At 34.2% G+C, this 61,492-nt stretch overlaps 2 protein-coding genes, 1 long non-coding RNA gene and 1 pseudogene across 4 annotated transcripts; 3 read left to right on the forward strand and 1 right to left on the reverse strand.

The window, feature by feature from the left end:
- The first annotated feature begins 7,338 nt into the window (after positions 1–7,338).
- On the forward strand, positions 7,339–9,603 carry LOC147382182 (uncharacterized). Its single transcript, XR_015173884.1, has 3 exons — positions 7,339–7,989; positions 8,354–8,428; positions 8,597–9,603. It is a non-coding gene; the product is annotated as an uncharacterized LOC147382182 (long non-coding RNA).
- A 6,773-nt stretch (positions 9,604–16,376) lies between these two features.
- LOC147382183 (G-type lectin S-receptor-like serine/threonine-protein kinase SD1-1) lies at positions 16,377–18,378 on the forward strand. Its single transcript, XM_086428431.1, has 5 exons — positions 16,377–16,452; positions 16,882–17,009; positions 17,109–17,269; positions 17,739–17,889; positions 18,082–18,378. Exons 1-5 carry the CDS (start codon positions 16,377–16,379, stop codon positions 18,376–18,378), a joined length of 813 nt encoding a protein of 270 aa, XP_086284557.1.
- Positions 18,379–36,088: 17,710 nt separating this feature from the next.
- Positions 36,089–40,576, forward strand: LOC147382184 (salutaridine reductase-like). The gene is made up of 3 exons (XM_086428642.1): positions 36,089–36,429; positions 39,322–39,504; positions 39,608–40,576. The coding sequence occupies exons 1-3, from the start codon at positions 36,145–36,147 to the stop codon at positions 40,001–40,003; spliced, it is 864 nt and encodes a 287-aa protein (XP_086284768.1). The 5' UTR covers positions 36,089–36,144; the 3' UTR covers positions 40,004–40,576.
- Positions 40,577–45,464: 4,888 nt separating this feature from the next.
- Positions 45,465–53,979, reverse strand: LOC147382185 (pectinesterase-like; annotated as a pseudogene). The gene is made up of 5 exons (XR_015173573.1): positions 51,685–53,979; positions 51,260–51,398; positions 51,027–51,156; positions 48,120–48,264; positions 45,465–46,394 (listed from the first exon to the last, which is right to left on the reverse strand). The product of XR_015173573.1 is annotated as a pectinesterase-like (transcript).
- Between the last annotated feature and the right edge of the window lie 7,513 nt (positions 53,980–61,492).

Here is a 61,492-nt window from a genome sequence, read left to right on the forward strand (position 1 = left end):
GTTCTGAAGTTGTTATGAGATCTATGGATGGAGGGTTTCAATCTCAATCTCAATTGAAAGTATTAGTTGATACTCTTACGACTATTGAAGAAATACCATTGGAACCAGTTATGAAAAATTTGGTTGTACGTGATGATGTACATGCCATCAATGAATTTATCATCAAGTGCCGACCGTGCACATCAATCAATGAGTTATATGGTCACATCGAACAACTATTTGTGGACATGTTACACTTCTTTTTCTCTCAACTCTCACATGCCATACTCAAGCATATTGTTGAGAGCCCCAATGAACAAAGCGAAGAAAGAGCAAGTTTTGCCTTGAAATTACTAGGCAAGGTTGCACCATTTGAGGACATAGTTCATTGGTCATTTCCTAAAGGAACTGGTGTCACTAGCTTGATAACCCCTCATGGTCATTCCAGAGATGCTCGCCGTATTGAACAATTGGAAAGCAATGCAGCCACACATGTTGCTTTTCAGGTAGCTGAAGATTGTGAAATTCAAGAGCATGCTTGAACTTCATGGGATTCCAAAGGCAATAAAGGTATGTCTCTTTTTCACTATATTCATGTTTTGGTAAATATTGGAAAAAGCCCTAAGTTTCAAATTGATGATATGTCTCTTTACCTCTATCTCCTTCTCTAAGATTTATTTGGAATTGTTGATTATCTCTTGTTTACGGTTCACTACTCACTGACATTTTACATCAACAGAAGAGGAAGAGGTGGAATTCATGGATTTGGAGTTGAAGATGCAATGATTTAAAGATCTCATAATGGTTCTAATTGTAATTCTCTATTGTAATGAATGAATGGCTTGATGTTTAATGCTCAAGAATTACGTATCATGCCTAATAAATGATGTATCTAGAATCATTCAAGTAAGGAATCAAGGTACACAAATTTGGGGTTTTGACATGGAACTTCTTTGACTGTCAATATTTCTAGTTTTCTCTGTAATATAATATTCAATCACGATTAAATTTGGTGAAGGTGAATCCATCCCCTCAAAAAAATGAGAATGAGATATTGATAATGCATAGCAAGATATAAGTTGTTATTATTTCAATTCAAAGCTATGAGTGCTGCTTTTGTAACTCAACCTAACAGAATAACTAAAATACTCACCGGCGTGGCATGTGCAAACAATCGTATATCTGAAAGACAATTTTCCCCTACCAAGAATCGATTGAAAAGTAAAGGTTGTTGTTAATGAATGAGCATTCGATATATACTAGATCTCTTTGGCATTATAAAATCAAGAGAAGTCGGCATTCGATATTTTACTTGATTTACCATTTCTCTTACTGTTTTTCTACTTAAAAATAGAGGGGTAAAAATGTAATTTTCACACATTTTTTAGGGTCAGAATCGTGACCCACGTGATCTCCGGTCACCGGTAATAACTCCGGTATTTTTATCTCCGATGAAGGTGGTCATGGCAACAAGTAAGGATGGCTTGAACAGGGCTTTGTGCAACATTCGTTAATGAAACTTCTTTTTTTAAATAAAACAAAAAATGTAGATAATCTGACTACCCCATGTGGCACACTTAATCAACTGCTCTAATGTGACAAGTTTGAGAACTGTAGATCATGGTTTTTAAACTCGGTATCGCATCTCGTCTCGTTCAGCTCCGATAAGGAGTCGTCTCGGATGAATTTTCCAATACATTTGAGACGTCTCGTGAGATAACTCAAAAATTTGAACGTGAGACATAAAACTCGGTCAAAAAAATGACTTTGTGAGTTGGTCTCGTTCAGCTTTGATACCGAGTTAACTCGGGCGATACGTCTTGGTCTCGGACGAGTTTAAAACCATGCTGTAGATGCTTTGGATTTATAAAAGAACTATATTTTTTTTATTTTAGAATTTGAGAGAGAGAGGACGTGGTTCTCAAGGACTCTGCATCCTTTTTTGTCACAACATCCTTGGCCAAAACACTTAATAATTTCTTTTGTGTGGTAAAGTGGACCGAATTCTGTAAAACAATGTTTTTAAAATCCTAGGGATAATCAAACCTAATTTTTTTTCAAATGGTCAAACTAGGGTTCAACCGAGGTTTAATACAGTCGGATCGATTTGAAATAATAAATAGTTATTAATACATAAAAATTAGAAATAGAAAAAAAAAACATATATATATATATATATATATATATATATGTATATGGCGGTTCAAGGGCCATATGTAAAAACATAGGAAAAAACAATGGTTTTCAAAATATGGGTTAGAGGTTTTGGATTGAGCTGATTTTATGCAGGGATGGCCACTATGATGAGAAGATCATCCTCACAAAAAATCAGCTCAATCAGAAACTTCTAAATCCATCAAAAGTGATTTACAAGTTATTGACAAAAAATTGATAAAAAATCGACGGTCCTCATTCTAAATCACTTTTAATGGGGTTAGAAGTTTCAGATTTGACTGATTTTTTTTTTTTTTTTTTTTTGATGATCTTCCCATCATAGAGATCATCCTCACAAAAATCAGCTCAATCCGAAATTTCTAACCCATATTTTGAAAATTTATTAATGTTACATTGTTTTTACATATGTTTTCTCATATGTCCCTTGAACCTGACCCTATATATATATATATATATATATATATATATATATATATATATAGAATTTCTTGACTCTTTCATGAATCAATGAAAAAATGCAGAAACATCAAAGACTTTGGTGACATTTTCTATTTTCTTTCAATCAACAAAGTCTTAAATTTCATTTCATGAAGAAATCCGAATAAAAATATTATTTTGTAATTTAATAACTGGTTCATGAGGACCAATGGTTCGTACGGTTGAACCATTGGTTTGTTCCAGTGTGTCCAGTTTTTTACATTGCTTTAAACTCTTTAGAGCCAACTCACTCAAGTAAACTTTGAGGTAGCCAACCTACTTCAAATTTTGGTGAAATCCTTGTCTTTGATTGACGCGTGCCACGAAATTAACCCTATGCCTCTAAATATTTTTGTTAGTAAATATTTAGATTAATGATAAATTGACTCGCTAAGACGTTCTTAACGTGGCATGTGCACATAACCATAGAAAATTGAAGATTCGATCTCCTTCAACTTTCAAACATCAAGAATAAAATATGATTTTTCATGGAGAAGAAAAGATTTTCGTAGAAAAATAATCGATGGTTTACAATGCGTTAAAAGATAATTGATTGAAGAATTGGTTGAATATATAAGTAAAAAATGAGGTAACTTCTTGGTGTTAAGTTTTAAAAGGACAAGGTCATTTACGTCATCTTTTTATTCGTGACAGGACCTAGGTCAAGGGGAATGACATCGACTTTAAAAAATAGGGATTAATCTTTCATATATATAAAATCGTGGGGGCATGTCTGAAACTAACCTCACCCCCCACTTTATTTTTATTTTTCTTCTAAATCAAATATAAAATGGAACATTTGGTTTCGTTGAGGGAGCAGGAAGGTTCAGAAGACATGTTATTGACTTTTATTAAATAGAAATTTATATAAAATGAATAGTCATTGTTGTACGTGTAACAAGAACATGATGACTTGTTTTTTTTTCTTTATCTTTTTTGTGGCTTAGTGGCACTATCTTGATATTCTCTAAATTAAGTCTAAATAACAGATATCATTAGAAAGGGATTAAAGGGAAAGATGAATGGAAAACAAGAAAAATGGCCTCCAAGAACAACCCCAGTACGAGTTTTCTTCAAGAACAGGGATTTGATGTAAAACATCTACAATTTTTAGTAGTTTCTAATTCTAGTAGGATGTGTTTCTATTTTCTAACTTCTAATAGGATTTCTATTTCATAGTCACTTTATGAAGTTTCTACTTTTTCTAGTTTCTAATAAATTTTAGAATGGATGAATTTTTTGATGACTGTAGGACTCAGATAGAGAAGGGGGCATAAATTCAATCCATAGAGTTTAAGAGTGAGAGTTGAGAAGATGAAAACCCTTGACTAAGCAAAGAAAAGTGATGGTATTCTATTTTATGTGTTATGTCCAAAGGATTAGAAATAATAAAATTCTGAAAATCGAGCCCTGTTCTTTTGGGCTTCATGAGCCAGTTTTTTTTGTTTTTTCTACTTTTAAGATAGAAAAGTCAAATAAATGATGTTTATTTGCGCTTTTTTGGCATCCGCAGATTTCAATTGAAGTCTAAAAGTGGCTCTTAAAAGAAGTTGCCCAAGAGGGACCTCTTCAAATGGCTTTTGCAGGAAGTCAAAAACATAAAAATAGATCAAGTAATACCCTTCATCTTTAATTAAATTTTCAACAAAATTTAACATTAAAAATTACAATGAGATTACTAAAATACCCTTCATCTACAAAAATACCCTTCATTTTTACCAAAATACTCTTCATCTTTTATCAAATTTCCAACCAAACTTAACCTTAAAAACAAAAAAAAAATTATCAATATACCCTTCATTTTCCAAAATACCCTTCATCTTTAATCAAATTTTCAACTAAACTTAACTTTAAAAAATAAAAGAGAATTACTAAAATACCCTTCATCTTTACCAAAATACCCTTTATTTTCCAAAATATCCTTCATCTTTACTAAAATACCATTCATCTTTAATTAAATTTTCAACCAAATTTAACCTCAAAAAATAAAAGAGAATTATAAAAATATCATTCATCTTTACTACCAAGATCAAAAGTAATTCATCATCACTATTTTATACCAAAACACCCTTCATTTTTATGTGGATGTTGGATTGTGTATTATGTAGGTATTTTTTTTATCATATGTTCATTTTTAAGAAGAGATGCTGTCGAAATTTCGATAGAATTATAAATTTATTTAAATTGAAAATAATTATTTTTATAATTTTTTAATATAAATTTATTAGATTTATATATACTTAGTGTAATTAAATATTTATTAAGATATTCTGCTCATTTTTTGTGCATTCTAGGTGCATTATCAACATTATGGGTATTCTGGTCATTTTATCAAAATTTAGCAATGAAAAACTGTCAAACAAACATCAATTTCTGGCTTATGTGCTTCTGTAATGAATTAATTTCTACTAGATGTAGCTTTTCAGGCTCTGAGTTTCTGTTTCTTCCAAAAGCCAGCTTCTGGAGCTGGAGCTGGCTTCTGTAAAGAATAGACTAATTTTTCAATACAAATTAAATCGATTTATTTTTTATCTAATTTTTATTTATACTATTAGCACCCCAACTTTTAATAGTGAAAGCCAAAATTTTCATGCAAACTGATATCCATAAACCCCAAAAATTTGGTGCATTTCCATCCCGTTAAAAAATTAGACCTTAGATATCTATTTTTTATGAGAGCAAATGTCTGTTTAAAAAATCAAGATGTTGTCTAAAGTGATTTTTGTAATAGTGTTAGATTATTATTAGAAGTGATTAGAAGTGTCTAAATTGAGTTATAATAGGTTCAAAATGTAATACCCCAGGTTTTTAACTCGTATCTCGAGAAAAATCAAATAGTAAAATTTTGAAAAAATTCTGAAAGTGAGATTTAGGGTATGAATTCTCGACTTTTGATATGTTAACTTTTGATATAAACTAACCTTTCCATTGGACTTAAATTAGTTGAAAAACATACTTTAGCTTGTAAGCACGCTTAAATTTGAGTACGAACGGAAAAGTTATAAAATCCTCGATTTCTATGTTTGATGGAATCTAAAAAGGTGAATTTTCAATATAGAGAGAATTAGTAAAATCTGACCATTAGGTCTGTAACGAAAAATTATAAAGAACGGAGTACTCATTTTCCAATTTTCGTATTCGGAAAGTCGAGATACTGCCAACAATAGAAACAAGTTAGGAAAATACCCATTTTGCCCTTAAGCCCTTGTAAATAAAAGAACTCAAAGTTCTTTTTATTTCATTCTTTTCTTTCCAACACCCTGAACTCCAACTGACTTTCAACCTAAGGGTTTCAACCATCTTCTCACTTAGATCCATCGTGAACAAGACACCGTTTAGCCTCGACGAAGAACAAAAAGTTGTCGGTATCGAGAAGCTCTTCGTTCTCACTATCTTTGATCTTAGTTTCTCTTCCTTTCTCTTGTCTCTCATAAAAAAACCAGCAAGGGGGTTTCGATAGACTTTACTTGAGGTTTCATCTATTTAGAGAAAGAGTTGTTCTTTATCGTAGAAAGAAGGGAACACCGTCATCGAGAGTTTTGTACCCAATCCATTCATTTTGCACTCGAATCCATCCAACCTTGACTTCAGTATTGTCCTACCTTGATTTTCGTGCTAGCTCATAATTTTCGACAACCACGAACTTCAGTAGGGGGCTCTCAATTCCTATTAGTAACAATAGATAACGAAAATTGCATTAGGGCTTTTATTGAAATTGCAATGTTATTTTAAATCGTAGATTTCTTTTCATTTATTTCAAATTCACATGAAAGTTTCATGGTTGATGTGTTTTTATTGTATTGTTAACAATTGAATCGTCAATGGGAAAATGAATCGAAGAATCAATAAAGGAACCAAAAAATTGGATGAAAATCCAATTTTTTGCGCATATTACTAGTTTTGGTGGTAGGATTGACGGCGCCATCACTAGCTGCCGACAACACTTTTTTTGACATTTTGAATTCCGTGCATTTCCAAAATCCCGTTTCAACTAAATTTACAATAGTTTTCAATTAAATTGTTAAAAATGAATTGCAAAATTTTCAAAAGGTTATTATTAAAAAAATTACATTGTTTTGATAAACGTTGAAAAAAATAGTTTGAGTTCGAAAATGGCAAAAAGTGTAAATACCAGAAAAATGGATAGAATGATAAAATGTCAGAATCACACCCAAGGAGTGATATTTGCATCTTACATTGTGATGTTATGTATGGGTTGATGAATGAATACCCAGAGATAATTTACTTTCAGGTGCATGTTTATTTATTTTCTATTAGTGCAAGGTGTCGATTTAATTTTCGTATTGTCATTTATGTTAGGTCGGTGGGCCATTGTTGCATGGTAGGAAACTGGATATCCATTGTCAACTCTGTAATGTTAATTTCTCTTTTGTTTTCAAAGAAAATAAAATTATATATATAGGGTCACGTTCCCTTACCAAACTCTCAAACCAACATCTACACAAATGTTTTCAAACATTAGATAAATATAGATTTAACGAAATCTGACGATAGAACACATTTAAATAGCACGTGCTATTTTAATTACTTAAATCTTTCATTATTTAGAAACACCTCCCCGCATCTATAACCCAAATCAAAATAAAAAAAATCATATTCAAATCAAATTTCTCTCTTCCCAATCGTCTTCTCTTCAATGACTCAAACCCTAACCATCTCCATTCACTGAAGACGGCATAGATCATGCGAAGATGCCAGGTAAGAAAAACCCAATCATTATTTCAGCTTCATCTCCATCTCGGGTTGAGTCTCTTCTATGCTTTGTCTTCTTCACCTGAAATAAAAGGTTGCAATGTTGAAAATAATCAAGAGAAGATCCATACTTTGTCTCATTGCTGAATTGGGATATTCATACAAGGTTCTTTATAGATCTATAAGAAACAGATGGAGATGAGTCTAGGTTAAGTTTTGGCCATATGATCACCTGTAATGTGATATCGTACTAAGCAAAAATTAGGTCGATTTTGACGAAGTTCAACTCAGAGGTATGCTTTTTAGTTGTTTTTTCAACTTTTTCTAAGTTATAATTATTCCATCAAATGTTGTTGAGGATGAGAATGGGGTTAAGGGTTGATCCACTTCAAATGCCTTAAGAGTTGCTTATAAGCTCAATCTCCTTTCCTTCACCAAGAAGATCTATGAACATATTAAATTAAGGATGTTACATTTATAACCAAAAAGGGGTATCTTTTTCCCCAAGTTTGTGAGGCTTTCAAAGCTCTAATATAGCAATGAATCTATGTTCTGTAGTTTCTTGCCACTGACCTTCAGAACCTTTCAATGGAGTTTCGAAAGAAGCAATCTAGTTATTTGAAGCATCTCAAATAGCATAAAGAGGTATGGTTGCATATTTTATTTTATATTGTGTAAGTGATAACTTTTATCAGCTAAAGAAAACATAGGGTTAGCCAAACTTACAGGGGACCCATTGAAGATTAGAGATTTGTGGCAAGTGGTTCGACACCATCACCTCTTGATTTTCCAATCCAAAATTTACTAACAAATTTTCTCCCCCTCTTTGGGTGCTTGAACTTTTATTTTATTCGAATATGCATGGACTTGTCTCGTTCCCTTCTTTTCTCCTTCTTAGTTCCTTAGTAATAGACCTTGCTTGATGCTACATCCAAACATCAAAATCTTGATAGCTCGGACAGTAGTGGTGTGCTTATCAGATTTTATTAATCTTTGCCCTGTGGTATAGGGTCAAGACGAGGTTGATTTGGAGATCAATTTGAATGGAAATAAATCTAAAGTGGACGATGATTTCAACGATATAGTAAGTTGTTTTCCTTATCGAATTTAAGTAATTAATTTCCATAAGACATGTAATATAAGTATTCTAAATGGTGGTCTAAATCATGATTCATCTATAAATACTAGCCTCGTGTTCATGACATATAGTTTTTTGAACTCAAGCTTATTGGATTGTTTTTGTCTTTTCAAGGTTTTAAAGATTACCAAATGTCAAAGCTAAAGAAAAATGAGGCATTCACTACAGAAAGGGAGAGAGATATCAGTCAAGTAAATGCAAACATTTCGCTGCCTAATGTTGTTTCCGATTTGAGATCATGCACTCCTCTTTACAACAAATCCTATGAATAAGGTTATGAATTGGTAACCTCACAATACCATGGTAACAAAATCAGAACATTTGTAGATCCATGATAAGCCTTTATACTCTTTACAATTATGTACGTTTGTTTTTGTAGGTGGTGGAATCGGTAAACGAGCTTGCTATAATCATGAAGGTTCTCTCGGTACTTGTGATAGAACCAGTTAGCAGATTCCCAACTTTACTAGCTCCATAGGTTTCCTCCAAGGGTGGCTAACTGAATTTGTTTCTTCCAACAGGGGACCATTGTTGATCGGATAGACTATGACATTCAAAATGTTATAGCCACAGTAGAGCAAGGCTTTAAACAATTGGCGAAGGTCCTCTTTATGTCTTGTTCAACTATCTATTTAGTATGTATTGCTCCCGCTTGGGTCATTGCCATTCAGGGTGTGTTGGACTTTTGTTGGATGAGAGAACGCAAAGGAAAAGAGGAATGGTGAAGCGTGCTACAATGCTTGTTATTATGTGCTTCAGAATGCTAGTCCTACTTGTCCTCAAGGAGATATTATTGTGACTTGTGCATGCCGTGATCATGAATGAGATCTTGAGTATCTTTCCATGGACAATTTTCCTTGCCACTTTTAACGACTTGTTCTTGGGGCACTTCGGTAATGAGGGAACTTTTTGGTGACTACCTCCAGTTAGAATTATTAATAGAGGAGTTGAATACTTCTATTGGGAAAGTTGTGGAGGGGGATATAGGGAAGGGTGTTGTAGGTAGTAGTAGGGGACAGGGTTTTGATTTTCTCAAATGAGCTATGTGAAGAGATGGCTTCTCTTCTTATATCAATTCTTTTATGCATAGAATGTTTTCCTAAAAAATGAAATGTACCTCGTATCAGTACGGAGTCTGATCAGATCAACCAGTGAAAGAATATTGTTTGAAAATTGCAAATATTGAACAAGTTTGCTGAATAGTAGTTTGGGTAAAGAAAGAATTGTGTCCTTTATGCCTGAGTAGTGAGTTACTATTTTTTGGTTATCGATAGTTGTTTGGGCCATTGTCAACCTTTGCAACCTTTCTCAGCATCTTGTCTTTGCCAATGCGAAGTAGCCGAAGAAGATATTTGCATCCCATTTGATAAATGGTGATTTCAACTTTACAACCATAAATGCCAAAGTGTCAAACTAAATCACTTTAACCAAAAAAATAAAAATAAAAAGATTTAGGAGAACATGGGGTAAGTTACCAAAGGGTTCAAGCTTGGTACCCCTTGTAATGGTATGAAGGGGGCCTCAAAAGCATCATTTCATCTCCGAAAAAATAAAAACCATAATTTCTTTTTTAATTTCAAATTCAAGGAAACGATATTTTATTTATGTAAAACCAACAAGAACAATCAAATCACATCCAAACAAACATGTTTCCAAATTAAAGAATAAATACAAAGTGTTCACTACCGCTATGTTTGGATTGAGAGAAGTGGAGAGAACTTTGAGGGGTTGGCTCAATGATCCTATACATCTCAAACTAACTTACTTAAGTTACCCCTAGGCACATGGAACATGTATCAAGGATCTTTGATTTTATCAACCGCATCAGTTTAGTGCGTTGCGACTCAAGCTTACTTAAGTTACCCCTAAGATCTATGATTTTATCGACGTTGAAGGTTTTCTCTAATATTTTTCTCAATATAAAAAAATACCCTCTTGTATTTTGAAATTGATAACATGCCATTATTTTAAATCTCTAGCTGATTTTCTCCCCCAAACCAGTAATCATCAACCTCAGGGTGAAGTTTTTCATTCTTTTCTTCAACTTTAGGTTGAAGCTTAAGAACCCATCTTCTTCAATCTTCGAACCACGACAACAAGATGTAATTTTGGTGAAGTGGAAGTTCCATGGACTTTTGGGTAGAAAAATAAAGGATTTCTACAAGACAATGAAGATAAGAAAATTGAAGATTCTATCCCCTTCAACCTTCAAACATCTAGAACAAGATATGATTTCTGGTGGAGAATAGATTTCCGTAGAAAAGTAAACGATGTTTTACAATGCGTTAACAGGTAATGGATTGAAGAAGAGGGTATAAGTTAAAAATGATGTACCACAATGTGAAAAAAGCCCAAATTTGACGGGCCTGAACTGTCAAATTTCATAAAATTAGATAGACAAAGGGGTCGAATTGGCGTCGAAATTTTCATTGTCAAATTTTTTTTTCGATGGGCCGAAACTATCAAATTAATGAAGGATGGGAGAAATTTGACAGCTCTAAGCCGTCAAATCTGGGAATATCTAGAATTTCGATAGTCCTAGACTGTCAAAATTCAATTTCTAAAATTCGTAAGCCTTGGCCCGTCAATTTTTCCATCGAATTTTCCAGTTTTCACGTAGTGTACCTTCTTGGTGTTAAGCTTGAAAATGGCATATTTTCTAGGTAAAAAATAAGAAGATTTTGGCTTTAGGTTGAAGACAAGGTCATTTATGTCATCTTCTTTTTGTCAGTGATACAGGACCAAGGTCAAGGGGAATGACATTAGTTTGAAAACATAGGGATTAATATCTAATATTGACAAAAAAGCAGGGGCATGCAACAAAGCATTAGGAATCGAGTTCACCTTCTGCTATAGAGAATGCAACAGAGCTATCGACTTTCTTGCTTCACTCCTTCCTTCTTTAGGCAGAGTTATTCTTGAGCATATGGATCTCCCTCAGTAGTTGGTAGACATTATATGTAAGGATGCTTCTGAGCATGCCTATGATAGGTTGTAATCCTGTTCTTTCTAGTTGGGGGTCTGCCTAACCCACCTTTAATCGACAAAATATATATATATATATAGATAGATAGATAGATAGCGTTAATGACATTTATTAAATAGAAATTTATATAATATAAAATTCATATAGACCAAAATACATCCAAAAAATAATATAAAATGCATAGTCCTTGTTATATACATGAACAAGAAGAAGACGACTTGCTTGTTCCACCAAAAGAACGGCAAATGGAGAATCATTCAGGTTTGAATGCAACACCTAATGATCACAATTATTCTTATGCAAGTCCTTTGATTGGCTTATATACAACGGCAGCCACCTCGATATGTTTTCTATTTATGATTTTTGATCTGTTGTATGGACTGCGTTCTAGGAAGCCATGGATGCTATGTAGATTCTTCTCACTCAATTCCTTTAACGCTCACACTTCTTACAATAGCTACAAAACTCCCTGTAGATCTCACCACTTCAATGCCTTCTGCTCACGATCAACTATCTAAACTTATGCATCTCCATGGGGTTTTTCTTCCCTTTAGTCGGATCCCAGAATCACTATGAACATCTTTCCAACATGGCCTTCCTGACCATCTTTGTAATAGCCGTTGTTGTCAATGTTGCTATACAAATGACGACTAGGGTCATCTTTGCGTTCATTGTAGAACATGTCATAATCCTATCATGTATGGTGCTTTTGCTACTTGCATTATGGGGTTCTACTTTCAGACTTCATTTTTGTAACTCAACCTGACAGAATAATTCAAACAAAGTATATCTGAAAGACAAATTTCCCCTAACAAGAATCAATCGACAAGTAAAGGTTGTTGTTAATGAATGAGCATTTCATATATTACTAGATCTCATTGGCATTATAAGATCAAGAGAAGTCTGCATTTACCAAAGAGGAAGGAATGTTCTACTTTGAGTAATGCATTAACAACTTAACATCGGATGATGACCAAAAATTTTTAAGATATGCTTGGGACATAATGGAGGTCTATGTCTACAATATGTTAGTTAACAGCAAGAAGTTGAAGGGTAGGTTGTAACGTGAATACTTGAAAGGGGTATCGATCTAATTTGGGATCAAATTGTCCAAGGTCAAGGATTTTTTGAAAAGATTGATTGCTTTGGGGAGGGGGGAATGTCCACGGGATGAAATTATTTTAATTTGAGTAGATTTCTGACTTTCTAAAATTATTTTTTGAGAAATTTAGCCTTACCCTTTTATAAAATTGGTGAAATTAGGGATACCCCCCTCCTCTCTCATGAAATGAAATATGAGGTCTACCGCCCTTGACTTTCATTGACTTAATTAAATCACTAAATAAAACAGTGTTCTATTTAAAAAGAGTGAAATTACTGTAACACCCTCATTTAATTAGTACAACCTCATAGAACCATGTAATCTCAACTTGGCTTACTTCCCAAAAGTCCAGATTCAGCATAGTGTCTACATGGCAAGATTTGTTAGTTTTTAAAACACATTGGACTCCTGAACCAGCCCTGCACGCAGCCCTATGTATTTAAATAAAAATACAATGTTCCACGTAGACTACATTTGTTGTGATAGGAAAGGAACATTGTAATGGATCACATCTCTTTTCCCTATTAAAGTTTTAGATCTAAGGGTTTTCTTCTCCCAACCTTGAAATCTGAGTTAATGGCGGCATCACCTCCAACTGAAAATTGAAACCTTGTTACGAAGAATGAAACGAGTCGATCACCAATTAAAGTTTCAAATCTAAGGGTTTTCTCCTCCCAACCTTGAAGTCTTCATTAAAGATGGCATCACCTCCAACTGAAAAAATCAAAACCTTGTTATGAAGAAATCAAACAGGTCAATCTCCAATTAACAAACTGTGGAGATTCGATCTAGTATCCGCAGCAAACCCACTCAAATGAAGCAAAAGAAGAAAGAAGGTGGAGAAGAAGAAGAAGAAGAGAGAGAGAGAGAGAGAGAGAAACTTCCATTGATCTCTACAAAGGGATAGCCGATATGCTTCAAGAACACATACCTGATTTCAAAATGGTTTGAGGAATCCTCTATTTCATCTGATAATGCAAGATTTTACAAGAATAATTAAGGATGAGAATCTAATTTGTGTATAAAGGAAATCTTAGATTCATCTCTAAAGAAGATGAAATCCAAATCCACTACGTGAAAATTTTCAAAATTCGACAGTCCAAAACCGTTGAATTATGGGACCATTCGATAGTCTCGACCGTCGAATTGGTTCATCGAATTGGGCCTTGTCGAAAAAAATATTCAACGGTTAAAAATCATAAAATTTAGGGATATAGCGACCGTCGCTATAGAGGAAAAACCCGTCGTAAATACATATAGCAACAGTCAGTATATGGACTTACAGCGACAGCCGCTATTGGCCGTCACTATAAGGTATTTTATTAAAATATATATATATGGGTTCCGTTCAGCACCAAACATTTTGGCCAACATTTTAGCCAATCATTTTTGTCCTACATAGGTTAGAAGTTTTAGAATGGGCTGATTTTTGGTGAGGATGATCTCTACGGTGAGGAGATCATCCTCACCAAAAATCAGCCCATTCCAAAACTTCTAACCTATGTTTTGAAAAATATTTTGCCAAAATGTTTGGTGCTGAACATTTCCATATATATATATATATATATTAAGCCTTTAGCTACGGCCGCTGACCGTCGCTATAGGGTATTCTTTTTAAAAAAAAATATTAGATCCTCAACTAGAACTCGCCCAATTTGGAAGTCCAAAAAGTAACACCTCTAATTTCAACCAACCGCAAAACACATTTAGGCCTCAATCCTACATATGGCAGTTTGATTTGCCTCCAGTGACTAGTAGTAGCTCGAGGAGAACATAATAATAATATATAAAATAGGTGTGTCAACGTTTGGATGACCAAGTGGATGCTCTTGAGCTCATCGTTGCGCTACTTGTCACCATAATCTCCCTGTCTGCCCCATCGTTCAGGTTCAGGGGTTGGCGCCATTCCTCAAGGTCCCTCAGTCTTCTCACGCCAGAACTTTGGCACATATTTCCCAGAGGTAGGCGGAGCAACACCTATAGGCTCTGTTGTTGGCCAAGCTGCAGCAGGAGAAGCTAACCAATCCTTTCCTCTCTCTCCGACTTCAATATACTGAATTCAGCTTCACAATGGCTAACAATTTTATTCTGGAATAATATCTGTAATAACAAAAAACATGATCACTCAAAGCAGTCAAAATAAAATTTATTTAAATTAGTTGATCGCATTCGTAGTCTATGGTTCAATCTAATTCCAAGTATTAAACATGGTCCTCCCTAGGTCAACACTAAAGACCATTTGAAGCGAGATAATTGATCATGTCACAGCCGATAAGACTTAAGACCTAATCTAAATATTGCTAAACCCAAGATTTTGCTCGTAGTTAAAAAATCAACTACAATACCAAATATTTGACATGCCTTGACTTGAATTCGAACAGCAACAAAAACAATGGACTTAGCAATGATTTTCAACAGATTGCCATTTCAACAAAAAGTTCAATGTACGTGTTTTTAGGACATCATAGGTAAATATCATAGCTATGAAAGATGGTACATGCGTAAATATAGTGTAACACATGAGAATAAATTCAGGACAAGCAAAGGAAAGGTGTCTAAATTGATTAAGAATATAATACAAAGGGGTGATTTTGACAAAACAAGAACTCAGGCAAAATTTCAGCCAAACAGTGAAAATTTTATGGACAAAAAGATCATTCTTCTTCATTTATGAAGTGTATGGGGTAAATTAAGCAATGAGACCAATCGGAAAAGGCACAAAACATACATGCTGCTCACGTTCATGAAGCACTTTTTCTTTAACCAGACGTTGCTGAAACACTGCCTCAATAAAAGGTGCCTCTTCTTCCCTTTTTGCTATTTCCATATAATCCATTGTTTTAGCAAGTTTCTGCAATTTCTTCTCCATTTCTTGACGCTCTCTTAGTTGCTCACTCAAAGCCAGCTCAATTAATTTCTGCTTGGTGACTTTATCTTCCAAAGACAATTTTCCTAAAATTATCAAAAAAAGTCATAACAATTGCACCTTTGAAGAAAAATACAATTTTCAAAACAAATGGATGACACTGAAATTATGCTTACTCCCTCTATGATGGGCTTCTTTCCTTTCTTTTTACTGCGTTTCTCGGCTTCCTGGAGTAAAACTTGTGCTTCTTCAAGTTCTCTTCGTATCCTTTGTTCTTCCCTTCGTGAATACTCGTAGGCAAGTCTCTTCTGTTCTACTTCCTTAGTTTTCAGAAAGAAAAAAAAAAGGATAAATCATCTGCAAATCAAAGGAATCATCACTCTGTTCAGAAATCACTAAGAAAAAAAGACCAGTGGTGATAATCGCCATCGTATCAATAGCTTCATCTATGCTTCTCTTGGGTTTGGTGATCGGGTGCATTATTTGGAAAATAAGAAGAAAGAAATAAGGTAAAATCATTCTCAACACTTACAAAAATCTTCTAATGTAAAATATGTGATTGTCTGATTGTCTCCAGTGCTATTATATTACATTAAGCATGCTTGTAAGAAGTTACTTTTCATGACATGGGCTGATCCAAACTGACCTTGTTCTCTGCTTTGATGGTGGTTTGACATTATCACCTGCACTTCCCAAAGAAGAAATTAAGGTGTTAGCCTGGTTTTGATATGAATGTCAACATCCAGCCCTGCATTGAAATGTTTCATTCAAAAACAGATCATGTCCTTCGATGTAAGGTGAAGTGTCGTCTAGATTCCCAAACCAAGTGAGACTTATTTGCTGAAAAAATATACTAAATTAGGTGAACCACACCATCTATCAAATTATTTCAATAAAATATGGACATGTTAAAGCTAAAATTAACGAAGAAGTTGTAGGCATGATCTGCATAAGGCTGGAGATGTACCAGCTAGAAAGGAGAACTTTGTTGGATCTGATTAAAAAGGAGTCTCATTGTATTTTCGATGAATGACTAAAAAAATCTCCTTACCGTCATCCTGATCATTAGCTTTTACTGAAACATGATTCAAATAACTAAATATATCTATTGGGGCCTAAAATATGTCATGTCAGATTCCTCTGTTTACTTTTGATATGAGAAACAAGAAAACATACACTAATGCAAAAGAAAAATCCTTCTGGATGATTGCCACAGATATCTGATAGGTAGTACCAACATTCTTGGAACCAAAACGCCCAAGTTATTATTCTATAATTTTTTTGCCATTTCATGGACAGGACAGAGATGATTTGCATTGAGTAGTTATAATGATGATGATATATAAAGATGGCAAACTCTGCAATTATTATAATGTAGCCCCGGGGACATTACCCATTGTTTTTTTATACTAATTCATTTTTCCAACAATATTCCTAACTAGCAGTTAATAACAAAAGTGGGAAGGAAGAGCAAGAACTACCTTTGTTTGACTGGACAACCATAGTAACCACCACGGACAACTTCTCTTACACAAATAAAATTGGAAAAGGTGGTTTTAGTTCAGTGTACAAGGTAATTTCTATTTATGGACTAAAATGACAATAATATATAGGTAATTAACTTCTCTTTCTTCTATTGTATTGGAAATATCATTCTAAATGTAATCTCCAGGGTAATCTAGTGGGGGGACGAGAAATAGCAGTGAAGAGGCTCTCCAAGGATTCCGAACAAAGCCTCACCGAGTTCACGAATGAGTTGATATTGATTGCTAAACTTCAACACCGGAATCTCGTTAAGCTTTTGGGTTGTTGCATTCAAGGAGAAGAAAAGATGTTGATCTATGAATATATGCCCAACAAAAGCTTGGACTATTTCATTTTCGGTCTTCTATTCTCAACTCTTCGATATTTTTTAAATAATTGGATTTATTTATGTAAATTTACATACTAAACAAAAAGCTTTTGATGGTTTGGATGTACTGTCCAAATAAAACTAGAAGCAAACTAGTGGATTGGAAGACACGGTTTGAAATTGTTTTGGGGATCGCTCGTGGACTTCTTTATCTTCATCAAGACTCTAGATTGAGAATCATTAATAGGGATCTCAAAGCCAGTAATATTCTACTAGATAGCAACCTTAACCCAAAAATTTCAGACTTTGGCATGGCAAAACTTTTCGGAGGGGATCAAACCAAAGCAAAAACAGAGTAGTCGGAACATAGTAAGTGACATCACATATATCAGAAATTAGAAATATATCCTCATCATTCACAGATATTTATACTTAAATGATATTTTGCAGTGGTTATATGTCTCCTAAGTACACGATAGAGGGTTACTTTTCTGTGAAATCCGATGTTTTCAGCTTCGGTGTCTTAGTATTGGAGATAGTAAATGGCATATTGAACAGAGGATTTTATCATCCAAATCACCATCACAACCTTCTCGAACATGTAAGTATGTTGAACTTAAAGTGCCTATTTGGATTGCCATTTCTGCACCAGGAAGAATAGTTTGAAAGCTCTTATGAAAAATTATATCTTCTTTCAAACAAAAAATGGGTGTGATTGAAACAAGCACTGTTTGGTTGAAATATCACCATTCTGTCATTTAATGACCAAGGTTATGGATTGAAATTGTTTCAGGCATGGATACTATGCGAAGAAATCAACGCCTTGAAACTAATAGATTCATGTTTGGAGGATTCATGTGTTGTATCCGAAGTGTTACAATGTATCCAAGTGGGCCTACTGTGTGTACAAAAACTCCGAGATGACAGGCCTAACATGTCATCTGTGGTTTTTATGCTTGGTACTGAAAACTCCGCATTGCTTCAACCCAAACAGCCTGGTTTCTTTGGAGAAACAAGTCCTATTGATTCAGGTACAGAAGAACATCGCACCGAAAATGTGTTAACTATTACATCATTGGAAGCTAGATAATGGATTCTTAGTACTTACGTTGATAACTTCAAAAACTATATAAAAAAAAATTATTATTTCTCTTTGAAATTTTGTGAGTCATCGTGTAGGCAGCTGAAAGGACATTAAGTATCAAAGTCAAGATTTCTTACGAGAGAAATGAAGGAAAAGCCTTTTGTAGGTCGCTAATCCAGGAAAATCCAATAGATCTCAGTGGAATTTAAGAAATTCTATAGTCGATTCTCATTCAATAATTAAAAAACTCTCCCCCTCCATTACTTCAATAACAACTGTTTACATGAAAAGAGAGTCTGGAACCTAACTTCATAAATAAGTAATTACTCAGCCATCCATTTAAATTTTAAAGTAACTAAAACTTATTAGTTTATGACGACGAGATCAAATCTAACCCGAGCTCACCCATGATAGGAAAACTCCACCACGTGCTATGCTTAAGGTTCAATTGGACCTGTCCAAGTTGTACCCCTTGTGTGCATAAAGAGAAAGAACTAAAACTAGAGTGTTGGGTATCGATTAATTGCCAAAAAAGTAGTACTTATAATCTTATCTCTAATACTCAATTAGTCTCTCTCTCTCTCTCTAGTATGATTTTAATTACTACTAAGCTTTACCCTTTTTATTTATTTATTTTTAGAATAACTATAAGTGTCATGGGTTTCGTTGTGACATCTGCTTCGTGGTTGCAAGTACAATTCGAGGAACAATTGGGCTATAGATTCAACGACAAATAATGTGATCATTATAATGGCTGAAGAAGATAAAACATGTCTAAGCAAATCATGATGTTTATCATCAGTTCTGTCCAAAGTCATATCTAAGTGTCTTCAAATTTTTTAGATAGAAAGAAAAGGATACTAGTAAAGGCAAACAAATGTAAGTAGGCCTTAGATGTCGAGAAGACCAACCAAATCTACAAAATGAGAAAAACTTAACTAAAATCAATGCTTACAACTATGTCCTGTTCAAAAACAAGATCATGATGGAAAATTCCTTTGCATTCATTGAAAGCGGCAACCTCTATGGTGAAACAATAAAGATTTTATGTTAAGTGTTAATGCATCATATCTAACATAATGTATGCATCTAATTTAATATCCTTTGAGTAACGAAAAAACACGAAATCGGACGGCTTAAATGCGAGAACCAACTGTTTGTACTGAAGGTCAGTAACCCCAAAGAGTGTGTACAATGACACCAGAACAATATTAGTAAGAGTGCGACTAGCCTTACTAAGTTATTAAGGATTTCATCCTCATTAAGTGGCCTTACACTCACTTTGTGGCATCCCAAAAACATGATCCGATGCTTCAAAGTTGTAGAGGACAGAATCCTATAATAGAATGTAATGGTCTTTGTTCCTTTTGTAGAGGTCTGCCTAACCCTCACTTAATCCTAGTATCACGAATTGTGGAAATTTTTTTTTACTTTTTTGAAATAGCTACCATTTTTCATTGAAAACTAGAAGGCAATGTATCAACAAATTAACAACAGAGAAACAAAATCAGAAGAAATTAACAGATTAACAACAAAGAAATAAAATCAGAAAGCAATGTATCAACAGATTAACAACAAAGAAACAAAATCAGAAGAAATTAAGCAATACCTCAGACGAAGAAGAGAGATCTGGAGTATTTTTTTAAGGTTTGTTCAGTGGCACTGATGAGTGAGCTTCAGTTCTTAGTGTTTCGACTTGAACTTTGATTTACTCTTCGATTTGAGCTCTGAGAGATCAAAAATTCATCGATCGTGCTTCAATATTGATGGATTTGTGAGTTTTCGATTGAAACGGGGGATTGAGAAGAAATTCTCATTTTCCTTGAGAAAGAAAATCGAATGGGAGATTGGGGGATTTGTGAGTTTTCGATCGAAACAGGTATCTGTGAGTTTTCGATGAAACAGGAGATCGAAACAGGGATTTGTGAGTTTTCAATCGAAACAGGAGATCGAATGTGAGTTTTCATTCGGTGTTCTCTAATGGCTCTGTGAATTTTCGTTCGATGTTCTTCCAAGTCAGGAGATCGAATAAGTTTTCGTCCGGTACTATTCTTCGATGAAAATTCACGAATTTTTATTTTGTTAAAAAAAAAAACCTGGTGGTTCGTTGGGCTTAGCCCATCAAATTATTTTCTTGGGCTTAAGTACTACAAGTATTGGGCTGGCCCAAATAAACGTGAAACTTGGACTGCCGAGTTTAATGCCGTAAAAGTAGCGAATTTTACCTTTTTTGAGGTAGTGATAGATGGATTACATTCATTTGATCTAATAGTTGTAAATGTTTTAAATTTTTAATTCTTTCACTTAAAACACATCTGAATCGAGGGTAGTTTGGTCATTGCACGTACCTGAGGGTATTTGAGAGATTTATCGATCTTAGTTAACATAGAACTATTTTTTGTTAACGGTTTGACCAAGTAAACAGAAGCCAAGGGAGGTAGACCTCATCTTGCAATTCACGGGGGGTATCCCTAATTTCTCCAATTTTATAGGGAGTAATACTATATTTCCCGTATTTTTCACAAGATTCTTATCAAAATGATTGTTTCATGTATTTTAAAAGATTTTGGTAAGGACATAGGAGCCTAGTAGTTTTATAGGGAAATTTCGGTATATTTGAAAAAAATGCAAGATTTGTAAAAAAATGTCTAGTTAGACACTAAATTGATGATTTATACAGTATTCTTATGATTTTAACTATTTTTATTATAGTTACTATACTTCTTGCAAAGTTTGGTGCGACTTACCAATAGGAGTACCCCTGTGGTTCATTGTGATACATTCTACTCCAAATCCAAGAGTTGTCTCTATTTTTTTTCACTCACTTTTTCTTAATGACAATTACCAATTTTCCAACAATTTCTCACCATTGAATTTTTTTCATCCTTAAGTCTAAGCATCATAAGGCAAGTTAGAAGGAATTGAAAGATGGTGAGACATTCTATTTTATCGGGCGTCTTTTTAAATTTTTGGATAGATACTTCTTTAGGATAGAGCAACTCTGAAGTTTGGAACATATCTTTAACTTAGAAATGACTCTTGAGATCACATTATATGCATCTCTAAGATCATCCAACAAGAAATTTAGTCCCAAAGAAAAAGCAGAAAAAGTAAAGCTACTAACTTTTTTCAATGAGAAGTGCAAGTATCATTCCTTTACCACGATGCGTTGTCATCATTCCCAAGTCTTGACAGTTAATCCTGCTATATAATATTTATTGACGATTAAATTTGGTAAACGTGATTCCATCCCCTCAAAAAAATGAGAACGAGATATTGATAATGAATAGCAAGATATAAGTTTTTATTATTTCAATTCAAAGCTATGAGTGCTGATTTTGTAACTCAACCTAACAGAATAGCTCCAGCAGTTACTAAGCAAATCAGAAAGTTGCTTAGAATAAGATACATTCGATATATAGCTAGATCTCGTTGGCTTGAGATTGTAGACAAGGCCATTTACGTCATCTTCATTTTGTCCGTGATACAAGACCTAGGTCAAGGGAAATGGCATCACTTTGAAAACTTAGGGATTAATCTTTAATATTGATTCTAAATAAAATATATAATGAAATGCTATGTTCGTTGAGTGAGTAGGAAGGTTCATAGGATAGTCCTTGTTATATGTGTTAAAAGAAGAAGACGACTTGCTTGTTCGACCAAAAGAAAGGCAAATGGAGAATCATTCATCTTTGAATGTAACATCCAATGATCACAACTATTCTTCTCCAATTCCTTTGATTGGCTTATATACAGCTGCTGCCACCTTGGTATTTTTTCTATTTATGAATTTTGATCTGTTGCATGGATTACGTTGTAGGAAGCCATGGATACCTTGTCGATTTTTCTCACTTAATTCCCTTGCGCTCACCCTTCTTTCAATAGCTACCAAACTCCCAGTAGATCTCACTACATCAATGCCTTCTGCTCATGATCAAATATCTAAACTTACTGGCACTGTCTTAATATGTATCTCCATGGGTTTTTTCTTTCCTTCACTTGGAGCTCAGAGTCCTTATGAACGCTTTTCCAATATGGCCTCCCTGACCATCTTTGTAATAGCCGTTATTGTCAATATTAGTATTCAAATGGCCACTAGGGTGATCTTCGCGTTCATTGTAGAACATGTGATTATCTTGTCTTTTATGGCGCTTTTGCTAATTGCATTATGGGATTCTACTTTTAGACTTCGTTTTGGTTCTGATGTTTTCCTTGATGATATAAAAGAGCAACTTGAAAAGGGTACTGACCCTCAAAGTTTGGAGAACCACTGCATGATTCATCGAATTAAGTATTTTTATGTGTCTAGTTATGGAAACAACCCTCAATTGTTTCTCACTGATTCCCCACCTGGTAGGACTATGTGCATAATACCCCTAATTTGCACGGTGGTTCTGTTACAAGCCGCAATTAGATCCCTTGTTCTTAACAATAAGATGGAGTTTGGTTATGGAGTTTCGGATTATAAATGGTCAATATGGATGGTGGTTGTCACTCAGTTTCTTACCATCACAGTAGGTTGTATAGCAATTGGCTTTAGATGGCATACTGTGGTGAGTAACACTGACCTTGAAGAAGAATATAAAGTTAGAGGACCAAATAAACGGTATATCTATATTATATCTAGGCTAAAAGGCTTAAGATTTACTTCGAGTATCAAATTTTGCATTATTGTTTGGTCTTTTGAGACCGTATTTGTAACTGCATTACCTTTTTACTTGACTAAGTGGGCAGCATATGTGATGTGAGGCACTAAAAAATGCTTTATTAAACGAAAAATTGGTGAGACCACAGATTTAGTGAGTGAACAACTATATTTGCATGAGACAACATTGATTAGGTGGATACAGAAGAAAAGTGAAGAAGATATGAAGAGGTTGATGGAGAAATATAAAGTCGATTTTCCAACTCATATGTTTCAACTCTTTTGCAAAACAAGTACATCTCAAGAGTCACTTTCTAACAAGCTTCGAGTTTCATCAGAGAATCGAATATCTTGTCTTTCAGTTGTGCTCCTTGTAAGACTGGCCATTGTTTCACTTCCGGATTCCCTCAGTTCTTCTCTAGTTCACACTTTAGATGAAGCCTTTGAAATCATTTATTTCATTGACAAGAAAATGAATGCCGCAAATCTCCGTAACAAAGTTAAATGGATGATGGCAAAAATTTTGTTCAAGTATAATAAATGCATTAAATCGTCGGTAAAGAATCATTGTTCTGAAGTTGTTATGAGATCTATGGGTGGAGGGTTTCAATCTCAATCTCAATTGAAAGTATTAGATGATACACTTGGGACTATTGAAGGAATATCAGTATTGGAACCGGAAACGATAAATTTTGTTGTACGTGATGATGTACATGCCATCAATGAATTTATCATCAAGTGCCGACCGTGCGCATCAATAAATGAGTTATACGGTCACATCGAACAACTATTTGTGGATATGTTACAGTTTTTCTTCTCTCAACTCTCACATGCTATACTGAAGCATATTGTTGAGAGCCCCAATGAACAAAGCAAAGAAAGAGCAAGTTTTGCCTTGAAATTACTAAGCAAGGTTGCACCATTTGAGGAAAAAGTTCATTGGTCATTTCCTATTGGAACTGGCATCACTAGCTTAATAACCCCTCATGGTCATTCCAGAGATGCTCACCGTATTGAACAATTGGAAAGCAATGCAGCCACACATATTGCTCTTCAGGTAGCGGAAGATTGTGAAATTCAAGAGCATGCTTGAACTTCATGGGATTCTAAAGACAATAAAGGTATATCTTTTTTTCCTTTTATTTATTAAAGTAAAAAAAAAAAATAGATTTTCCTCATTGTTTTATTATGTAAATATAGTTTTAGTCATGTTTCAAAATATTGTATCGCATTAGAATGTATGGGCCAATACATATTGATTTTTCAACATTTTGATACATTAATTTTAGCTTTAGCCATAGTTAAGAATCGAGATCACTTTAGCTTTCGTCTGTATCTACTCTTCCTCATCTGTTTTTTTTTTTTTTTTCAGAATAGAAATACCCCTAGAACATCATATTTAAGCAGAGTGGGGAGTGGGTCCTCTGTAGCTCTTGTTCTACAGCCCATGGACCATCGTATTTAAAACAAAAATAAATAAATAAAACTTTTTTCACTCTCTAATCAAGTATTTAAAAATTGACGGTCAATAAACTTCTAAATTTAAACGGCTAGACGTAACCAACTTGATAATGTTGCGCACCCCTCAATGGTTTAAAAAAGCTATAGAAGATCTTCTCCATTTGACATGCCCTTGAGCTCGGTCTCTTCTTGAAGGCAACCTATTTAGACAACCCCATTCATGTTTTGTTAAATATTGGAAAAGGCCCCTAAGTTTCAAATTGATGATATGTCTCTTGACCTCTGTCTCCTTCTGTAAGATTTTTTTTTTTTTAAACATATCATATGTACTGGAATGTATAGGTAATATAACGAAATCGTTCTATTATAACTTGTAATTTGGAATTGTGGATTATCTCTTGTTAAGGGTTCACTACTTACTGACATTTTACATCAACAGATGAGGAAGAGGTAGAATTCATGGATTTGGAGTAGAAGATGCAATGATGTGACAAAGACCCTAGTTATATTTCAATATTTTGTGTTTGTAATAGAGGATCTGTTGTTGTTTAAAGATCTTGTAATTCTCTATTGTAATGAATGTAAGGCTTGGTATTTAATTCTCAAGAATTGTGAATCACTACTAAACGATATATCTAGAATCATTCAAATAAGGAGTCAAGGTACAAAAATTTGGGGTTGTGACACGGAACTTCTTTGATTGTCTATATTTCTAGTTTTCTCTGTTATATGTATTTACTGACGTTTAAATTTGGTAAACGTGATTCCATCCCCTCAAAAAATTGAGAATGAGATATTGATTATGTATAGCAAGATATAAGTAGTTATTATTTCAATTCAAAACCATGAGTGCTAATTTTGTAACTCAACCTGAGAGAATAACTCAAATACTCACCGAAGTAGTATGTGCAAACAACCGTAACTCCTACAGTTAATAAGGAAATCAAAAAGTTGCTTAGAATCAGATTCATTCGGGAAGGTATCCCCCAGTGGATAGTAAACATTATTGTGGTACCAAAGAAGGATGGGAAAGTAAGGGGTTTGCATTGACTATACCATCACAAATAAAGTATATCTGAAAGACAATTTTCCCCTATCAAGATTCGATCGACAAGTAAAGGTTGTTGTTAATGAATAAGCATTTGATAGATAACTAGATCTCGTTGGCATTATAAAATCAAGAGAAGTCGGCATTTACCAAAGAGAAAGGAATGTTCTACTTTAAGTAATGTCGTTCAAATTGAAGAATGCATTATTAACCACTTAACATAGGATGATGACCAAAAAAATTTAAGATGTGCTTGGGACACCAGGGAGGTCTATGTCGACGATATGTTAGTCAAGAGCAAGAAGTTGGTGGGTAGGTTGTAAATTGAATACTTAATAGGGGTATCGATCTAATTTGGGATCAAATTGTCCAAGGTCAAGGATTTTTTGAAAAGATAGATTGCTTTGGTGAGGGGAGAATGTCCACGGGATGGAATTTTTTTTAATCTGAGAAAATTTCTTAAGGTTTCTGACTTTCTAAAATTATTTTTTGGGAAATTTAACCTTACCCCCTTATAAAATTGGCAAAATTAGAGATACCCCCTCCCATGCAAAATGAAAGATGACATCTGCCTCCCTTGACTTTCATTGACTTAGTCAAATTATTAAATAAAACAGTGTTCTATTTAAAACGAACATGAAATTACAATAATACTCTCATTTAATTAGTACAACCTCATAGAAATATGTAATCTCAACTTGACTTATTTCCCAAGAGTCCAGTTCCAACATAGTGTCTACGTGGCAAAATTTGTTAGTTTTTAAAATACATTGGGATCTTGAACTAGTCTTGCACACAGCCCTATGTGCTTTAAATCAAAACAAAATGTGCCACGTTTGTTGCGATAGTAAAGGAACATTGTACTACATCACATCTCTTTCTCTTATTGAAGTTTCAAATCTAAGGGTTTTCTCCTCCCAACCTTGAAGTCTGAGTTAATGGCGGTATCACCTCGAACTGAAAATCGAAACCTTGTTACGAAGAAATGAAACAGGTCAATCTCCAATTAAAGTTTCAGATCTAAGAATTTTCTCCTCCCAACCTTGAAGTCATTCTTAATGACATTATCACCTCCAACCAAAAAAAATAAAAAATAAAAATCTTATTACGAAAAAATCAAATAGGTCAATCTTAAATTAATAAACTGTAGAGATTCCATATAATATCCACAACAAACCCACTCGAATGAAGCAATAAAAAGAAAGAAGAACAAGAAAAAGAAAAAGAAGAAGAGAGAGAGAGAGAGAGAGAGAGAGACTTTCATTGATCTCTACAAAGGGATAGCCAATATACTTCAAAAATACACACCTGGCTTCAAAATGGTTTGAGGAATCCTCTTTTCATCTGATATGCAAATATTTTTGAGCATAATGGCAGACAAGTCTTGTCAACCCCATAAACAAACCATCTCTCACCAATCAAATCAAATCAAAGTAATCACCACCGTCAAATTCTCCTCCAAAGACAAAGCAAGAAACACGGGAATGTCGAGTCTGTCCCCACCCCCCCCACCCCCCACGTAGATCCTTTCCCCTTAGGGAAACCTTCTACCTTAAAAACCCTTCCCAACCTCATTTTCCTATTATGGAAACCTCAACAAACCCAAACGATTACGACTAATCTAACTGGTTATAGCCGGTTGTACCAGTTACCCTCCAATAATACATCTATCCAATCCTGACCTGCCACGTTCACCAAAAATATCATTTAATATTTTATCTATATTTCTTTATCTTTTTCTCCTAAAGTTGTGGATGACTCTCAATCAAATATAAAATATTATTTTTATTTTTATTAATTAAATTAAAAGGCTTTTTTTTTTTTTTTGAGGTCCACAGTGGAGTACAGAGAGAATACGTGCGTTGAAGGTAAGCGACACTAGCTCCCACATATACAAGATGAAAGCCATAAAAGAACAAAATTGAATAAAATATAATTTAAATAAATTGGTAGATTTGGTAATTTAAAAAGAAGAAAGGGCTATTTGATAAATCTTAATCGTAAAAAAATACCTTCCCGGGAAATCCGCTGCAAAAAACAGCGGTTTTCGCTTTACATCATCTCTTCTTCGTGTAATCTTTTCACTTACTTATTGATTTCGTCTTTTGTGTTTTTGTCCCTCATGAACTCATGGTGGACTGTATGACGGTGGACACTTCACTGACGTGGCAGTGTACAGATAATCATAGATTTTTCTCGAGATACAATTTAAAAAATCAACGGTTCTCTATACATCGTAATGTAGGCCCGTCGTTCAAGCTAGTGTCCAACAAAGTCAGTCCAGCTGCATGGTTTCAAAAGCTGGGTTTCCCGTCTCGTCTCTTCCATGCTAGATACCGAGTAGTCTCGAACGAGTTTTTCGATACGTTTGAGACTTCTCATCCAAAATTTTGAAAAATGTACATGGGGTATTAAATCTCACTAGAAAAATTAAGGATGAGTGCCAAATTTGAGCATAAAGGAAACCTTAGTTTCATCTCTAAAGAAGATAAAGTCCAAATTGATGGATTAAATTCATTGATCTAACGGTTGTAAATGCTTTAAAATTTTAATTATTTCACTTAAAACACATGTGAATCGATAGTAGTTTGGTAATTGCACATACGTAAGGGTATTGGAGACATTTGTCGGTCTTAGTTAACGTAAAACTATTTTTGTTAATAGTTTGACCAAGTCAACAAAAGTCAAGGGGGCATACCTCATCTTGCATTTCACGGGAGGTATCCCTAATTTCACCAATTTTACAGAGGTTAAGACTAACTTTCCATTATTTTTCACAATATTTTTTTAAAACGATTATTTCATGTGTTTCGAAAGATTTTGTTTAGGACATAAGTGCCTGGTACTACAGGGGAATTTTGGTTATATTCGAAAAAAAAAAATGTGAGATTTGTAAACAACTGCCTAATTTGACACTAAATTGATGATTTATATATCATTCTTCGAACTTTTGCATCCGTAATTACATAACTCTTACCAGGTACACTATCATTTGATACATTCTTCTCGAAATCCAAGAGTTTTCGCTATTTTTTTCACTCACTTTTTCTTAATGACAATTATCGATTTTCCAACAATTTCTCACCATTGAATTTTTTCATCCTTAAGTCTAAGCATCGTAAGGCAAGTTAGAAGGAAAGATGGTGAGACATTCTATTTGAAACATATCTTTAACTTAGAAATGACTCTTGAGATCACATTATATGCATCTCTAAGATCATCCAACAAGAAATTTAGTCCCAAAGAAAAAGCAGAAAGAAGTAAAGCAACCAACTTTTTTTAAAGAGAAGTGCAAGTATCATTCCTTTACCACAATTTGTTGCCATCATTCCCAAGTCTTGATAGTTAATGTTGCTCGTACCAATTACCAATCAATGGTGTAGATCAAAGGACCTTGAGTATGGATAATGGTTAAGAATTTGCTTGGATTTAATCAAATTTGACGGACCTTAGTGTCAAATTTACCTCTTTTTTCACATAGTGACCATTTTTCCCCCTACTTGTAATGTGTCATCAGATGTTGAATTCAAAGATGAATTGTTCACCGTTTGCCTTTCTTTGGGTCTGATAACAAGCAATGCCTTCTTACCATTCACTTTAGATCTCAAAAAGTTAAAAAAAACGCACGTCTTAACAGGACAACAAACCTTGCTTACCATTTTATGATGGATGCTTTGGATTTATGAAAGAATTATATTTTGTTTTTGGTTTTAAAAAATGAGAGATATAGATAGGATGTGGATCTTAAGGAGTCTACATCCTTTTTTTGTTGAATCATATTTGGCCAAAACTCCTAATTACTTTTCATGGTTGGTAAAGCGGATCAAATTCTCAAAAATTTGTGCATTTCAGAAGGTCCCCAATCATTAAAAAAAAAAGCTCATAAAGGAGGATTGACTGGACATTTTGACAGGGATAATTTGAGAAAACTTGTATTGGTCTCGAATGGAGCGAGATATAGCATGGCATGTGAAACATTATTGTAGACACCTCATTTTTTGCCTTGATCAAGCCCGAGAGATCAAAGAAACATATGGAGAAAGGCTTCGGCCAAAAGGGAAAACAAACAAGACTCAAGAGCCCACCACTAAAGATCAAGGCCTATGGGCCTAGTCAGGAAGCTCAATTCCGACTCTGAAGCTCAAACCCACTCTTAAGCTCAATCCAACCATAATTCTAATCCCAAACTCACTACTAAATCCAATCCTCAAGCCCTCATAAAATTTTCAATTAGGAATGTAAATATTTTCTCTTCTTATCCCATCTATTTCCCCTTTCTATTTATCCCCTCTTATCTAAAAGTCTATCTCTTTGTTAAAAAAAAAAATGTAATTTCAAAGAGAAGGGTCACCATCCCTTAACGAGGATATCCCAATGATCTACGCCGAAATCAATTTCCATCTTTCAATGGTACAAAAAATGTTGTTCTATCAGTTTTATGAAAATCCGCTGATCAAACCGCATGTTTTCGTGGACAAAAGGTTATTTTGGTCCATTTAAGTATTTATCACTGAAAATCGACAGTCCAACCGCCAATTTATTACTTTTTTGATAATTTCATAATAATTATTATTTTTTAAAATATTTTCCCAAGAATTAACACACATCTTGGGGTGGGGTTAGTAAAAGTTGGTGTGACAATAGAAGAGCTCTAAAAACAATAACATACGCATCATCTCATTTTTATATAAAAATTGCTTAACTTATATTTGGAAAAAAAAAAATAGAAAACGAGACACATACTACAAAATAAAGAAAAGTAAATATGTAAGATAGTCGAGACTGGTATTTCAAATCATTGAGATCAACGTTTTTATTGTCGAGGTCAATGCTTTAATCTTTAATCCTGATGATTACAATCGTTGATATCGACGATTCATGTTAATTACAATTGTAGAACGTACGTTCTATTTTTTTTGTTCAATTGTCAAGATCGATAATTACAATTGTAGCTGTCGATCTCAATAATATTTTAGTGTACTTAAGATAACGACTAAGTAGGGATTATTATTTCTCATTTCAAATAATTGTAGCATCTTAAATTCTTTCACTTAAAGCTGCAAGCTTGCTAGTTGGTTAAATTACGAGGAATTGGAATCCGCCGTTCACCTACTAATTACTAACCATTAATCAAAATAACACTGTTAAATCGCTTGTGATCTGATGCTTTAATTAACATGATGATTGTCATTTATAGTTATGAGGGTAGCAACGTGGAAGTTTCATATTTTATTCGGATTTTTCCACCTAATCCCGGCCCTACTCTCCTAACCCCAAAAAGCATATTGTTTATAAAAAAACAAGAAAATAAGAAGAAGTAAGAGCAATATGAATTAGTGTTAAAGTAGGGAGTTGGTTAGTTTATGTTAGAAGCCCTTTTTCGAACTTTTTAGGCATGCTTCTAGAGTTTAGAACTATTTAATCCAGTGAATGCTAAGCATGCTAGGATAAACACTAATTAATCCACTTAAATTAACTAAAAAGTTTTATAAAAGCAAAATTATGTTTTATTTAGTCTTCCCATTAAATAGTTTATAGGTATCATGACCGACCATGGTGAATAGATTTTACCCCATAAAGACAATAAAATAAATATTATACTTTGCTTTGTTCCTTTATATCAATAAGACTTTGATGGATCAATGGAACTTATCAACAAGATGGAATTTTCTGGTGATTGATCTTCAAATTAACTTGAAAAAAACAAGGATTTAACATATTAACTTAGAAACTAACATTTGCCAATTCATATTTGAAAATTCAAAGGAGTTATTCATGGGAAGTGGATCCTATGTAATGCTAGATTCATGTAGCACCTTGAATACCACGTCAGCACTAGAGTAAAATCCCACCCTTAAAAAATTGAGAGTTCAGTAATCGTTCATTTTTAAAGACGTGGATCTGGCCAAAAAAATCTTTAAAAAAATTTAAATCTAAACCATTAACATGAGAGTGCTGCGATGTTATTTTTTCAAATTATGTCTCTCTCTCATCCTTGGAGAGAATGATACAAGATACTACGTGAAACATGTGCTACAAAGGTACAGCTTCCTTATACCTAATACTTGATAGCCTTTAATAAAATTAAATCATGCTAGCTGGATTCTCATTTCGAGACTAGAAAGAATATCAAAGGGGAGGGAAATTGTCAAGATGGATAGAGATCAACTATTCGTTGTGATTTGCAAAAAAAAAAGCAGCAATGAAGTCGATCAATGTTTTATTCTAGTTTTTTCTACTTAATCCCCTATGTCTTAACCCTAACAAACATGCACATAAACAAAACAAGAGAAGATAAAAGACGCAACAAGAACTATCTGAAAACAAAATTGATGAAGGTAAAGTAATTGAGTTAGTCTAAGGTAGAAGCCCTTTTCCACCTTTTGGGGCATGCCTTGGGAATTATTTAGTCATGTGGATGCCAAGCATGCAAGCATAAACATAAATAATTAATTCACTTAATTAATTTTTTTTAAAAAAAGAAAAAAAATGCGTTGTTTAGTGTGTTCCCATAAGAATTATATATGTATATATCAATTTAATATTTTTCTGGACAGTTTTACCCCTGCGCCAATATAATATGGTTATATACACCCTTTTTCACATTTTAAAAATTTTAAAAAGTATTTTAAGAACAACCACCACCAAAGCCTCAAAGGATGAAAATTGGATATACCGTCTTGTGTTTTCATACTGGTGACATACCCCCATTGAGTTCAGTTTTCATAAGTGAATAACATAAAATAGCCAAAAAGGCCCTCTTTTTCATCCTTGTGACAAAATTGATTTGTTTTTCCAAAATCATTATCATCAATCTCTAAGATAAATGTCAACTTATGATCCTCTTCAAGCTTGTTTTTAATCCATCATCTTCAACCTCTTGGTAAAAACTCTTGATTTTTCTTCCTAAAAATTTATTATCTTCAACTTTCCCCAAAATCATATCTTGTTCTAGTGGTTTGAACTTCGAAAGTTGAAGACCATAGAATCTTTAGGTCGAAAAGTGGAAAACAAATTACCTTAGTGTAGAAGCCCATACGCCTAACTCATCCTCACAAAAACGTTTGTAAGATGAGGATTGACCCAGGTTAATATAAAGCCCACGGTCATGATACCTAGGCGATGTGGGACTATTGCCCACACTCCCCCTCATGTGTAACGTATCTCTTACATGTAAATGGTTACCCACTCTAATACCATGTAGAAGCCCATCGACCTAAGTCATTCTCACAAAATCAACTTGTAAGGTGAGGATTGCCCTAGGTTAATATATAGCACACGATCATGATACTCAAGCAATGTGAGACTATCTCTCACACTTAAGAAGTTTCAAACTATTATTTATTTATTTATTGAAAAAATCAATGTCTTTGGCAAAGGTAGAAGGTAGGAGCATTTTAATCATTTTATGTTAGTATTTTCTAGAAGACAACTTCAAAGGGTGTGTTCTCAATGTGAAAAAGACCCATACTCATTGTCCCCTCATTTCTTAAATGAGTCAGTGATTTTCTAATACCCCCTCTAACACGTTCTCTGACGTGACAAGTGCTAGAACCATATATTTTTTCCTCAGAATACACAATTGTTCATTCCCATAAATATGTGTCGTTGTCTATCTTGAGAAAAAAAAAACTATGATTCTAGCACATGCCACGTCAGGGAGAGTATGTCTAAGGGGGGGTGTCAAAAGATCATTATTTTTCTCAAATACACCCCAATCGATAACAGGTTGCAGAGAAAAAATGAACTCACTCGACAACTTGGGTTCAATAAGAAACAAATAAAAGGATTCATTAGGTATTTTTTAATTGGGATGCGTTTTAAGAACATGTGGGGGCCAATCAGTACAAGTCTTTGAAAAATACGGGTATCCCTAAGTTTCACCAAAATCAGGAGGGGTGCTTCAAAATTTCCTAATTAAGTCTTGTGGTTATAGCTTTTATAAAGTAATAATTTCTTTTGGTGGTTATATATTATAATAGGATGATGTGTGGTCATTATATTTTAAGTTACGGCTATATTCATATTATAAAGGTGAGGTAATCTGACAGCCCTACATTCTTGACTTGGTTTAATAGACTCATAACTCACCAAGTTAACTCACCTGATGGATATCCGACTCTAGTTTTAAAACTTTGGTGGGCACCATTAGTACACAATTATAACCAATATTTTAAAATTTCATAACCTGTAAGCAACATGGCTATTCCCAAAACTCTGTTAGAAAATATTGTTATCAACTTTGACTTTTGACCTCATTTAGATAGTATATTTGAACAATGATTCAGGTTGCCCATACCATTTTAATAATTTCTTAAATAAATGTACCTTTCTCTTGATTCTTACCCTTCATGTACGGCCATCTAATCCAAAGTTAGGATCGCATTCATTTGATTGGGCTGATCTGGGATCAATATGATAAGGATTAGATTGTACACAAGAATTGGATTGAACCTTGGATGGAGAAGTTTTTATTTTATTTTGTCGGATCTCAATATTAGGATCCAAACTAATTGGATAGTATTCGGGTCAGGTTTAGATCAATCAAATCGATTTGATTATTACTTAAATAATATATTTAAACTAAATACATAATATAATTTATATAATTTCTCTTTCTTTCTTCCTAACGAGAAGACGTTGGAGGGTTTTGTTCTTGAATCGAATTTGAATCAAGGGATTTGAGGACGTGGATTGGTCAAGTGACTTGTAATAAGCAATCAATAAAAGGACTTGATCATGGGAGGTGTCATGGATATCTGAAAGTCTGGATTGAGGTGCAAACAATGAGAGTGGATGAGCTATGCTGGTGAGATTAAAGCCTAGCATAGGTCTCCTATTCCTAGGTTATTGGAAAAAGTGAATTAAGAGTTATCCATAGACTAGGGTTTGTCCCAGAAGATCAAAATGAAAAAGGTAGAGTTTATCTATAACATATCCTACCATGAGTCTCACGTTCATATTTCAAGTGTGAAAAGAGTCGAGTGAAGCCCAAATATGGTGAAGGCATCTGCATTAGGAAGGTTCTAGACCTGTAGGCCCAAATAGTAGGGACGATGCAACTGGCCTCTTAAAGCACCATATCTCACCTAAATCCTCGGGTGCATACAATACCCCACAAGCCACATAAACCAAATAAGCAATGAAAAAACCCTATGGGTGGCCAACAAGGGGGTTTGTACTCAAGACCTCTCCTTTGTTGGAGGGATAATTTTTTACATTTTATTGAACAGAGACTCTATCAGATCGGTACATGATTGATCCAAAACTAATCCAAAAGATCACTGGATTGTATCCTCGTTGAAATCTGATTCATTGATCTAAATCCAAATTTATTAGATCAAGATGGATCAAATTTAGTATTTGCTCCGACCCATATATTGACAAACCTCGATGGGTTGACTCTAAAACAGGACCCCACATTACATCCTGCTTGTTCTTAATATATCTTTAGTCTTGCAAAAAAAAATTATATTTTTTAATGATAACTTAAATGGGCCTATGCATTATTGTATACAATAATACACTGTGATTCTCCATGCTCAAGTTTTATATGAGAATGGATCTATACAATAATACAATGTGATTCCCGCATTATTTAGTCGTTTTTAACAGTTTGTGACGTAGTGCTATAGCTATTAAATTAAGGTGGTCACTGGTCTTAAAACCACATGGCCTAAGTTTATATGTTTAATGAGGAAACCTTCTACCTTCTCATGTATTTTAATGAGAATTGAACTTCACCCTCACCTCTAAACATGTTTGAGTCGACTCAACGTCATGGAATTTTGAGGTGGCTCAGTAGCAACTCAAAAAGGATCCATTCACCCAATCAAGTTGGAAACTCAGTGAGTTCATGAATTGGTAATTCAACAATTGTATCATAGACTCCGTCCAGCTAAGTGTAGTACGCTTGCTGTTTTGTTTTCTTGAATCGGTCCCCAAACCCCAACAGCTCTGTCATCCGACATGTATGGGAAAGTGACGAACGTTTCTTCTATTGAACCATGTTTGTATGTTGGAGAAATTGGATTAGCGAACGAGGGTGACAAAATATGGCCCAGCTAGTTACAATGTCAATTGACACATTTTGATCCATCAATAATTGATCCACCAATCAAAGGCAACAAATAGATATGATTCTATATTTTAAAAATTAAAATTTAATTTAATTTATATTTACTAGCTCACATGAATTTCGTCCCAAGATGATCAACATTACTCAAATGAGTCCATCACACCATTGCTAACCACATGAAAAGTTGATGGGAATCAAATGTCATTATCAAAACAGTAAATTTAAATTCAGGAGTTATATAAGCTTTTTCCATACATATTGAGTCGACTCAAGAGTCATCGAGTTGACTCAAAAGACATCAATTAACTCATAAAGTCAGTTTTTTCTTTTTTGTTTTTGTTAAGTAGTTTTAAAACGTTGAAAGCTACCACAACACTTGGCTTGGTGTTTTCAAAACTTGTATATAAATGGGATCTGTTTCTCAGCTTCTCTCACCAACTTGTTTAGCATTTCTTCAATGGGTTCAAAGGAACTTGACGTTTCTTCCTCCTCAACCAGGTGAAGTGCCATCTCTCTCTCTCTCTCTCTCTCTCTTCTAACATGATGGGTGGGGTGGTGTTGGGTCGATGGTGGTCAAAGGAGACAGTTGTAGTGGTTACTGGAGGAAACAAAGGGATTGGGTTTGCTTTGGTTAAGAGGTTGGCAGAGCTAGGGTTGACCGTCATCCTTACTTGTAGAGATGTGTCGAGGGGCCACAACGCTGTTGACTCACTCAGATCTCGAGGTCTCCACGTGGAATTTTTTCGTCTTGATCTGATGGACTCATCTTCTATCCATGCCTTTGTTTCGGGGTTCCGCGAAGCATATGGAGCGTTGGACGTTCTCGTAAGGATTTTGACCCCATGTGACTCATTAACTCGTTCTGCACAGTAAATTACCCCCTCTCCAAATTGACGATACCCTTTTTACCCCTTCATATAAAGTCCACGTCCTTTTTTATTTTTTTTTATGACCTCTAAGTGAAATTTGAAATTTTTCTTTTTAATTTATACACACTCTTCCTTGAATTATTAATCAAAATTTGAATAGAATTAAAATTTTCACCCTTGTATGTTTGATTGCATGGAAAATCAAAATTCATGGATTTCAAAATCCATAAAAAAATGGAAATGATGAAAAAGTTAAATCCATTGTTTAATGCTTCTTTAGAAGAAATAAGAGAGAAAAAAAGAAGAAGATGAGGATGTGGCGGTGGTGGTGGCGACATCGACAGAGGTAAGTGAAGAAGAAGAGGGGAGGATGCGGTTGTAGTGGCAAAGGTAAGGAAAAAAGAGAGAGAGAGAGAGAAGGTAACAGACAATAGTGACGACGATGGTGACAACAATAATAGCGATGGTGGTGACAACAATGACGGTGGTGATAGTGACGACGACAACGGTAAGGTTGAGTGTGATGGTAGAGAGAAAGAAGATATTTTGGAGATTGAATATGGGCTGAAAATGGAAATCCATGTTTTGGTAAATTTTTTTATTGGGGTGGAAAATGAATTTTCATGGACATGAGTAATCAAACACATGAAAAATATCATTTTGCATGGAAATTGATTTTTCACCTTATTTTCCATGTACAATCAAACATAAAAAGGGACCTAGATTTTGGGTCAAGGTGGTAAACCTAAACTTGCATTTTGGTGGGGGTAAACCTTATAACACAATTTCTCAAGGGATTTACTAATGGGTCAGGATTTGATGATTCGACGAAAAAACAAATAATCCTAACCGTTCCATCAGTTAAGATTTTTCCTCAAGACATGTATCTCTGAGATGTACATTTTGGAGATAAGTATAAATCTTGGTCATTGAATTTTTTTATTGAGAGATTTACCCGAGAGACTTAATTGTTGCATTTTTATTATAAAGCATAAAATTCTAAGAACTTTGAATAAAAAATTGAAAAGAAAGCTTTCACATTTAAATTTTAGACTTAAATTTGAGCATTTGGTAGTCATTCATTTTCAACACCTTAGATCATGTTTTAAAAATGATTTTTCTTTGAATTTTTTTCTTTTTAATATGATTTTTTCCATGAAATGTAGAAGTACACTTGTTAGATTGCCAATTTGATAATCCATGTTGGCCCAACAATACTTAATAAGATTTAAAATCTTATCAAGCTAGCATGACTCTTAAAGTAAAGGTTTGGTGAGTAACGAACTTGATAAAGTAAGGGAGGTTCTTTTTTTCACATATATACGGTAGGGATCATGTGATTTCTCATGAGCCATTCTTGTGGAGTCAACGGATCTCTACTTTATTCTATCCTAAAATAAAGGCCACGTTTTGATGAATATTTCAGATTCTCCCTTGGGGTTTTAAAATGATGACATACCACCCTTGACTGGGGTATTCTACAAAATACTCATGAAAAATGACCAAAATGGCGTCATCTCCAGCTCTAGTAAAAAACCTTAGTCTTCAACATTAAGATCCTTTCTCTCGTTCAACCTTCAAACCTCATGAACAAAATCTGATCTACTGTAGAGATCGAAGATGACAGCTTTTGAGAGAAAAATAAAGGATTTGCGGCAAGAGTGTTGAAGGCGAGGACATTTAAGTTATTTTTTATTTGTCATTGAAAGTAGACCTAGGTCAAGGGAGATATGACATGAGTTTGAAAACCCAATGGCATCTAAAAAGGAAAAATACTTTGCCAAAGTTTCCTGAGCACAAAACTTGAAGAACTTAGAAAAAATAAAAATAAAGGACGATTTTTCATTGTTGGATTCTAATTTTAAATTTAGGAGTTCTGAGGCCATCCATTTTCAAACCGTTGGATTGAATCCAAATAATTTTGTTCTTTTTTTTTTATTTATTTAAAAAATCTAATGCAGGCCATGAAATTTAGAAGACTGAGATGTTATTTTGCTAATGTGACAATCTATGTAAGAATCCAACATCCATTAGAAGGGTGGGAGTGCAGTTAAGTAAGTCACATTAGCCTAACTCTCTCAAATGTTCAAGAAAACGTAGAGGGACGTGGCTTTATCAGTAAAAAATATAGTTAGAGTGATTCTATTACCACACCAACTCTTGCTAATGACACCCCCAATTCATATGTAAATCACCAAAGTATATCTTGGGATGCCATTAATAAAAGTTGGTGTGGCAATAGAAGCTCTCTAGATTTATTATAGAATAATTTACCAAAACGGTAGAGTTTTCGAAATTAATTCTGAAAATGGTACACTGTAGCAATTAATTCCGAAAAAGGTAAATTTACTGTTTTCGGAATTAATATTTTTTACCAAAATGGTAACAACAGTAAAATATTTTTTTTATACCGAAAATACCCTTTTTTTGTTTTACATATATATTTACAATTTTAACCTTAAAAAAATAAAAATCCAACTAAAAAGATTCACTCTCTTTCGGTAATCCAACAATCATATGTATTTAATTTTTTTTTACCGAAATCAATTTTATTTTTGTAATTTCAGTCAAAAAATTAAAAAGGGCATTTTTGGTATTAAAAAATAAATTTTACTGTTTTTACCGTTTTGGTAAAAAAATTAATTCCGAAAATGGTAAATTTACCGTTTCGAAATTAATTGCTACAGTGTACCGTTTTGGTAAATAAACGAAAAGTTGTGCATGTTTTGGTAAATCTGCCTTGGTATTACTTTTGTAACTTCTAGGTGCATTTCGCATATCCAGTTGAGTTTTAAGATCAATGTCGAATCTAAACAATTTTTCCTTTTTAATTGAAAAATCTCCTTAGGTGAACAATGCTGCAGTCTCATTTAATGAGATAAACGAGAATTCGGTGGAGCACGCTGAAACCGTTGTCAAAACTAACTTCTATGGATCGAAGCTCCTAACACAATCCCTTCTACCGTTGTTTCGTCGATCCAACTCCATAAGTCGAATACTTAACATCAGCTCACGGTTGGGCTTATTAAATGTAAGTTTAACAACACTTTCTTCTATATATATATATATATATATGGGTGATTTTGATGATAAATTTTGGTTGACTTGTAGAAACCTTGGTTTCTTGAATGTAGAAGGTGAGCAACCCAATAGTAAAAGGGATATTGGAAGATGAAGAAAAGCTATCGGAGGAGCGTATTGAGTTTGTAGTGAGTCGGTTCCTTGAAGACGTGAAGATCGGTGTATGGAAAGAGGAAGGGTGGCCCATGGTCTGGACCGATTACTCAGTATCAAAACTTGCACTCAATGCGTATTCAAGACTTCTTGCAAAGCGTTACGAGGGAAATGGTTTAAGCGTGAATTGTTTTTGCCCTGGATTCACTCAAACCTCAATGACCCGTGGCAAAGGCAATCACACAGCCGATACTGCAGCTGATATCGGAGCCATGATAGTCCTGCTTCCACCTGATAAGCTCCCTACTGGAAGATTCTACATTGGCTCTAATCCTTACTTATATTCTAAATTGTAGATTTATAATCCTAAGATTGACAATTAATATAATATTAAGATTTGGCTTTCAACCAAATGGAACGGTGAAACACACACACGATCCATTTAAATCCCCCTTAGGAGCCACCCTCAGGGATTTATCCCTGAAATTAGCTGGTGCATGTGAGGGGAGGAGATTGTAAGCACCACGGGATTGGTTGGATGCTATTAGAGGCCTTGATACCCTTAAAATCCAAAAGTCTTGGTTTAATTATCTTAGGGATATGTGACATTCTTGAATGTGGGATCCCAACCCTTAATTCGGAATTCCTACTTAGTGAATTTGATCACCTATTTTATGCTCCAGTTGTCATCAAATATTGTCTTTGTTTAATAGTTTATGCCTCTAATTAGCTACACAACACAAAAAGAATTGGTCCAATTTTAAAATATAACCACCAACGATAAAGTTTTAGTTAAGAGTAATGTTAGTCAATAGTGTGCTATAAGGTTCCTTGTGTGGATCTCACCACTCACTCACTCTTCTTACAATTGCTACAGTACATCTCACCACTTCAATGCCTTGTGCCCAAGACCAATTGTCTAAACTTACAAACACTATCTTGATATGCCTATCTATGAGTTTTTTCTTTCCTTCACTTGGAGCTTAGGGTGAATCATAACGTGTCTCGAATACGATCTCTTTGAGTATATTCGTAGTAACTATCGTTGTCAATATTTGTATACAAATATCCACTGGTGTGATATTCTCTTTCGTTGTAAACACGTCATTGTCTTGTCCTACATGATGTTATTGCTCGGGGTGATGTGGTATGTAACAGGGAGTATTGAAGATTTGGAGACTCACCTTGATGAAATTTGAAATCGACTTAAAAATGGTGACCTACAAAATAAAAAGAGTGAGAGTATGATAGATCGATTGAAGTCATTTTATCGTATCTAGTTATAAGTACAACCCTCAAACGATACTCTTCGATACCACATATTGTGCCACTATGTGCATTCTTTCCACACTTTGCACAGTAATTCTATCACAAGTTGTTGGTTGTTTTGGACATCCATGTGGATCCAACCCATGATTGTCATGTGTTAGGACTCCACTTGGAGTCAAAGTCCTAATAAGATTGAGTTCATATTGTAATAAGAGACGGTAATCTTATTTCTTATATTTATCTCTATAAATAGTTAAGAAAAAGGGATGTGAAATACTAAAAGCACCCTCGATCAGCGGGGTGTGCGGATCCACTTTTGACTTTCGAGATTTGGGAGTTACCACCTAGTTATTATGATCTAGGAACCGAACATCGACTCTAAACAGATAAGAAAAATTAATCTACAAAAGAAACTAGGTCCGGGGATCATGTTACGAGGTTGGAAGGTGTTAGGCACCAACCCCACCCGGCAAGTGCCGGTCTCTATTACTTCTAAAAAACGATTACATTGCAAAATAGACCAAAAATAACAAATAATAATAAAAGAAAGTTACCTTACCGATTACAATGATTCCCTCAACACCAACGGAGAGTATTCTCGTATGTATTTCTTTGTTATTCGTCCGTCATCGGATCTGATTTCTGATTTTCAAGTTGAGGTATCTCCTTCTTAGATCTTTGAGTTTTCTGATTTTTTATGAATTTTCGAGTGTTTTGGAAGGGTTTTTGGGTGTTTTTTGAGCTAAAGTTAGGGTATGGATGTTAGGTAAGGGGTTAGGACTTCAAAATTAAGATTTTGATAAGGTTGGAAAAGCTTCTTGTCCTATTTTTTCTAGGATTTTCTCTTGGATACTAAAATAAATTGTAGAGACCCTTATTTATAGATTTTTTTTAAAGAGTTTTTTAAATAAAGTTAGAGTTAGATTATGTTTCTTTTAGATAGTTTTAGAGTTTAATTAGAATTCTATTAGGATTAGGGTTTGACTTTGGTCTTATTAGATTGATTAGGGTTTTGACTTAAGCCTCACTTGATTGACTAGAATTTAGGGTTTTGATTTAAGTCTTACTTGATTAACTAGATTTTAGGATTTTGACTTAAGCCTCACTTGATTGAATTTAATTTAGGATTTTGACTTAAGTCTTACTTGATTGACTTTAATTTTAATTACGATTTCACTTTACATTAATTAATATTTTAATACTAATTTTGAATTTTTTAATTATTAAAATTATAAAATTACTGTTTTGCCCTCGGAGATGACTTTTTGCATTTTAAATCGTTTTTCAATGTTTTAGGATGTTTTGGAATCAATTTTTCGTAAGAAATTCAATGGGAATATTGATTTGTGTCATTTATAAAAAATTTGTGCGAAATGGTCGCGAACTTTATGAGGGGTACTTTCGTAATTTTATCAAATTTTGTGAAAATTGGCCAAATGATTTATTTGGTTTCGATTTGTTGTTTTATGTATTTGAAATGGTTTTCCTAAGCGTAATGTAGGCTCTAGAAATGTTTTGAGGTTGGGTATTTTGGTAATTTGATCATTTTTTAATGATTTTTACCGTGAAACTTCTTTTTATCTGCAAGATGATGATTTTAATGTTTTTGAGGTTATATTTTCATAGCGTAGTGTCGTTTCTACAGTTTTGTTAATTTGAGATAACTCATCTGAATTTATGAAACATATCTAGTAACAAATAAAGCATTATAATAATCATCCATCATTGGGAGTTGTCGTGATCAGGTTGACGATTGATTAATCAGGTGATTACAAAATGGGGTGTCTACAAATATACAACATAGAATATCAGATTCACTCAATATTGTGTCTTCACTCTAAGTAGCCAGTTTTATGGGTTTCTATCAAAGACCCTAGGGTTTAAGAAATGGAAATAGTGACTGTTCTAGAAATGTCGATGTGACGGGTATTTGGATTTTCGATCTCTGACGATCGACTCAACGTGACACGAATTTAGGTTTAGATATCTGCTGCGACTAAAAAGTATCCTCCTCAAAAACCTATCACTGGTATCAAAATCAAATTTGTTTCCTGCTCCATCGTTCGAATAAAAACATAAATCGACTTTTACTAAATTGATCAAAAACCTAAAATTTTTTCAAACAAAAATTTGGGATTTTTTCTAAATCGATTTTTTGGACAGAAATTTGAAAGTTTTCTTCTCACCCTCATCAGACATTTAGAATATCCTAATTTTTTTGATTTCTGTTACTTCTTGTTAAAGTTCATAATAATAATAAAAACCAAGAAGGGGGGTAGAATCAAAAGAACAAAAGAACAAAATAAAAAATAATAGTAGATGAGATCTAAAGGAACTCACCCAATATGTCTCTCCGATCGAAGCTAAGGCGTAGCCATGATTACTAGTTCATTGTCAAGCTCTCCTACGCTCGGTATTTGAACGACTGTGGCTCCATCTAGGGAGAGAGGAAGTGACGATAAGATTGAAGATCTCAAAACCCTTATTTACTAAAGACGAATCGAAACCGATCAAAGAATTGGAGCATGGCACAGCCATGGCTGCTGCATTGCCGCGATGCACTCATCCATGCCGTGAATCTCTCCTCATTTTTTTCCCTCCATTGGTCCCCCTTTCCTCTTAGACTTCATGGATCAAAAATAAAACAGAGAAGAACAACATCTCTCTTCTCTGTTTAAATGCATAAATATATCTCAAACATCATTCTTTGTTTAAGTTCAATAATAATGAAAAGATTTTGTTGAAAGTTTCTGAAATAAAAGGATTTAGTTTACTACATCTATATACACCATGTTTTGATGTAATTCTTTTGACACATTAACACATAATTTGCATCTTTAATTGTGGCTGGAATTTAACTAAGCACCAATTTTTTTTTATTTTGAGACACCATGTAACATGTCACTATTATGTGTGGCTGGAATTATTTTCCCCAAGACTTGTCACTGTCATGCAACAGTGAGTGAAGTCCTTTTATGCACTTTTTTGTTTGATATAAAATAAAATAACAACACACAATCCTAAGTAATAGGATAAGTATTGGCCAAAGTTATTATTTATTTTGTCTTTATGTTAATAGCTTTTGTAAACCTAAATATAAATATTGACATAATTACTAGTGATTGATCTTCAAATTAACTTGAAAAAAGAAGGATTTAACATGTTAACTTAGAAATTAACATTTGCTGATTAATATTTGGAAATTCAAAGGAGTTATGCATATTATGTCTAGTAAGTGTATCCTATGTAACACAAGTTTCATGTAGCACCTTGTAACACTACGTGAAAACTGAAAATTTTGACAAAAAAAATTTGGCGGGCCAAAGCCCACAAATTTTAAAAAGCGAATTTTGATGACTTATGACCGTTGAAATTTTTTATGATCCCCAATTTGATGGCTTAGAGCCATCAAATTTCTCTCATTCTTCATTAATTTAACAGTTTCGATCCGTCAAAAATAAAAATTGACTGAAAATTTTGACACCTTGATCTGTCAAATTTTATGAAATTGGACGGACTTAGGCCGTCAAATATAGGCTTTTCACGTTGTATAACAATGTTTGGGTAGTTGAAAGAATGCCACGTCAGCAATGCAGTAAAATTTAAAAAATTGAGAGTTCAGTAACTGTTCATTTTTAAAGACATGGATCTGGCCAAAAAAAATTACATCTAAACCATGATCAGAAGAGAGCTGCAATATTATTTTTTTCATACTATGACTCTCATCCATGGAGAGAGTGTTACAAGATACTATGTGAAACATGTGCTACAAAGGTATCGCTTCCTTATGTCTAATACTTGATAGCCTTTAATAACATTAAATCGTGCTAGCTGGATTCTCATTTTGACACCCACAGAATATCAAAGGGGAGGGAAATCATCAAGATGGATAGAGATCAACCATTCCTTGTAATTTGATGATTCAACTCAATGATTATAGAACCGTTGATGATTCTATGAAGTCAATCGATGTTTTATTCTAGTTTTTTCTACTTAATTCCCTATTTCTTAACCCTTAACAAACATGTACATAAACAAAACAACAAAAGATAAAAAGCAGCAGCAAGAACTATCCGAACAAAATTGATGAAGGTAAAGTAATTGGGTTAGTCTATTGTAGAAGCCCTTTTCCACCTTTTGGGGCATGCCTTGGAATTTTTTAGTCATGTGGATGCCAAGCATGCAAGCATAAACATAAATAATCAATTCACTTGTTTTTTTTTTTTTTTTTTTTTTTTTGAGCAAGCAAGGGAATTGTATTAGCTTTATAATAAAAAAATTACATAGGGAGGACCCTAACGATTTACATATCGAAACTGTGGAAGTTCAAGCTTATCTCCAAGATAAGCATTTTTTACACTTAGTGGCAAATTAGATATTCCTTTAAACAGCAGAGATTGAGGATTATGAGTTGCTGCAGCAGCAAGGGTGTCTACAGTTGCATTCGCCTCTCTCCAAACATGATTTACTCGAACGTCTAGTTTCGAAATCATTATCTTTGCCTTCATTGGTCTAATCTCCAAGAAACTCTCTGACTTACGAGTCCTTTCACTATGATTGCAGAGTCCATTTTAATGATAAGTTTTTTTTTTTTCCAATTAATTAGAAACTCTCCAACGCAGCTATCAACACTATGTGAAAAAAAAGGCCATATTTGACGGTCTTAGCCCGTCAAATTTTGCAAAATTTGACGGACCCTCCCGTCAAATACTCTTGTAGAAATTTTTTTTTTTGACGGCCCTAGACTATCAAATTATTGGAGAATGGGTTTAAAAAAATAAAAATAAAAATCCATAAGAGTATGACCTTCAAATTTGGAGGTTTAACAAACAATAGCACGATTCTCTAATTCATCAATCACAATGAACGAAATAATAGTAAAAAAAAATCAGAAAAATAAAAAATAAAATAAAAATCATAAAACAAGAATATGATGGGCATCCATATTGATTGAAGAACAAAGAAGAGAAAACTGAATCAAAGTACCCGTCCATTCCGACCACCCCGCTGGAACAATGACATCACTTATAGTCGTCTGCATCACAATTGTCCTTCAATACTCCTTCCATGGTCTCCCAAGATAAGACGGGAAACTACTTTGAACGGGTTTCAAATCAGAACTTGCACCGATTCTACATTTCTGAATTACAATTCCTGTGTTCTGGTTTGGATCAATTCGTCCCTGAGCTGTGAACATGTTCTTCTGCCTTGAATTCGGACGTCATGCATGGAGATTGCAGTCTTGTAATACCATTGTTGCATTTCCAAATATAAAGTCCACTGTACCAGCTACTAGGCAATTTATGTAGAATTGACGAAGGGAGTGTACGTAGAGGGTATCTTGGTACGCTAACATGTCACATTGGTAGAATGCTGACTTATCGGATCCAACACAGAGTGCCACGGCTTGGTGCTTGGAGGGCCCTGCTGTGTTTTGGAAGGTTACGCCCTGGGCTAAGAACCCTTCCCCTACCACAGCTGCAACATATAGAGTAATCAAGAATTATTATTAGATAAGATATATTGTAATAAAATGTATATAGAATCAATAGGTACATTATATCTCTCATGTTCAAATGGAGTTCAGATCAGCTTAAATGATCAGGTGAACTTTTATTAATTCAAATTTCTTTAAAATTCATATTAAGTTATGTGATACAAAATACACATTGATCAGAGATATCTTCTAATAAAATTCAAATTCAGATCAGCTTACGGTGCCTCTCTCAATTGTGTGCTCTGCCTGCTCATTTAACTCGTCATTCGTGCCAAGACGCTCGGTTGCACTTGGTCTACCATGCCATAATTGGGTTTGAGGATGGAGTGCCATGTCTGCATTAGAGATAACTCTCTATAGAGGTTCAGCCACCCCACTGCTCCTTCCAACAATAGGGAATGTATATGTCCAAAGAGATACAAGCAGAGGCATGGCCTTGTTTCGTAGTCCAGGTGGTCATCCATTTCCTTGTAGGTGACACCAGTGCTCAGGTTAGATTATACTGGGTTATGTGTGTTTGCTAGCATGGTAGCTATGTTATTGACATCAAACTTTCTAGTAAACATCGTTGCTGGACCAGGGTAATTGTTTACCGCATGTTTTACACCACCCCTAAATACTACCCCTTAATAATACTTCCTTCCAGTACTAACCACATAATACTTCTAAAGATGTAAGTATATTAAGTACATCATGAATGTGTAGTTGACTGACAAAAGAAAATGAAACAAAGAATCTACAGTTTGTTTTGGGGTCTTTAGGTCTCCCTAGCTACATTGATGGTCTTTTATTGAAGAAATACCGAAGATATACAGTTAGGATCACATTGATATGCTACAATGCATAAAGCTGAAAATGGGAGTACGGGAAAATATTACTCCAATATCAAACTTTTTGAGTTTTTTTACAAGGATATCCGTGTTGGCATTCAATTAGAACTCATGACCTCATAGAAAGTGATGGTAACAACCATAATCAACATTGAACAAAGTTGAAAACAAATAGCCAAGATGTGGCAAGTTCAACTCATGGTCAATTTGCCGGATTAAACCAAACTCGTTCAATTCAAGTTTGGGGCCTCCCAAACAGAAAAATTATTAACAATGACTAAACTAAATCGGCCTAGTGAGCATTGGAAAGAGAGACCTTGTGAATTCAATATAAGGTAAATGTGGAATTACTAAGAAATTAGAATTGAATTTCTAGTACACCAAGTAACACATTGAATTATAGTTACCATTTACGTGAGCTAAAAGTACAATTCTGTTCACTACAATAAAATATCAGAACATTTAACTATGAACTTTGAAGAAAGAAAGAATGAATTAGAGTTTAAAAAAATAGTTATCTAAAAATGAGATAAAAAGGAACCAAGTAGAAATATAAAAAAACTATATCAAAAACCAAATCACACGTAAAAGAAGTTAATAACTCAAACAACTTACATTTCCATCACCAATGGCACATGAGCCACCAATGACCATACAAGATTGGGCTTTGGCACAAATGTAACAAGCATGTCAATATGATGGCGATCATTACTGAAAAAACCCAAGTTCCACATATTCTCTATTAAATACTTGATTCTGGAATGATAATCAAGTATAAAGTGATTTCATGCAATTATATACACGATGTGACATGAATTTAGCTCTGAGTTGCAGCAATAAGCTATTTGGTAAGCAGCAATTATATTGTCATAGTACCTATTTGGTAAGCAACAACTTTCATCTTTTCAAGAGTTGTAGCAATAAGCTTGTAAGTTCTTACTAAGAAGAAATCTTTGCATTTCTCCATTACTTCTGAGTTGGAACTCGTATGATTCTCGTCCCCCTTATTAAAACTACATTCCTGCAAATTCAATTCTTTTCAGAATACATATAACTGTAAGATTCTCTCTCACACATATGCATGATGAATGGAGAAAAGGAAAAACATTAAGTTCAATTCTTATGCTTCTATTAGCAATGGGCCACCAAGATAATGGCAAAAATTGCATCATGCCCACTGCTACAGTCCCATGACTAGAGAAATCAATATTAACAAAGCAAACCTCAATACAAGAGATTAAGCCCAATTGGACCACATGATCAGTTAACATACTTTGCTTTGGTTCAACTAACTCAGGTAGTTTCAGGCACGTTATCCATATGGACATCTGGGTCCATCTAATACTACTTTGAATTCCTTTAATTTTTTCATTAAAGTTTCTATTAATTTCCTTTGCAGTTAATTCATGAAACTCCAACGTAATAAAAGGGGAGAAATTTGAAGAGAAACCCTTTTAAAATATTTTATAATTCCAACTCTGCCCTAGATCTCTTTTTAGACATTTTTAAATTCTAAAACCATCCCAATTTCTCTCCTATCAATCCAAACATGGTAGAGAGAAACCGAGTTTCTCTTCGCTCCACTTCTCTCAATCCAAACATAGTGTTAGAATTTTGTAAAACTCTACTTTTAGTCCATTATTTGGTTACCTAAGAAATGGATTTGTTTGGAAGCTTTCTTCAAGATCTTTCGATTGAGTTAAAAGGAGAGTTAACCCTTAAGTTCACAGGATCCCTGAAAAGAAATAAAGAAGGGATTGCACAAATAGCATTCCCTAGAAAACTCAATTTTCAGGTGCATGATTTTGTTTGGAAGCTTTCTTCAAGATCTTTGGGATAAGACTTTGTTGTTGTTGTAGAATTATTATGAACCATTTTCCTACCATCCTCATTTGGAACACTCCATTTTAGGAGTCTTAAGAAAATCTTGTTCTGCATTACTTACCACCAAACTTATCTTAAAAAAAAAAAACTCACGAATTATGTTTATATTTATTCCATAGTGACAGTGGCCATCAATATTTCATATTTTTACAACATTTAAAAACAAATGTTGTGTTAATTGTAGATACCTTACCAGTTTCAACTTGAGCAATTGGCTCATTAATTCATACACTGTCACCAGCTTCTGTTACCAATATCACAGCAATGAGTTACAAAACAAGATTTTATGTATATTTATGCACATAAACTCGATGACATACACAGACTGACGATAATAATGAGCGTAAGCATTGCAAGATGGTTACAAGGAAAACATATATTTCAAGAACTTTGCTAGAGTGCTGTCAGTAATAGATTCCCCCATGTAAGGGACAACCACATCAACTAGGTCACTTGCATCTAGGAAATAAAGCATTTTAGATTACACTGGTTCCAACCAAAAGAACTTACTCGAATATATCAAAAGAAGAAAAAAATACCAAGGGTAACATGTGAAACATCGTACCATTGTCTGAAGACCTACTCCACATTAGGATGGGATAGTCTTTTTGAAGGGATGCAACAACTTCTCCGCATATTCCCCATACAAATTCTGAGCAAAAGGCATGAAGCTAAAAAAATGAAGAATCCACACCCCACAACCACCCCCCCCCCCTATTTTTTTTTCCCCCCCTTTTTGGTTGAGTTGAGATGAATTTAAGTTTCAAAAGCCACAATTTGGAAGTGTTATAAGTTACAGAAAGTGAATTGCTATCCTCACAAAAAGTGTTCCTTGAAATTATGGGTATTTTAGAAACACTCCTTGTAAAATGATGGTACTAGTTTGCATTATATGTTTCTTGGCCAACCATTTCTTAAGATGAGTGTTCCAATAGTTCTTGATCTCATTATCTGTTCTCATGGGCATGTGCGTAACTATTGCTGACCATCTGAAGAAAATAAACCCCAAAACCCACCAACAAGACAGGCATTTTCATTCCAAATAAAGAAAAAAACAGGGGAAAAACAGAGAAATTAATTTTCTATTCAAGATCCAAGTAATCTTGGATAAGCCTATTTTAAAATTTGAGTGATCCAAGTAAATTATTCGCTTAGAATGAGCGATTGGATCTTGTAATAATGGAAAATTAGAAAGATCCATCTTTGAATTTCAGCTAAAAACTATTTTTTTTTCTCCAATAACTTGAGTAATTAAGACATACATACCTACTTACATCAAATCTTAAATTACACTAAATGCAATTGATAGAAAGTCCATTAGTAACAAAGGTCATGGAAATTTATGGCGGGTGGGCTGTGATAGATAAGTTAACCAAATTTGGAATGGTGACACCAATCAAGAAGCAAGATAAAACCCACATTAACATGACGATCATCATTACAACATGAATCTTATAGTAGAGAAATCGATCAAAAAAAAAATGAAAAAAAAGAAAAGAAAAAAGAATAAGATGTAATTACACACAAAAGCATAAAGATTTTTACGTGATTCCCTCAAGATTGAGGTATGTTCAGATATCACACTAATCCCACTATGAAGAAAAAAATTCTTAGCTACAGATTCCACCCTTTCACCGAAATAGAAATATATACTTTCTCCGTGCGAGCTTTATACTCGCATTACAAAGAGCGTGTCATGTTGGGAGTTAATATTAATTTTAAGGGAATTTCATTAATAAATATTTCTAGTAAAACAAAAGATATATTATCTTAAGCGACGAAACAAGAAAAAATAAAACTATATAGAGAATGTCGCGAATTACGAATAATTAAAAGAGAAATCAAGAACAAATTAGATATTCTTGGAAGAAAAATACATTAAGGATAATTTTTAATAACCTGTTGCCTAGAAGAGCATGGAGTTGAATTATTGTCTGTTCTTCCTGTAAACTGAATTTCCCTCTCTTAATATCAGGTCTAAGGTAATTAGTCCACCTTAGTCTGCAACTCTTCCCACATATTTGTAGGCCTACAAACAATAACAAACTTCTAACATTAGTTAAATATAAAAGATAAAAATAAAAAACAGGAAATTCACTCATAATTCGTGATAAATTATTGGCAAAATTTACCGGCTTTAGCAGGCAAAGCTCCCCAGCTTCCATGTCCATTTTCTTCAATGTAAGCTAAGAGCTTGTGATCATCTTTGGAGGGCTCACAGAAAAAGATTGAGATTTTTCTGAGCTAATTCTTCAAACTAATGAGGGTTATCTATATGAATTGCACACACATACATAAATATACACACACATACACACACACACACACACAAAGAGAAGAGAAAACCATTCAAATCGCTGCATTTTGCTATTAAAAAAAAATTCGGGCAAAAACTCAAATCTGAGTTATGAAATTCAAGAAGAACTCCACAAATCTAAGGATTCAGACTTAGATGTGGAAATAAAGAGAAAAAAACCTGAAATCAAGGCATATTAACAGAAATTAATCGAAATAAAGTGAAAATGCACATAGCACAACATAATATGTTGAAAATTACCTAAGATTTACATTGGAGATCTGGAGCATTTGGGACCAGATCTAGATCTATTTCTATACTCTCAGATCTAGATCTGTTTCTCTACTCTAAGGCTCTAATCCAAACGAAAGGTTGTTCCTTGATTTACACAATACTCCTCTTCCCCATCGTCTTCATCATCTTCTTCCATATAAAGTTAGGGCTTGAGAGAGAGTGAGAGAGTTGGAAAAAAACGCAGAGAAATTTCTCACAATCGAGAGAGATTCTCACGGACTAGAGAGAGTGTGTGAGAGAGAAGGGGAAAAAAGCAGAAAAACCAGAGAAAGAGAAAGGGAGAGAGGGGGAAAAACGCAGATTTGAGAGTGGGGAATAATTTGCACAAATTTTCTCCAAAAATCGTGGGCCGTGGCCGTCAAATTTGTTTTACCAAAATTCGTCGGGTCAAGCCCAACAATTTTTTACTTCAATTTTCACAGTTTTCACGTAATGCAAGGCACGGATTTCTGTTACATTGTTTGTCGCCACACCAAAATTCCACTTCCCTGCTTCCACAAGATCTCCATGTTCATCACGAAAGATGGCACACCTCCTAAACGACCTGGATTCCCAATAGCCGCACCATCAGAATTTAATTTGAACCAGTCTGAGGGAGGTCTCTTCCAACAGACACTGACTATGCATCGAAGAGGGGTCTGTTTCCTATGAATTCCAATGTCCATTAGCTTCTGAATTGCATTATCTGAATAAGAAAGTTTGAAAACTTGATGTTCCTCCAATTCCTTAATCCATCTAAGGCAATTGTGAATGACTTCTTGTACAGAGTGAGTCATGCCATCAAAGATCCATATGTTCCTCGTTACCCAGATATTCCAACATGCTACACTTGGTACCATACCATTTACTATACCGAATGTAGATTTTTCGAGAAGCCCCATTTAAGCAATGAAACAAGTGACATAATTCTATTTTGCACATTAAGAAGGTGGCAGCTGAACAAATTCCACACCTTTAATGTAAAAGAACATTGGTAGAAAAGGTGTATAATTGATTCTTCCTCAACTTCACAACAAGGGCATCTAGAAGCCATGGAAATACCCCATTTTTTTCGAACTAAACCCACCAGGCAAGCTTTATAAAAGATCTTCCACGCCACAGTCTTCATTTTAGTGGGAGCCTGAGAAGTCAAGATTTCTTCGCAAATTTCAGAGACATTACCCCTATCTCTTAACGAATCCCAAGCCGAGCGAGACGAAAACACTCCTGATCTCGACGTCATCCAAATTGTCTTATCAAAACTACATTGTTGAACGTTAGATGCAAGAATCTATGCCACAGTATTACTATCCTAAACGAGGTCTCTAAGCTTAGAGCCATCCTAGCCATCTTGAACCCACACGTCCTTCACCATAATTTTTTTATTTTCATCCAGGTAGTGGTCGATTAATGGGGAAGACCCTCTCCAGTTATGTAAGAAAATAGAAGACGTTGCTCCATTTCCAATCAACCTTTTAGAAAGGCGGATTGTTGGTTTAAGAAAACTCCAACTAGTTCTCCAAAGTTTCAAACCTCTCGATTTTGAAAGATTCCACCAATTTCCATCTTTTACATACTTCTTCTGAGGTAGTCTATCCAAAGCCCTTTCTCATTTGTTATTCTCAAGCAAATTTTCATTAAGCCCATTTTACTTATCTCAGAAATAGTTTTAATACCCAGACTACCTTCTATCTTAGGTTTGCATACTTTGTGCCAGGCCACCAGATGATTTTTCCTCTTATGCTCAATACTTCCCCAAAAAAACTGAACAAAGCATGATTCCAAAGAATGTGAAATTGCCTTTGGAATAGGTGAAATTGATATAAGGTAGACTGGGATAGAGGTGAATACATGTGAAAGTAGGGTTAAACGGCCTCCCTCAGATAGGAGTTTGGATTTCCAACTCATCATCTTCCTCTAAATCTTGGAGACCAAGCCTTTACTCATTTCTCTCGTAACTTTTCCAAAGAACAACGGGACGCCCAGTTAATTTGTAGGGAGAGAGCCCTTAGGAAAACCCAGGATTGTCTTAACAAGATCAATTCTCCTTTCTTCCATGTGTTCTGCAATAAAAAAAATAACTATTCTCTAAGCTGATTTGCTAACTCGAAACCTTTTCGTAAGATTCCAAAAAATCTTTGATAGCTTTAAAGAGTTAGAAGTGGCTTTGGTGAAAAGGATTAAGTCATTCGCAAATAAAAGGTGGCTCGGAGCTACCCTCTTTTTGAAACTGAAAATCTCTCCAATATTCTAGATGTGCAAGGTTGTTCAGCCCCACACTTGGGGTCTCCTTGTTTAAGACCACGACTACCTCCGAAAAAACCATAAGAGCATCCATTAACTAGCACCGAGTAAAAAATACTCTGCAAACAGCCTTTTATCAATTTCAAAAATTAGCCCAAGAACCCAAGCTTTGAAAGAGGAGTGCCATCAAGAATAGCCACTCAAATCTGTCATATGCTTTCTTCATGTCGATTTTCATCACCAAGTTGCTTCCTCTTGCTTTCAGATTAAGTTCATCTGACACTTCATGAGCCAACACAATGTTATCGTAAATATTTCTTCCCTTAATAAAATCACCTTGTTTAAGGGAAATTAGATAACGAAGAATCTCTCCTAGTCTAGAAGCTAATATTTTAGACAAAATTTTATACAAAAAATTGCATAAACTAAAAGGTCTAAAAACTGAAAAGGAAAAGGGTACCTCAACCTTTGGAATCAAGGCTATGGAAGTAACATTAACTACTTTTGGAATAATACCTTCTTGAAAAAAATTTGTAACCGCCGCTAACAGATCTTTCTTGATGTTGTCCTAACACTTGATATAGAAAACCCCCCAGAATCCATTCGGACCTACTGCTCCATGGGCATTCATGCCTTGAATGACCTGCAACACCTCAATCTTAGTAGGGAGAACACACAGACGTTTGTTCTAAGAAGTAGTAACTTTGTAGTTTAACCCCTCCAACAAATTTTTTTAGGAACCTTTGAGTAAAATTAAGAAGAGCTTCAAATGCATGGGCCACCTCACTACCAATTTCTTCTAGATCTTCAATAACTATACCATCGGATTTTCTGATGCTTTTAATCGAGTTTCTCATTGTTCGAATCTTGATAGACAAATGAAAGAATTCTGTATTCCTATCCCCTTTTCCAAAAAGACTCCTCATTGCTTGCCCAAGTAACATATTCTATCTTAGATTTTTGACACTCCATATAGAGGTTTTGATCCCAACCTTGAGTAGCTAGTAAATTTTTTTATTCTTGGACTTTTTCTTTTTCTGCTTCCTTCAACTTCAATTGGACATTACCCACGACCTCCTTATTCCAAACTTTTAGAACAATTTACAGTCTTTTGAGTTTTGAAAGAAAACCAATACAAAGGAGACCCTTCCGCTCTGAGAGACCAAGAGTTCTTCACAATTTGTAAGAAGTCATCTCTATCAGTCCAAAAATCCAAGAATCTAAATTGTCTAGGCCCCAATATAGATTTAAAGAGCTGAACATGAAGTAGGAAGTGATCAGACGACAATCTAGGAAGATGAGAAACAATTGGCGAGCCCATATCTGAAACCCAGGCTGATGACACTAAAGCTCTGTCCAGTCTACCCCAAATTCGATTACTCCCTTGCTGATTATTACACCAAGTGAATTTATTCCCAGAGAAGCCAACACCAATTAAATTCAATGCCCCAATCATATCTCCCAGGTCCTCCATTGAAACACGGTTTGGATACCTCCCACCTTTCTTTTCATCTGGAACCCCCCCCCCCCCCCCAACAATTAAATTATTCTCAGCTTAAAAAACAAAAAACAAAAAACAAAAAAAAATGTATTGTTTACTGTGTTCCTATAAGAATTATTTATATATAAATTTAATATTTTCCTAGATAGTTATACCCCTGCACCAATATAATATGGCTATATACCCCCTTTTCACTTTTTGAAAATTTTAAAAAGTATTTTAGGAACAACCACCACCAAAGCCTCAAAGGATGAAAATTGGATATACCTTCTCGTGTTTTCATACTGGTGACATACCCCCATTAAGTTCAGTTTTCATGAGAGATTAACATTAAATAGCCACAAAGGCCCTATTTTTCTTCCTCGCGACAAAAACCCGTGACTTTTTTTCCCAAAACCATTAACATCAATCTCTAAGATAAATGTTAACTTATTGATCCTCTTCAAACTTGTTTCAATCCATCATCTCAACCTCTTAGTAAAAACCCCTAATTTTTCTTCCCAAAAATTTATCATCTTCAACTTCCCCCAAAACCATATCTTGTTCTAGTGGTTTGAACTTTGAAAGTTAAAGACCATAGAATCTTTAGGTCAAAGAGAGGGGGGAAATTACCTTAGTGTAGAAGCCCATAGGCCTAACTCATCCTCACAAATACATTTGTAAGATGAGGATTGCCCCAGGTTAATATATAGTCCAAGATCATGATACCCAGGCGATGTGGGACTATCGCCACACTCCCCCTCGTGTGTAACGTATCTCCTATATGTATATGGTTACTCGCTCTGATACTATGTAGAAGCCCATCGGCCTAACTCTTTCTCACAAAACCAGCTTGTAAGGTGAGGATTGCCCCAGGTTAATATATAGCCCAAGGTCAGAATACTCAGGCAATGTGGGACTATCTCACACACTTAGAAGTTTAAGATGATTGTTTATTTATTTATTGAAAAAATCAATGTCTTTGACAAAGGTAGAAGATAGGGGTATTTTAGTCATTTTATATTAGTATTTTGTAGAAGACAACTTCAAAGGGTGTGTCATCAATGTGAAAAAGACCCACACTCAGTTGTCCTCTCATTTCTTAAATGAGTCATGTTTTTTTATGCCCGCTCTAACATGTTCTCTGACGTGTCTTGGGCTAGAAACATAGATTTTTCCACAAGATGTACAATTGTACATCCCCATAAATATGTGTCGTTGTCTATCCTAAGAAAAAAAAACTATGATTCTAGCACATGTCACGTTAGGCAGGTTATAGAGAAAAAATGAACTCACTTGACAACTTGGGTTCAATAAGAAACAAATAAATGGATCCATTAGGTATTTTTTTAATTGGGATGTGTTTTAAGAACATGTGGGGACTAACGAGTGCAAGTCTTTGAAAAATACGGGTATCCCTAAGTTTCACCAAAATTAGGAGGGGTTCTTCAAAATGACCTAATTAAGGTGTTGCTTGTTAAATTGAAAAAAATAAGTGTTGAATAGCATTAAGCACTGAATTTAAATGCTGAAAAAGTTATTTGTTTAGATGCTGAATCATGTTTGTTATACATTGCTAAAGTTGATAAATTGTCTTTGTTACCCTTACAATCATATTATATATTGTTTGCATGTTTCAAATGCCTATTTCTTATCAAAGACAATAAAATATATTATTTCTTATAAAATTAAAATACAATTCATTTTTAAATAATAAATAACACTCAAATCTTCAATTTATAAATAATAATTTATATTTATAAAAGCCCACAAATTTCAAATTAAAAATAATAATGTCATACAAGTCACAAAAATTTGAAATCAACATTAAAAGAACTTAATTTTAGATGAATAATTTTCGATGGAAATGAAGGATGTGTAATTATAAAAGCACTCTATGAATTAATAAGGGCAACTCACACCATAGCCAATTTTTTTTGTTTTATATGGGTTAAAGTCTTTGGAATTAGCAAATTTTTAGTGAGGATGGTATATATAATCTAGAGATCATCCTCACCAAAAATCCGTCCATTTTGAAATTTCTAACTCGTCAAAAAAAAAAAGGGACGATTTACGATTCTTGAACTTGTTTTGATAGGGTTAGAAGTTTCAAGATGTGCTAATTTTTGGTGAGGATGATCTCCTCGTTGTAGAGATCACCCTCATCAAAAATCAACTTATTTCAAAACTTTTAACTCATATAAGACAAAATAATTTAGCCATGGTGTGGGTTTATTAATTTGTGGGGTGCTTATATACTAATGAGGAGATCATCCTCATAAAAAATCTACTCATTCTAAAACTTTTAACCCATATAAGACAAAAATAATTTAGCCATGGTGTGGGTTTATTAATTTGTGGGGTATTTATATACGTATTCATGGGATATAAGAGATAATATCTTTTTAAGAATAAGGGCATATTTGTCCATGCTCAAAAAAATGAAGGGCATACTTGTCCGTGTTGAAAAAACGAAGTGCTTATCGTTTCAGTACTTTTTTTCAGCATCAAAATAGTACTGAATTTTTTTCACTTATTTTCAGCAATAAACGCTGAAAATATAGAGTAAACAAACGCGCTATTTTAACAAAAAATGCTGAATTTAATTTTTTTCAGCAATAAACGCAGAAAAATAGTGCAAACAAACACTATAAGTTTGGGCTAATAGACTCATAACACTATAAGTTTGTGGTTATAGCTTTTATAAAGTAATAATTTATGTTTTGGTGGTTATATATTATAATAGGATGATGTGTGATCATTATATTATAAGTTTGGGCTATATTCATATTATAATGGTGAGGTAATATGACAGCCCTACATTCTTGACTTGATTTAATAGACTCATAACTCACCTGATGGATATCCGACTCTAGTTTTGAAACTTTGGTGGGCACCATTAGTGCACAATTATAACCAATATTTTAAAATTTGATAACCTGTAAGCAACATGCCTATTCCCTATACTCTGTCAGAAAATATTGTTATCAACTTTGACTTTTGACCTCATTTAGATAGTATTTTTGATCAACAATTCAGGTTGCCCATACCATTTTAATAATTTGATAAATAAATGTACCTTTCTCTTGATTCTTACCCTTCATTTATGGTCATCTAATCCAAAGTTAGGATCGGCGTCATTTGATTGGGCTGATCCAAGATCAATATTATAAGGATTAGATTGTACCTGAAACCGATTCAATAAGAATTGGATTGAACCTTGGACGGAGATTTTTTTTTTTTTATCGGATCTCAATATTAGGATCCAAACTAATTGGATAGTATTTGGATCGGGTCTAGATCAAATCAAATCAATTTGATTATGACATAAATACATAATATAATTTACATAATTTCTCTTTCTTCCTTCTTAACGAGAAGACGTTGGAGGGTTTTGTTCTTGAATCGAATTTGAATCAAGGGATGTGGGGGACGTGGATTGGTCAGGTGACTTGTAATAAGGGATCAATAAAAGGACTTGATCATGGGAGGTGTCGTGGATATCTGAAAGTCTAGGTTGAGGTGCGAACAATGAGAGTGGATGAGCTATGCTGGTGAGATTAAAGCCTAGCATAGGTCTCCTAACCCTAGGTTGTTGGAAAGCGTGGATTAGGGGTTATCCATAGACTGGGGTTTGTCCCAGAAGACCTGAATGAAAAGGGTAGAGTTTATCTATTTCATATCCTACTCTGAGTCTCACGTTCCTATTCCAAGTGTGAAAGAAGGAGTCGACTGAGAGTGAAGCCCAAGAATGGTGAAGGCATCTGCGTTAGGACAGTTCCAAACCAGTAGGGGCGAGGCAACTGACCTCTTAGAGCATTATGTCTCGCCCAAATCCTCGAGTACACACAATACCGCATACACCAAGTAAACAATGATAAATCCCTATGGATGGCCGACGAGAGGATTTGAACTCAAGACCTCTCCCTTGTTGGGAAGATAATTTCTCACATTTTATTGAATAGAGACTCTTTCAGATCGGCACATGGTTGATCCAAAACCGATCCAAAAGGTCATTGGATTGTATCCTTGTTGAAATCTGATTCCATGATCTAAATCTTAATTTATTGGATCATGATGGATCAAATTTTGTATCTACTCCAACCCATATATTGACAACCCTAGATGGGTTGACTCTAAAATTGACCCCCACATTGCATCTTGCTTGTTCTTAATATATCTTCACTCTTGCAAAAAAAACAAATTATAGTTTTTAATAATAACTTAAATGGGCCCATGCATTATTGTATACAATAATACAATGTGATTCTCCATGCTCAAGTTTCATATGAGAATGGATCTATACCTTCCTATAGCTATAAATTAAGGTGGTCATTGGTATTAAAACCACATGGTCTAAGTTTATATGTTTATTGAGGAAACCCACCCACTACCTTCTCATGTATTTTAATGAGAATTGAACTTCACCCTCACCTCTAAGCATGTTTGAGTCGACTCAACTTTCTGGAATTTTGAGGTGGCTCAGTAACAACTCAAAAAGGATTGATTCACCCAATCAAGTTGGAAACTCAGTGAGTTCATGGATTGGTAATTCAACAATTGTATCATAGACTCCGTCGACCTAATTGTAGTATGCTTGCTGTTTTGGTTTCTTGAATCGGTCCTGAAACCCCAACAGCTCTGTCATCTGACGTGTATGGGAAAGTGACAAATGTCGTTGCTTCTATTGAACCATGTTTGTATGTTGGAGAAATTGGATTAGCAAACGAGGGCAACAAAAAATGGCTTAGCCAGTTACAATGACAATCTGACACACTTTGATCCATCAATAATTGATCCGCCAATCAAAGGGAAACAAATAGATATGATTCATAATTTAAAAAATTAAAATTAAATTAAATTTATATTTACTGTCTACATATTCATACTATGTCTATATGACTGATATGAATTTCGTCCCAAGATGATCAACATTACGCAAATGAGTCTATCACAGCATTGCTAATCACATGAAAAGTTGATATGAATCAAATGTCATTGTCAAAACAATAAATTTAAATTTAAGAGTTATATAAGCATTTTCCATATATATTTGAGTCAACTCAAGAGTCATCGAGTTGACTCAAAAGACATCAACTAACTCATAAAGTCAGTTTTTTTTTTTTTTTTTATAGTTTTAATACATTGAAAGCTACCAAAACACTTGGATTAGTTTTTTTAAAACTTAGACATAAATGAGTATGCTTCTTAGGGCCGTGTGGATACAGGAGCCACAACTACTTAAAACATAAGTAGTCCTAGAAGCACTTTTTGAAGTACTATCTAGAGTAGATGGATAATTGTTGTGTGTTTAGATGCAGATTCTGAGAAGTATTTTTAGAAGTACTTTTGATAGAATTTTGTATTTAAGAACTATTCCGGATTCTGTTACAATGAATCAGAATACCCTTATAAGTATCAATTATTATTTTTAACATTTTAACACAACAAGTTATACTCCAAAAGAAATAAAAGTAGTTACTGTTTTTATTCTTAAAAACTTATATAAACACCTAATAATTATAAACAAATGGAAGATATTGTAAGCAAAGTTGTATGTAGAAGCTTTCACCATATCAATGGATAGTAAAGTTGTATGTAATTGTTCACATCAATCTTGCAAGAAGAAACTTTCAACTATGGTTGGAATCTTCATGGACAAATCATTGAGTAAATACTTAAAAGAACTAGAAATTCAAATTCAAATGCTATACTATAAGGTTACCACCACATCAATGGATAGTAATATAATATTATTCAATTGCATTTTTTAGGATATGTTTGTAATTTTCAAAATTTATGAGAGACATAATTGTCTCAAATGCTACGCCAAAATGTTACTACCACATCAATGGATAGTAATATAATATTATTGCAATTACATTTTTTAAGGTATATCTGTAATTTTCAAATTTTATGAGAGGCAAATTTTCCCAAATGCAACACCTAAAAGCTGCCCCCACATCAATGGATAGTAATATAATACTATTCAAATTATTTTTTTAAGGGTATGTTTATAATTTTTAAAATTAATGAGGGGCATACTTGTCTCAATTCCATTATTTTGATGGT

The sequence above is a fragment of the Akebia trifoliata genome, chromosome 16 (genome assembly GCF_017979445.1).
Source record: "Akebia trifoliata isolate Shusen 1 chromosome 16, ASM1797944v1, whole genome shotgun sequence".
NCBI lineage: Eukaryota > Viridiplantae > Streptophyta > Magnoliopsida > Ranunculales > Lardizabalaceae > Akebia > Akebia trifoliata.

What these genes read in the sequence shown, in the direction of transcription:
- LOC147382184 (XM_086428642.1), top strand. Translation starts at nt 36,145, where the DNA reads ATGATGGGTGGGGTGGTGTTGGGTCGATGGTGGTCAAAGGAGACAGTT. An exon ending in ATGGAGCGTTGGACGTTCTC is followed by an intron (nt 36,430 to 39,321) that starts GTAAGGATTTTG and finishes AAATCTCCTTAG; the next exon opens with GTGAACAATGCTGCAGTCTC. An exon ending in CACGGTTGGGCTTATTAAAT is followed by an intron (nt 39,505 to 39,607) that starts GTAAGTTTAACA and finishes TCTTGAATGTAG; the next exon opens with AAGGTGAGCAACCCAATAGT.
- LOC147382183 (XM_086428431.1), top strand. Translation starts at nt 16,377, where the DNA reads ATGATCTGCATAAGGCTGGAGATGTACCAGCTAGAAAGGAGAACTTTG. An exon ending in GATTAAAAAGGAGTCTCATT is followed by an intron (nt 16,453 to 16,881) that starts GTATTTTCGATG and finishes CCTAACTAGCAG; the next exon opens with TTAATAACAAAAGTGGGAAG. An exon ending in ATCACAACCTTCTCGAACAT is followed by an intron (nt 17,890 to 18,081) that starts GTAAGTATGTTG and finishes AAATTGTTTCAG; the next exon opens with GCATGGATACTATGCGAAGA.